The sequence below is a fragment of the Aotus nancymaae genome, unplaced genomic scaffold, assembly GCF_030222135.1.
Source record: "Aotus nancymaae isolate 86718 unplaced genomic scaffold, 86718_ANA_hifiasm-v0.15.2.pri h1tg000040l, whole genome shotgun sequence".
Classification (NCBI taxonomy): Eukaryota; Metazoa; Chordata; class Mammalia; order Primates; family Aotidae; genus Aotus; species Aotus nancymaae.
Genome location: NW_026988454.1, coordinates 78,446,882 through 78,518,970, shown reverse-complemented (window position 1 = coordinate 78,518,970; position 72,089 = coordinate 78,446,882). Strand labels below are relative to the sequence as shown.

General features: G+C 37.8%; 1 protein-coding gene across 1 annotated transcript; it reads left to right on the top strand.

Moving 5' to 3' along the window:
* Positions 1-22,804: 22,804 nt before the first annotated feature.
* On the top strand, positions 22,805-42,088 carry SPACA1 (sperm acrosome associated 1). The gene is made up of 7 exons (XM_012444179.2): positions 22,805-23,070; positions 28,907-28,963; positions 32,520-32,621; positions 33,661-33,767; positions 34,413-34,548; positions 39,330-39,450; positions 41,457-42,088. Exons 1-7 carry the CDS (start codon positions 22,857-22,859, stop codon positions 41,608-41,610), a joined length of 891 nt encoding a protein of 296 aa, XP_012299602.1. The 5' UTR covers positions 22,805-22,856; the 3' UTR covers positions 41,611-42,088.
* The last annotated feature ends 30,001 nt before the right edge of the window (positions 42,089-72,089 follow it).

Here is a 72,089-nt window from a genome sequence, read left to right as displayed (position 1 = left end):
TCTTATAACCCCAAAATGACTATGACTTTGACTCCATGTCCCACATCCAGAGCATGCTGGTATAAGGGGTGGGCTCCCAAGGCCTTGGGTAGCTCTACCCCTGTGGCTTTGCAGGGTTCAGCCCCCATGTCTGCTCTTATAGATTGTTGAGTGCCTGTGGCTTTTCCAGGTGCAGGGAGCAAGCTACCAGTGAACCTAGCATTCTGGAGTCTGGAGGATGGTGGCCCCCTTCTCACAACTCCACTAGGCAATGCCTCGCTGGGGACTATGTGTGGGGATTCCAACCCCACAATTCCCCTTGCCACTGCCCTAGTAGAGGCTCTCTGTGAGGGTTCTGGCCCTGTAGCGGGCTTCTGCTTGGGCACCCAGCCTTTCCCATACATCCTCTGAAATCTAGGCAAAGGACTCCTTTACCCTTGCACTATGTGTGCCTGCAGGCTTAACACCACATGAAAGCCTCCAAAGCTCACGGCTTTTGCCTTCTGGAGTGGCTGCCAGAGATTTACTGGGGTTTCTTTGAGCCATAGCTGATGCTAGAGCAGAGGAGATATAGGAAGCAGTGTCCTGAGACTGCACAGGGCAGCAGGGCCCGAGCCCTGGTTTATGAAACCATTCAGTCCTCCTAGGCCTCTGAGCATATGATAGGAGGGGCTTCAGTGAAGGTCTTAGAAATGCCATTGAGACCTTTTTCCCATTGTCTTGGCTATCAGCACTTGCCTCCTTTTTAGTTTAGCAAGTGGTTGCTCTAGAACTTGCTTGAATTCCTCTCCCCACAAAGCTTTTTCTTTCTCTGCTGCATATCTAGCCTACAAATTTTCCAAACTTGCATATTCTGCTTCCCTTTCAAATAAAATTTCCAACTTAAAAAATTTCTTTGCTTTTACCTCTGAGTGTAGCCTGTTAGAAACAGCCAGGCCACAACTTGAACACTTTGCTATTTAGACATTTCTTCTGCCAGACACCCTAGGTCATCACTCTTAAGTTCAAATTTCCACAGATTCCCTAGGGCATGGGCACAATGCAGCCAAATTTTTTGCTAGGACACAACAAAGGTGACCTTTGTTCCGGTTTCTAATAAGTTCCTCATCTGCCTCTGAGACCTGAGCAGCCTGGACTTCACTGCTCATATCACTGTCAGCATTTTGGTCACAATCATTTAACCAGTCTAAGAAGTTCTAAACTTTCCTTCATCTTCCTGTCTTCCTCTCAGCCCTCCAAAGTCTTCGACCATCTCCCTGTTACCCAATTCCAAAGTTGCTTTCACATTTTCAGGTATTCTTTTTTTTTTCTTGAATTTATTTATTTATTTATTTATTTATTCCATTTTAGGTTTTGGGGTACATTTGAAGAACATACAAGACTGTTGCATAGGTGCACATGTGGCAGTGTGACCTGCTGCCTTCCTCCCCTTCACCTGTATGTGGCATTTCTCCCCATGCTATCTCTCCCCAACTCCCCACCCCCTGCTGTCCCTCCCCTATTTCCCCCCAACAGATCCCAGTGTGTAGTGCTCCCCTCCCTGTGTCCATGTGTTCTCATTGTTCAACACCCACCTATGAGTGAGAACATGCAGCGTTTAATTTTGTGTTCTTGTGTCAGTTTGCTGAGAATGATGGCTTCCAAGTTCATCCATGTCCCTACAAAGGACGCAAACTCATCGTTTTTGATGGCTGCATAATATTCCATGGTGTATATGTGCCACATTTTCCCTGTCCAGTCTATCATCGATGGGCATTTGGGTTGGTTCCAGGTCTTTGCTATAGTAAACTGTGTTGCAATGAACATTTGTGTGCATGTGTCCTTATAGTAGAACGATTTATAATCCTTTGGATATATACCCAGTAATGGGATTGCTGGGTCAAATGGAATTTCTATTTCTAGGTCCTTGAGGAATTGCCACACTGTCTTCCACAATGGTTGAACTAATTTACACTCCCCCCAACAGTGTAAAAGTGTTCCTATTTCTCCACATCCTCTCCAGCATGTGTTGTCTCCAGATTTTTTAATGATCACCATTCTAACTGGCGTGAGATGGTATCTCAATGTAGTTTTGATTTGCATTTCTCTAATGACCAGTGATGATGAGCATTTTTTCATATGTTTGTTGGCCTCCTGTATGTCTTCTTTTGTAAAATATCTGTTCATATCCTTCGCCCACTTCCGAATGGGCTTGTTTGTTTTAATCTTGTAAATCTGTTTTAGTTCTTTGTATATTCTGGGTATCAGCCCTTTGTCAGATGGGTAAGCTGCAAAAATTTTTTCCCATTCTATTGGTTGCCGATTCACTCTAATGACTGTTTCTTTTGCTGTGCAGAAGCTGTGGAGTTTGATTAGGTCCTATTTGTCTATTTTGGCTTTTGTTGCCAATGTTTTTGGTGTTTTGGTCATGAAGTCCTTGCCTACGCCTATGTCCTGAATGGTTTTGCCTAGATTTTCTTCTATGGTTTTTATGGTGTTAGGTCTTATGTTTAAGTCTTTAATCCATCTGGAGTTAATTTTAGTGTAAGGTGTCCGGAAGGGGTCCAGTTTCTGCTTTCTGCATATGGCTAGCCAGTTTTCCCAACACCACTTATTAAACAGGGAATCATTTCCCCATTGCTTGTTTTTGTCAGGTGTGTCAAAGATCGGATGGTTGTAAATATGTTGTGTTGCCTCCGATGCCTCTGTTCTGTTCCATTGGTCTATATGTCTGTTTTGGTACCAGTACCATGCTGTTTTGATTACTGTAGCCTTGTAGTATAGTTTGATGTCTAGTAGTGTGATGCCTCCTGCTTTGTTCTTTTTGCTTAGAATTGACTTGGCTATGCAGTTTCTCTTTTGGTTCCATATGAAGTTTAAGGTGGCTTTTTCCAGTTCTGTGAAGAAGGTCATTGGTAGCTTGATGGGGTTAGCGTTGAATCTGTAAGTTACTTTGGGCAGTATGGCCATTTTCACGATATTGATTCTTCCTAACCATGAACATGGAATGTTTCTCCATCTGTTTGTGTCCTCTTTTATTTCGTTGAGCAGTGGTTTGTAGTTCTCCTTGAAGAGGTCCTTTATGTTCCTTGTTAGTTGTAGTCCTAGGTATTTTATTCTCTTTGTAGCAATTGTGAATGGCAGTTCATTCTTGATTTGGCTCTCTTTAAGTCTGTTACTGGTGTATAGGAATGCTTGTGATTTTTGCACGTTGATTTTGTATCCTGAGACTTTGCTGAAGTTGCTTATCAGTTTCAGGAGATTTTGGGCTGAGACGATGGGGTGTTCCAGATATATAATCATCTCATCTGCAAATAGAAACAATTTGACTTCCTCCTTTCCTAATTGAATACCCTTTATTTCTTTTTCTTGCCTGACTGCTCTGGCTAGAACTTCCAGTACTATATTGAATAGGAGTGGTGAGAGAGGGCATCCTTGTCTAGTGCCAGATTTCAAAGGGAATGCTTCCAGTTTTTGCCCATTCAGTATGATATTGGCTGTTGGTTTGTCGTAAATAGCTTTTATTATTTTGAGATACGTTCCATCAATGCTTAGTTTATTGAGGGTTTTTAGCATAAAGTGCTGTTGAATTTGTCAATGGCCTTCTCTGCATCAATTGAGATAATCATGTGGTTTTTGTCTTTGGTTCTGTTTATGTGGTGAATTACGTTTATAGACTTGTGTATGTTGAACCAGCCTTGAATCCCTGGGATGAATCCTACTTGATCATGGTGGATAAGCTTTTTGATGTGCTGTTGCAATCGGCTTGCCAGTATTTTATTGAAGATTTTTGCATCTATGTTCATCATGGATGTTGGCCTGTGGTTTTCTTTTCTTGCTGAGTCTCTGCCGGGTTTTGGTATCAGGATGATGTTGGTCTCATAAAATGATTTGGGAAGGATTCCCTCTTTTTGGATTATTTGGAATAGTTTCAGAAGGAATGGTACCAGTTCCTCTTTGTATGTCTGGTAGAATTCAGCTGTGAACCCCCTGGACCTGGGCATTTTTTGGTGGTAGGCTCTTAATTGCTGCCTCAACTTCAGACGTTGTTATTAGTCTATTCAGGGTTTTGACTTCTTCCTGGTTTAGGCTTGGGAGGAGGCAAGTGTCCAGGAATTTATCCATTTCTTCCAGGTTTTCTAGTTTATGTGCATAGAGTTGTTTGTAATAATCTCTGATGATGGTTTGAATTTCTGTGGAATCTATGGTGATATCCCCTTTATCGTTTTTTATTGCATCTATTTGGTTATTCTCTTTTTTTTTCTTATTAATCTGGCTAGTGGTCTATTTTGTTGATCTTTTCAAAAAACCAGCTCCTGGATTTATTGATTTTTTGAAAGGTTTTTTTCTCCTTCAGTTCTGCTCTGATCTTAGTTATTTCTTGTCTTCTGCTAGGTTTTGAGTTTTTTGATCTTGCTCCTCCAGCTCTTTCAATTTTGACGATAGGGTGTCAATTTTAGATCTCTCCTTGCTTCTCATGTGGACATTTATTGCTATATATTTTCCTCTAGAGACTGCTTTAAATGTGTCCCAAAGATTCTAGTATGTGGTGTCTTCGTTCTCGTTGGTTTTGAAGAATATCTTTATTTCTGCCTTCATTTCATTGTTTATCCAGCCAACATTCAAGAGAAAGTTGTTGAGTTTCCATGAAGCTGTGCTGTTCTGGGTTGGTTTCTGAATTCTGAGTTCTAACTTGATTGCACTGTGGTCTGAGAGACTGTTGGTTATGATTTCTGTTCTTTTGCATTTGCTGAGGAGTGATGTGCTTCCAATTATGTGGTAAATTTTAGAGTAGGTGTGATGTGGTGCTGAGAAGAATGTATATTCTGTGGATTTGGGGTGGAGAGTTCTGTAAATGTCTATTAGGTTTGCTTGGTCAAGGTCTGAGTTCAAGTCCTGGATATCCTTGTTAATTTTCTGTCTGGTTGATCTGTCTAATATTGACAATGGTGTGTTAAAGTCTCCCACTATTATTGTGTGGGAGTCTAAGTCTCTTTGTAAGTCATTAAGAACTTGCCTTATGTATCTGGGTGCTCCTGTATTAGGTGCATATATATTTAGGATCGTTAGGTCTTCTTCTTCCATTGATCCTTTTACCATTATGTAATGTCCTTCTTTGTCTCTTTTGATCTTTGTTGCTTTTAAGTCTATTTTATCAGAGATGAGAATTGCAACCCCTGCTTTTTTTTGCTCTCCATTTGCTTGGTAAATCTTCCTCCATCCCTTTATTTTGACCCTTTGTGTATCGTTGCATGTGAGATGGGTTTCCTGGATACAGCACACTGATGGGTTTTGGCTTTTTATCCAATTTGCCAGTCTGTGTCTTTTGATTGGGGCATTTAGTCCATTTACGTTTAGGGTTAATATTGTTATGTGTGAATTTGATACTGCCCTTTTGATGCTAGCTGGCTGTTTTGCCTGTTAGTTGATGCAGATTCTTTATTGTGTTGATGATCTTTACCATTTGGTATGTTTTTGGAGTGGCTGGTATTGGTTGTTCTTTTCTATGTGTAGTGCCTTTTTCAGGAGCTCTTGTAAAGCAGGCCTAGTGGTGATGAAATCTCTGAGTACTTGCTTGTTCGCAAAGGATTTTATTTTTCCTTCACTTATGAAGCTTAGTTTGGCTGGATATGAAGTTCTGGGTTGAAAGTTCTTTTCTTTAAGGATGTTGAGTATTGGCCCCCACTCTCTTCTGGCTTGTAGGGTTTCTGCTGAGAGATCTGCTGTGAGTCTGATGGGCTTCCCTTTGTAGGTAACCCGACCTTTCTCTCTGGCTGCCCTTAGCATTTTCTCCTTCATTTCAACCCTGGTGAATCTGATGATTATGTGCCTTGGGGTTGCTCTTCTAGAGGAATATCTTTGTGGTGTTCTCTGTATTTCCTGGACTTGAATATTGGCCTGCCTTGCTAGGTTGGGGAAGTTTTCCTGGATAATATCCTGAAGTGTATTTTCCAGCTTGGATTAGTTCTCTTCATCACATTCAGGTACACCTATCAACGTAGATTAGGTCTTTTCACATAGTCCCATATTTCTTGTTGACTTCGTTCATTCCTTTTTACTCTGTTTTCTCTAATCTTGCCTTCTCGTTTTATTTCATTGAGTTGATCTTCAAACTCTGATATCCTTTCTTCTGCTTGGTCAATTCGGCTGTTGAAACTTGTGCATGCTTCGTGAAGTTCTCGTGTTGTGTTTTTCAGCTCCATCAATTCACTTATATTCCTCTCTAAGTTGTCCATTCTTATTAGCATTTCGTCAAATCTTTTTTCAATGTTCTTAGTTTCTTTGCATTGGGTTAGAACATGTTCTTTTAGCTCACGGAAGTTTCTTATTACCCACCTTCTGAAGGCTGATACTGTCATTACATCACACTCATTCTCCATCCAGTCTTGTTCCCTTGCTGGTGAGGAGTTGTGATCTCTTGTAGGAGGAGAGGTGTTCTGGTTTCGGGAGTTTTCATCCTTTTTACACTGGTTTCTTCCCATCTTTGTGGATTTATCCACCTGTCGTCTTTGTAGTTGCTGACTTTCTGATTGGGTCTCTGAGCGGATGTCCTGTTTGTTGATGATGAAGTTATTTCTGTTTCTTAGTTTTCCTTCTAACAGTCTGGCCCCTCTGCTGTAGAACTGCTGAGGTCCACTCCAGGCCCTGCTTGCCTGGGGATCACCTGCAGCAGCTGCAGAACAGTAACGATTGCTACCAGTTTCTTCTTCTGCTTTGTCCCAGAAGGATACCTGCCAAATGTCAGTCTGAGCTCTCTTTTATGAGGTGACTCTTTGGATATATGGGGGTCAGGGAGCTGCTTGAGGAGACAGTCTGTCCTTTATAGTAGCTTAAGTGCTGAGCTGTGAGCTCTGTTGTTCATTCAGAGCTGCTGGGCAGGTACGTTTAAGTCTGCTGCAGCAGAACTCATAAATCCCTTTTTTTCCCCCAGGTGTTCTGTCCCGGGGAGTTAGGGCTTTATTTATGAGTTTCTGCTGTGCTGCCGCCTTTTTTTTTTTCAGGGCTGCCCTGCCCGGCAAGGAGGCAGCCTAGTCACTGTCTGCCTGTAGAGGCTTTGCTGAGCTGCTGTGGGCTCCGCCCAGCTGCTGTGTGAACTTCCCTGCAGTCCTGTTTATATGGATGTAGTTAGAACTGCCTTGGCAATGGTGCCTGCCTCTGTAATGATGGATTCTCTCTGTAATGACAGACTCTCTCTGTAATGGCGGGTTGCCTCAGCAATAGCGGACTGCCTCCATAGTGGTGGAGTGCCTCGGCAATGGCGGACGCCCCTCCCCGACAGAGCTGGACCATCCTGGGTTCAGCTGTGCTTGCTGTGAAACTCTCAACCCCGAGCATTTCCAATTGCTGTTTTTTTGTTTTTGTTTTTGTTGGGGTGGGACCAGCCGGTCCTGATCACCTGGCTCCCTGCCTCAGAGCCTTTTGTTTTTTAGTTGAATGGTCAGCTCTCTCCCAGGTGTTCTGGTCACATGTTGGAAAGGTGTCGGGATCTGTGTGATTTCCCGTGCGGCCACCCACTGTGCCAGCTGAAACAGTGGCGCTGAGATACATGGCACTTTTTTGCCCGGGAATCTCCTGGCCTGGCTCCCAATTTCAGTTCCCCCCCAACTTTTTTTTTTTTAATCAGATGAATGAGTGACTCTGCCTTCCCAGAGCTTCCCTTGCTGGCTAAGGGGGGACCCAGTCTTATGTACTCTGCAATGGGAACCGCCGTGCCAGGGCACCGGCAAAACAGCCGCGCTGGCCAAAACAGCTACTCTGGCCACCCGTGGGTCTCCTCCACCTGGGAATCTCCTGGTCTGTGGGCAATAAAAATCCATCTGGAAATGCGGCGTCCACTCACCCTCTGCACTTTCATTGGGAGCTGCAATCCTGAGCTGCCCCTAACCGGCCATCTTGGATCTCCACTCCACATTTTCAGGTATTCTTATAGCAATATCCTACTCCTGGTACCAATTTTCTGTGTTAGGCCATTCTTGCATTGCTATAAAGAAATACCTGAGACTGGGTAGTTTATAAGAAAGAGATTTAGTTCGTTCATGGTTCTGCAGGATTTACAGGAAGTATAGCATCAGTATCTACTCTGGGATGGGCTCAGGAAGCTTTTACTTATGGTAGAAGGTGAAGCAGGAAGCTTGCATGTTACATGGAGAAAGCAGAAGCAAGAGGGAGTCAGGGGGCGGGTGTCATACACTTAAACAAACAAATCTTGAGAGAACTCAGTTACTATTGTGAGGACAGTACCAAGCAGGAGGGATCTGTCCCCATGACCCAAACACCTCTCACCAGGCCCCACCTGCAACATTCCCCAATGTTGATTAAATTAAATGGAATTAAAATTCAACATGAGACTTGGTGGCAACATATATTGAAACTATATCAATACTATAAGACTGAATATAGTACGTGTCATTATACATCTGTCCAAACTATAGAATGTCCATTAACCAAAAGTGAGCCCTAATGTAAACTATGAACTTTAGATTATGATGACGTGCTAATGTGGGTTCATCGATTGTAACAAATGTACCACTATGGTGCTTGATGTTGATAGTTGGGGAGGTCATGCATGTGTTGGAGTAGAGAATAGATGGGGAATCTCTGTATCTTTCACTCAATTTTTCTGTGAACCTAAAACTGCTCTAAACATCTTTAAAAAATATGTATTTTTAGATAAGTTTTGGGTTTTCAAGACAATTGAGCAGAAGGCACAGAGAGTTCCTAAATACTCACTCAACCCAAACACACTTCCTGGTTTCCCTTATTATTAACATCTTCCATTAATGTGGTACATTTGTTACAAATGATAAGCCAATCTTGATACATTAATATTAAAATCCATAGTTCACATTAAGGTTCATTCTTTGTATTTTACACTTCTATGAGTTTTGACAAAAACTGTATCACATGCATCTACCACTACAGTATCATATAGAATAGTTTCACTGTTCTGAAAATCTCCTGTGCTCTATTTATTCATCCTTTCATCACCTCTTTCTTCTGAACCCCTAGCAACCACTGATATTTTTATTGTCTCCACAGTTTTGCCTCTTCCAGACTGTCATATAGTTAAAATCTTACAGTATATAGCCTTTTTAGATGGGCTGTTTTTACTTAGCAAGTTTCCTCCATGTTTTCTCACAGTGCGGTAGTTCATTTCTTTTTATTGCTGAATAAAATTTCATTGTATGATGTACCACAGTTGTTTATCTATTTACCTATATTGGTTGCTTTCAAGTTTTAGTAATTATGAATAAACTGCCATAAACAAAAGACATAGAATCAACCTAGATGCTATGAACACCAGACTAGATAAAGAAAGTGTGCTACATATACACCATGGAATACTGCATACAGCTATTAAAAAAATGAGATGATGGCCTTTCAGCAACATGGGTGGAGCTGGAGGCATTATCCTAAGTAAATTAATGCAGAAACAGAAAACCAAATACTGCATGTTCTGACTTGTAAGTGGGAGTAAAACATTGAGTACATATGAACACAAAAAAAGATCAATAGACATTGGGGCATATTTGAGGATGGTGAGTGAGAGGAGTTAAGATAGAAAAACTACCTGTCAGGCATTATCCTGATTACCTGGGCGACAAAAGTATCTGAATACCAAACGCTTGGGACATGCAATTTACTCATGTAATGAATTTGCACATGTACCCCTTGAACCTAAAAAAAAAAAGCTGGAAAGAAAAAAAAATAAAACAAATAAACAAACAAACAAAAAACCAAAAACTGCCATAAACATTTGTATGTGAGGCTTTGTATAAACATATTTTCAATTCATTGGGGTCAATGCCAAGGAGCAAAACTGCTGAATCATATGGTCAGAGTAGGATTAGTTTTGTAAATATTGCCAATCTGTTTCCCAAAGTGGCCATATCATTTTGCATTTCCATCAGCAATGAATGACAGTTCTTACTCCACATCCTCACCAGCATTTGGTGTTTCAGTGTTTTTGAATTTTAGTTATGTGGTGGTATATTGTTGTTGTTTTAATTTGCAATTCCTTAATTACATGTTGTGTTGAGGATCTTTCCATATGCTTATTTGGCACTTGTATATCTTCTTTGATGAGGTAGGTGTCCATTCAGAACTTTTGCCTGTTTTTCAGTTGGGTTGTTTGTTTTCTCATTGTTGAGTTTTAAGAGTTCTCTGTTGAATTCTTTGGCTATCAGTTCTTATGTGTTTTGCAAATATTTTCTTCCAGTCTGTGGCTTGTCTTTTCATTTTCTTAATAGTATCTTTCACAGACAAGTTTTTAAATTTTTAATAAAGTCTGTTGATGAAAAGAGTCAAACTCTGTAAAATATTTGAAGAGATTTATTCAGAGCCAAATATGAGTGTTAAAGCACATGACACAGCCCCAGGAGATCCTGAGAACATATGCCCAAGGTGGTTTAGCTACAGCTCAGTTTTTTGCATTTTAGGGAGACATAAGACATCAATCAGTGCATGTAGGATATACATTGGTTTGGTCCAGAAAGGCAAGACAATTTGAAGGATGAAGTGGTGGGTGTGGGTGTGGGGGGCTTCCAGGTCATAGGTGGATGCAAAGATTTTTCTGATTGGCAATTGGTTGAGTTTCTCTAAAGACCCAGAATCAATAGAAGGGAGTGTCTGGGTTAAGATAAGGGGTTGTGGAGACCAAGGTTCTTATTACATAGGTGAAGCCTCCAGGTGGCAGACTTCAGACAGAATATATTATAAATATTTCTTATTAGACATAAAAAGCTGCCAGACTCTTAGTTAATTCTTTTCTGGATCAGGAACAAAAACCTGGAAAGGAAAAGGAATTCTCTACAGAATGTAGATATCCCCCACAGGAGACAGCTTTGCAGAGCCATTTCAAAATATGTCAAAGAAATATATTTTGGGGTAAAATAGTTTCTTTCAGATCCTGCATCTGCCATATTGGTATCTTATTGCTATAGAGAATCTGTTTTGTCAGTCTTAAGGTCTCTGTTTTAATATTAATAGCTGGTCATTCAGTTCCTGAATTCCAAAGGGAGGAAGGTATAAATAGTGATGTCCAACCATCCATTCCCATCATGGACTGATCTAGTGTTTCAGGTTTACTTTAGAATACCCTTGGCCAAGAGGGGTCCACTCAGTTGGTTGAGGGGCTTAGAATTTTATTTTTGGTTTAGAAGTCCAACTTACCAGTTTTTTTTTTTCCCCCACAGATCATGCTTTTGGTGTTGTATGTAAGAAATCATCACCAAACTCAAGTTTCTCTGGATTTACTCCTCTGCTATCTTCTAGGAGTTTTATATTTTTACATTTTGCCTTCAGGTCTATCATCTGATTTGAGTTAATTTTGGTAAGGCACCTAAGGTCAGTGTCTAGATTCCTCTTTTGGGGGGTGGGGAGCATGTGGATAACCACTTGTTCCAGTACCATTTGTTGAAAAGACCATCCTCTCTGTTGGATTGTCTTCTCTCCTTTGTCAAAAATCAGTTGACTATATTTGTTTGGGTCTATTTCTGGGTTCTCTTTTCTGTTCTGTTGAAACATTTGTCTTTTTTTCCCCCCACCAGTGCAACACTGTCTTGGTCACTGTAGCTTGTGCGTAGTCTTAAAGTCAGATTGTGTCAGTGCTCCAACTGTTCTTCTTTTTTAAATACTGTCTTGGTTGTTCTGGGTCTTTTGTCTTTCCATGTAAACTTTGGAATGTTTGTCAATGTCTGCAAAATAACTTGCTGGGACTTTGATTGGCTTGCATTGAATCCACAGATCAAGTTTGGAAGAAATGACATCTTACAACATTTAGGGTGATGCATGTAGATTGGCAGGGTCTGGAGTAGCCTGTAGTCTGGCCTTTTAGTAGAAATTTAAAAGGGCATTCATAGGAAATGTTTGTCCTGTCCTTTGGTATTCTGGGATTTGGGGGCAACCATAGTGGGGTGCAGTCAGTGAGTAGATAGAGCTCTGAACCAGATCCTGCACTGAGGCTTACAATCTGGAATGATAAATAACACTGGTAAATCAATATATTGAGTAATTTCAGAGTCATTCAAGTGTTTATTGAGCACCTTCTGTGTGCAAAACTCTGTTCTAGGCACTTAGGAGACACCAGAAAAGATAACAAAAATTCCTGCTGGAGTAGCTTGCATTCTCAAGGCCTGAAGGAAGTGGCAGGGTAAGGGACAAGCAAGGAATGATGTTGATAGTTAAGTGATTCATGCTGTAGAAAAAACAGATTTGCAAAGGATGGAGCACAGGGGAGGAGGAGTTAGAGGAGTTAGAAGTTAGAGCTCAGGTGTCACCGTTTATTAAAAAGGTGACACCTGAGCAAACACTGAATTTCACAGAACAGGGAACCCCGTGGTCATCTCAGAACAGCACTCAGGCTAAAGAACAGCCAATGCACAGGCCCTGCTGGGGATGCCTCGCACTTAGGAGGAGCAACAGAAGCTGTTGTGGCTTCAGAGAGTGAGTGAAGAGGAAAATGTAAGGGCAGGAAGGCAGAGAGAATGTGGTTCCTTGTGAGGAGATGTCTTCGAGTTCAAGGTTTTGAGCCATTTGTGCTACTGGCTAGAAAGCTGGTAGAATAGTCTGGTAGAAAGTAATAGGGAAGGAGACTGGGAGAGAATGGTCAGAGGAAATCTCTGTAAGAAGGAGAGAGAGACATTTGAATGAAAAGAAGAAAGCAGGCAAATGGAAGTAAGGGGAGAGCTTTCCATGCGGGGGAGAATCGCCAGTACAAAGATCCAGTGGTGGGAAAAAATTGAGAGTCCAAGGGAGAGATGCTAATGTCTCCCCGCAGGGTGAAATGTGTCATGCCTGGTGAAGTTGGCAGAAAAAAAAAGAAAGAGAAAAAGATTGAGTCTTCCTCTCCATGTACGTGGACTGTCTCACCATGTATTATCTTCCTTGATTTCTTTCATCATAGTCTTATAATTTTCCTCATATAAATTTTGTGCATATTTTCATAGATTTCTTTTTTCCTTTTAGTGTGAATGTAAATGCCATTATGTTTTCATTTCAAATTTCAATTTTTCACTGTTGATCTATAAGAAAGCAATTTATATATTAACCTTGTATCCTGCAACTTTCTTAAAATTGCTTATTAGCTTTAGCGTTTTCTGATGTTGATTCTTTGGGATTTTCTACATTGACAATCATGTCATCTCTGAACAAATGTAATTTTATTTTTTCCTTCCCGATCCATATACCTTTTATATTCTTTCCTTATCTTATTGTATCAGCTAGGACTTCCCAGTAGGATGTTAAATAGGAGAGGTAAGAATAGACATTCTTGCCTTTTTCCCACCTGATCTTAGGGGTAGATCTTGCTTCTTGCCATTAAGTATAACATTAACTGTATGGTTTTTGTAGATGTTTTATATCAAGTTGAGTCCCTCTCTATTTCTAGTTTGTAGAGAATTTTAAAAAAAAATCCCGAATGGGTTTTGGGTTTTCTCAAATGTTTTTTTCTGTACCTATTGATAAAATTACATGTTTTTTCTTCTTTAGTCTGTTGATGTGATGAATTGAATTAACTGATTTTTGAAACCACATATGGAATAAATCCCACTGGTTCATGATGCATAATTCTTTTTATACACTGTTGGATGTTATTTGCTCATAATTTGTTGTGGATTTTTATATCTGTGTTCATGAAAGATGATTAGAGATAATGGTCTGTAGTTTCTTTTTCTTGCAATGTCTTTGGTTTTACTGTTGGTGGAATGCTGGTCTCATAAAATGTTAGGGAGTATTCTTTCTGCTTTTATTTTCTCGAAGAGATTATAGAGAATTTGTATAATTTCTTTCCTAAATTTTTGGTGGAATTTATCAGTGAACCTATCTGGGCCTGGTGCTTTCTGTTTTGGCAGGCTACTAATAATTGATTTAATTTCCTTAATAGATATAGGTCTATTCCAACTGTGTGTTTCTCCTTATGTGGATTTTGGTAGACGGTATCTTTCAAAAAGTTGGTTCATTTATCTAGATTATATATGTGGGCATAGGGTTGTTCAGAAGATTCCTTTATTAACCTTTTAATGTCCATGGGATCAGCAGTGATGACCTATCTTTTATTTCTGATATTAATAATTTATGTATTCTTTTTTTTTCTTGGCCTGGCTAGAGGTTTATTGATTTGATTGATCATTTCAAAGAACCAGGTGTTAGTCTTGCTGATTTTCTTTATTGATTTCCTCTTGCCAAGTTGATTTCTACTCTAATTTTTATTTCTTTTTTTCTGTTTACTTTGGGCTTAATTTTTTCTTCTTTTTCTAGTTTCTGAAGTTGCAAGCTTAGGTTATTGGTGCTATATCTTTCTTTTCTTTCATATATACATTCGATCCTATAAATTTTCCTCTAAGCACTGTTTTTTCTGTATCTCACAATTTTGATAATCTGCATTTTCAAAATATTTCTAAATTTTTCTTGAGACTTCTTATTTGATCCATGTCATGTGGAGGTATGTTATTTAACATTCAAATATTTGAGTAAGTTTCCACCTATCATTCTTTTATTGATTTCAAGTTGAATTCGATTGTGGTCTGAGAATATGCTTTGCATTATTTCCATTTTTTAATATCTGTGATGGGGTGTATGCAATATCTTATGGCTCAGAATGTTTTCTGTCTTGATAAATGTTCCAGGTTAGCTTGAGAACAATGTGTATTCTGTTGTGTATAAATGTCAATTAGTTCCGGTTGATTGATAATGCTGTTCAAGCCAACTCTATCTTTGGTTAGTTTCTGATTGTTTAATCTCTCAGTTACTTGAGAAGAGGGATATTGTAGTGTCAAAATATAAGAGTGGATTTGTTTATTTACCCATTGAGTTATAACAATTTCTTTCTCATATTTTGAAACCTTGTTGTTAGGTGCATACATGTTTAGGATTGTTGTATCTTCTTGGACATAAATATATTCTACTTATCAAGTCAAGAACAATTGTTTAAGATTAATCTAAGACTTTAAAGACCAAATAAAAGATGAGCTTTTATGAACAACCTCAAAATAGTATTTAGTATTTACAATTCTATCAACTATATTCTATGGATAAAAAAGGAAAAGAGGAATTGTCCCACTATTTGAGTCAACTGGTCACAAGTTTGGTATGAACAATTTCTTAGAAACACCTGATGAAAACAAATAATGCCCCTATCATGTTATACAGTGCTCATACAAGTTTCACAGAAGGGTAGGAACTAATGTCATTGTGATGCTCTCCCTACAGAGGCATCTTTATTAAATCAAATACAAATGTAAAGTTCAGGTCATAAGTATACATGATTCATTTATTTTAAAGGTACTTATAATTGATTATCACTCAGTACCTGCATAAAGGCCTGTCCCCAGATCTACTAGGGGAAAAAGTCACCAGAAAGTTGGAAAAATCATCTAATGCCTAGAAATGATGTATAATAATGATAGCTAGTAATGATATCTACTGGCCACTTCCCCAATCCTTGGGTAAGGAAACTACTCACTAGTACTAGTCTGTTAATAATAAACATTCAGGGAAGAATTCTAGTCACTAATCAAAACTGTTATTTGATATGTAGAAAATGATGAGGCTCAGAGAAGCTGCAATATATGGCCCCCAAAAGAAAATTTCAGAGTGTTATTTGAGAAATCTAACTTCATAATTGAACTGTAATATAAGGTTGGACTAACTTCTTATTCATGATATCCAACTGGAGCTTTCTGAATATCTGAATTTCCTAGATTTTTATTCATGAAATAGGAGGACAGGGAAGGAAGCCACCAGATCCAATACCATTAGAACATACATTGAGACATTGGCTAATGCCAAAGATGGAATAAGAAGGACTGTTTTCACTCTGCCATGTCTAGCAACTCACTCTTTTGTCTGCCCCACCTCCAAGCAGAAAAAAGTATGAAACAACAGTTTGCAAGACACTGGCCATCAGGCAGTGAAGTCAGCAATTCCTTACAGATGGGAAACAATGAGGTAGGCTTATAGTTGCCCCAGAATATTGCCTTGAGAGAGTTTGCAGGCTGTAGTGCATGGAAGGTGAAGCCAGGAAGAACCTGCCACACTCTCTGAGTTGAAGGGATGGAGCTGACATTACCTAATGATAAATAAGAGTCTACAAAGAAGATATAGAAATCTTAAATGTATATGCATAGAACAACCAAGTTGCAAAATATGTGAAGCAAAAACTGATAGAACTGAAAGGAGAAATAGCAAATCTAAAATTATACTTGGAAACTTTAATACCACTCTCTAAGCAATAGATAGAACAACTAGACCAAAAAATTAGCAAGGATATAGAAGAACTTAATAGCACCATCAACCAACAGCATCTAATTGACATTGAACATGCCACTCAACAACAGAAGAATACAGACTCTTCCCAAGAATCAATGAAACATATACCATGATAGAACATATCTTGGCCATAAAACAAACCTCAACACATTTAAAATAATTAAATCATACAGAATGTGTTTTCTGACCACAATGGAATCAAACTAGAACTCAGTATCAGAGAGATAATAGGAAAATCTCCAAACATGGAAACTAAATAGCATTCTGGTAAATTATCCATGGGTCAAAAATGAAGTCTCAAAGAAATAAAAAATACTTTGAACTAAATAAAAATGAAAATATATCAGAATTTGAGAAATACACCTTACATAGTGCTGAAAGGGATATTTATAGCACTAAATGCTTATATTAGCAAAGAAAAAAGTCTCAAATGAATAACCTAAGCTCCCAACTTAAGGAAATAGAAAAAGAAGAGAACAATAAACTCAAAGCAAGCAGAAGGAAAGAAACAATAAAGATAAGAGTAAAACTCAAAACAGAAAATGAAGAAAATTAGTAAAACAAAAAGCTCACTCTTTGAAAAGATAAACTGACAACCTCTAGCAAGAATGACAAAGAAAAAAAGACACAAATGATCAATACCAACAGTGAAACAGAAGTCATCACTACAGATGCTGCAGACTTCAAAAAGATAACAAGGGAATGCTACAAAGAACTGTATACCCATAAAATTGGCAACTTAGACAAAATGAACTTATCTCTCAAAAAGGACAAACTACTATAACTCACCAAGATGGTATAGATAATTTGAATAATCCTACAACCATTTAGGAAATTGATTTTGTAATTAAAAAATCTCCCCAAAAGACATATCCAGTCCAGATGGTTTCACTGGAAAATTCTACTGGGGGAATGTAGTTGGTCCTCCCCATCTGTAGGGTATGCATTTGCATATTAAGCCAATCACAAATCAAAAATATTTGAAACAAATACAAAATAAACAATAAAAATTAATACAAATTAAAATAGAGTATAAGAACTATTTATATAGCATTTTCATTGTATTAGGTATTATAAGTGATCTAGAGATAATTTCAAATATACAAAAGGATACGGCATAGGTTATATACAAATACTATGATATTTTATATAAAGGATTTGAGCATCCTCAGATTTTGGAGTTTGAGAGAGAGAGAGAGAGAGTGCTCTATGTATCCTGGAACCAATGGACAATTATATTTTGCAACTCATTCTATGAAGGTAGCTTTATACTGAAAGAAAAAAAGACAATATAAAACAAACCAAAAAAAGAAAAAAAAAAAGAAAACAAAACAAAACTATAGACCAATATCTCTCATGAGTATAGATTTTATAATCCTTGAGACTGTATTAGCAAATTCAGCAATACGTAAAGAGAAAATGATACAATACAATCAAGTGGAGTTTATTCCAGGATGCAAAGCTGGTTCAATATTTAAAAATCAATCGATGTAATTAATCATATTAAGCCTAAAAGTGAAAAATTACACTATCATTCAATAGATGTAGAAACAGCATTTGACAAAATTCAATACCCATTAATGATTAATTTAAAAAACCTCCCAGAAAAATAGAAATGGGGGAACTACCCCATCTTGAGCATCTACAAAAAACCCATAGCTAATATTTTACATCACAGTGAAAGACTGAATACTTTTCTCCTAAGGTCAGGAACAAAGCAAAGATATCTGCTTTCAACACTCTTATTCAGCCTTGTACTGAAAGTTCTAGCCAGTGCAGTCAGGCAAGAAAAGGAAATACAATGCATACAGATTGGAAAGAATTAAAACTCCCTATTTGCATATGACATGATCGTCTTGTAGAAAATTACAAGGAATCTGCACAAAAACACCTAGATCTAATAAGCGAATTTAGCAAGTTCATAGGATACAAGATAAACATACAAAAATAAAAGTACAAAAGTAAGCATACAAAGTAAAAGCTGATAAATTGAACTTTATCAAAATTAATTTTTTTTTTTTTGCCTGTGAAAGACTGTTAAGAGGATGAAAAACTAGCAATGGACAGGGAGAAAATATTTGCAAACCACACGTCTGACAAAGGACTAGTACAACATTTGGAATATATTATATAGATAATACAGCTAAAATTTTTTAAAAATAGTTGATAAAGATGTGGAGAAACTGGGTCACTTATACATTGCTTGCAGAAATGTAAAATGTTTTCTGCTACTTTGCAAAACAATTTAGCAATTTCTTTAAAAGGTAAACATGCACTTTTCATACAACCTAGTAATTGTGCTCCTAGCATTTATCACAGAGAAGTGAAAACTAACATTCATACAAAAATCTGTATATGAATGTTTATGGCAACTTCGTAATAGCCAAAAACTAGAAACAATCCAGATGTCCACTAATAGGTGAATGGTTGAACAAACTGTGCTACATTCATACCATAGAATACTACTTGGCAATAAAAAGGAACAAACTATTGCTATACAAATTAGACTGAGAATTATATGGAAGAAAAAAAACAGTAATCTCAAAAGCCTATATGCTGTATAATTCCATTTATATAGCATCCTTGAATTGACAAAATTATAGAAATAGATTGGTAGTTGCCAGTGGCTAAAAAGGGGGTTAGAGCAGCAGAGGAGTGAGTGTGGCTATAAAAGGGCAACATGAGGAGTCCTTGAGATGAAACAAATGTTCTGTGTCTTGACTATATCAATGTTAATATCCTGGATGCTATTTTACTATAGTTTTACAAGATGTTACCATTGGGAAAACTAGATAAAGCACACAAAGGACTTCTCTGTATTACTTCATATAACTGTGTGTGAACCTACAATTGTCTCAAAATGAAAAGTTTAGGCTGAGCACGGTGGCTCACGCCTGTAATCCTAGCACTTTGGGAGGCTGAGGCAGGTGGATTGCCTGAGGTCAGGAGTTCAAGACCAGCCTGGCCAACATGGTGAAACCCTGTCTCTACCAAAAATACAAAAATTAGCTGGGTGTGGTGGTGGACACCTGTAATCCCAGTTACTCAGGAGGCTGAGGCAGTAGAATTGCTTGAATCCGGGAGGCGGAGGCTGCAGTGAGCTATCGCACCACTGCATGCCAGCCTGGGCAACAGAGCAAGACTCCATCTCAAAAAAAAAAAAAAAAGTAAATGGAAAGACAATATATACTGACAGTTTAAAAAAACAAAGCTGGATGGATTATTTTAATATAAAAACATATATTTCAAAGAAAAGACTACTACTATGGATAAAACAGATTATTTCATAAGATAAAGAGATCATTAATCATGAGAACATCAAGATCTTAAATATGTATGACCCTAATAACAGAGCTTCGAAATATATGAGGCTAAAATGGATAGAGCTGCAAAAAACAATAGAAAAATTCACAATTATAGTTGGAGATTTTAATATCTGTCTTTGAACAATTGATAGACCTAGACATAAAATCAGCAAGGATATAGTTGACTTGACAACATTATCAACTAACTTGACCTAACTGGCATTTATAGAACACTCCACTCAACAAGAGCAGAATACACATTCTTTTCAAGTACACATGGAACATTTACTAATACAGACCATATTCTAGGCCATAAAACCAATCTCAATAAATTTAAAAGGATTCAAGTCTTACAAAGTATATTCTATGACCATAATATGATTAAAGCAGAAATTTAATTATCTGGAAAATTAAGAAATATTTGGAAACTAAATGCCACATTTAAAAATAACCCATGGGTCAAAAAGAGTCAAAATGAAAATTAAAAAATATTTTCAATTGAATGAAAATGAAATCACAGCATATCAGAAACTGTGAGCTAATGTTAAAATAGTACTTAGGAAGAAATGTATAACACTTAATGCCTATATTTTAAAAAATAAGAAAAATCTCAAATCAACAACCTCATCTTCCATTGTAAGGAATTAGAGAAAGAAGAACAAATTAAAACTAAAGTAGGCAGAGAAAAGGGCACACAAATTAAAGCAGAAATCAATAAGCTAGAAAACATAAAAACAATAAAGTAATTGAAATCAAAAGTCAGTTCTTTGATAGTATATCAATAAACTTGGTAAACCTTTAGCCAGGCTAAGAGAGAAGGCATAGATTACCAACATCAAAAATGAGAGAGATAACGTCATTATAGTTTCGACAGGTATTAAGTGGATAATAAGAAAATATTATGAACACTGTTACCACTATAAATTTTGTAATTTAGATGAAATAGATAAATTCCATGGAAGGTACAAACTACCAAACCTCACTCTAGAAGAACAGATAACCTCAACAGCCTTAGGTATATTAAAGAAATGGAATTTGTAGGTAAGATTCTTCTCATAAAGAAAAATTCAGGACAGTAATTCATAGGTGAATTATACCAAACATTTAAAGAAGCAAAGGACCAATTCTACACAAACTTGTCTAAAAAATGGCAGAGGAGAGAATATACCATGACTCATTCTATGAAACCAGCATTTCAGTGATACCAAAACTAGACAAAGACATTACAGAAAAACTATCAACCAATATCCTTAGTTTTTAGAAACCAATCAATATTCTTGAGTAGATATAAACATTCTAAACATTACAAGCCCCATATTGGAAACGTTACCAAAAGGACACTAAAAGGTGAATGGAAAAACAAATTGTGATATTATCCATCAAATGAAACACTACCCAGTAATATAAAGGGATGAACTGTTAACACACATGACAACAGAGATGAATCTCAATGTTGCTGACTGAAGGAAGCCAGACACAAAAGAATATATACTGTGTGATTCCACTGACGTAAAACTCTAATGTAGCTGCCTACGAAGGCCCTGCCCCTCTGAAGGTCTTCTTAAGGCAATAAGAATTTACAGGTGTTAATCGAAGAGTAGTGTTCTCTCCATAAAATGTTCTCTTGTAGATCAGTAGTTGCCTCGGGACAAGGATGGAGGTATAAGGAGGAGAAGGGGAAGAGGAAACTTATTGTGACAGATATTTTCACTATCTTGATTGTGGTGATGGTTTTATAGGTGTATACATGTTTGTTAAAACTTCAAACTTCTCGAAGTGTATACTTTGTTATTTTTTATGTTTTCCTTTTTTAAGAAAATTTATTTCAATAGCTCTAGGGGCACAAGTGGTTTTTGTCCACATGGATGAATTGTATAGTGGTAAACTCTGGGCTTTAAGTGTACCCATAACCTTTTTAAAGTTTGTGTTTGATGACATAATTTTTGACTTATTTTTCTCAGGAGTCAAAACAGAAAAATTTTGACTTATTTAGCCATGAAACAAAGGCCTTTACTTCTCAAGATCATCTCTAAATTTCCCATGTTAATGTCCCTCATAATCTTGTCAAGTGCTATTATTTTATGGTATTTTAATTGAGGTAAATGTTCCCAGAGACTTCTCACCAATAATTCGAACCTTAATCCCGAGGATGTTTAGCAGTCCTTGTGTTTTCAAAACTAGAAGCCTTTGAGGGAGAAAATGTTCAAATAAAAAAATTTCAACTTCTGCTTCAAATAACCTATTTTGTTACAAATAAGTGCCTCTGAAGAATCTCTTAATACTTTTCTATTACCTGCTTTTATCTGTTAGTCTGCTAAGACTAGATATTCAAATATCCCCAAAGCCAGAGTATATGCAAGTTCACTTTCATCTCACTTGTCATAGGAATTTAAACATTAAGCCTCAAAGTATGACACCCTATGTTTCTTTTCAAAAACAACAACAAACAACCACATTGTGACTACTAGATGAGATAAAATTTGTAATAACAGAATCAAAAAGTCCACCCTAACTTTTCAGCACTTGAACTCCCAGTCATCCCCACTAAAAGCCTCTTCGTTGTTAACCTTGAATCATAAGAATCACTGATCATCAAGTGAGCACTCAGGAGATGTGACTGTGAGCTCCAGCTTGGTAAATAATTTGCAGGATGGTTTTGGGCGAGTCATTTAATCTCTCCGATTCTTAATCTACTCACTTAAAAATGAGGGGTCTGGAGTATCAGATGATTTCTAAATTTCTGCCTACTCAAAGTCTATTATTCTAATCCCAAAGAAGAAATCAAGTCCTTCTCAATACATCCCAAATTGGATATTCTGGATAAGAAATTTTGAAACCAAGTCACGCAGAGTATGTGGGGGCTAAGAAGTCTAGTTTGAGGAAGGGTAAGCATAATGTATGGAAAAAAAAAAGTCTTAGACGAAAGCAGGCAGGGTGAAAGAAGAGGCTGAAGGGTCCCTCCATCAACTGAGGCAGAGGGAGCACCTGACAGCAATGCCGGCCACACCCGGAAGGCTCGAGGAAGCGCCCTGGGCAGGGACTTACGGTTGCGGGGAAGGGCGCCATCCCCTCCTAGGGGCGTGACACACGTGGCTCCTCGTTGCTTTCCGATTTGCGTCCCCAGCCGCCCAGCTCCGCGCGTGTTCCAGGCACCCAAATGCAGCGCGGCCTCACGGACAGAAGGTGGTGACAAACTGTGACGCCTCAATGGTTGCCTGGGCGCTACGGGGGATTCGGAGCCAGGTGGCTGCGGACGGGGCGTCGCACCTTTCTTGGACGCACCTGTTCTCAGGAGCCGCGATTGCACGGCCTTCGGGCCAGAGAATCATGAGCCCCGGGGGCACGGGTTGCTCCGTCTGGCTGCTGCTGATAGTCGGCTGGCTGCTCCTGGCGGGTCTCCAGTCCGCGAGAGGGACCAACGTCACCGCCGCCGTCCAGGATGCCGGCCTAGCTCGCGAAGGCCCAGGCGAGGGCGAGGAGGAGACGGAAAACGACAGCGAGACTGCGGAGAACCACGACCCACTTGAAACCGAAGAGGATGGTGAGGGCGGGAGACCCCTTGGCGGGCACGCGGAGGTCTCTCTTGACTGAGCAAAGGCCTGCTCTTAGCCCGAAAACAAGGAGAATTATCCGTGTTAACTTCCAGAGAGTTCTCTCGTGTGCCTCAGCCCGGAGTTTGTCTGTTTCTTGCATCTTAAGGCTCTGGAGAAGAATGTGTTCATTCTCCCAGGCCACAGCAAGATACACAGATAAGCACGTATATAGAAATTGCTACGGAAATGCTTCTAAATATTGCTTTGGACAAGGAAAAATATTTTTTTTAAGGGTGGGAGGTAGGCTTCCACCAAAAGGATCCTCTTGCAGTCATTTTCCTTTTCCATAGTAGATTTTTTTTTTCCAAGTTTCACATTGCTTGATTTCCACATTTGTACTTGGGGGTGCAATGGAATTCAGAATCCCCCTTCACGATGACACATCTAGATAGACCAGTGTGTCGACAAAGCTGCTCAGAAGCCCCATAGCAGCTTCCTGCAGCTCCTAGTCTTGAGCACCTCTGCATTGTGGTGTTCAGTTGGTATGTGCAACCTCAGACAAAGGAAGGGAGCAGTAGAAAACAGCTGTCAAGGGATCCAACTAGTGGTTTTGTTAGATGCTACATGTTAACCAAAGGAACAATGAACTTCTGCTTGGTACATACATTTGCTTTTTTTCTGCTGGCTTATTAAGTAATAAAACTTGACAAGCTGTTGTACATGTCATATTGATTGTAACTCACATTCTAGCAGGTACAAGGTCAGCTGCAAGTTTGCTGCCTTCTCAAGAAGGATGATTGCCTTCCCTTGTAAATGACCCAGTTGAGGTTCTTTTAATATCGTTTGCATTCTCACATCTCTTTAGTCTGTACATATAGAGTGACTGCTATGTTTGCTAGCCTTTCTTTTATTTCCTGATATTGACCCTCAGCGCCAACAGCAAGAAATGGACTGTCTCGAGGTTAATAGTGGGATCGAGGTTTGCACGGCCTTGTAACATTACACTACAGAGAGTTTAAAAAGATCCTTGACTTCGGAAATGTGAAAAAGAAAGATGACTAGGAAAGAAGAGAACATGTTCTAAAGCATAGTAGCTGTTGCTTCATTCTCTTTAAAGTAATTGGATTAACAATTTTAGTATTAAACTGGTCAAGAAATACTTCTAGCTATAAAATGCTAAATATTTAGGCTAACCTCAGGCAATAAAGTTATAATGTCTTACATTCAAATTAAAATGTAGATTAGTTATTTATCCTTTCAAAGTCTCAGTTTTCTCTCTTACGGACTTCAAGGAATCCATTACTTTCTGTGATTTAATACATACAATTTCATTCATAGGTGCTTTTTCCTGGGGAGAGTGAAAATCCAAAACTTTAAACATCTGAGGTGTTAGAGGTTTGAAAATTTCCAGGACTATTATTGAAATTTGTATTGTCCCACCTCCACCTCACCCCCACTTTTTTTTTTTTTAAGATGGAGTCTCACTCTGTTGCCCAGACTGGAGTGCAGTGGTGCAGTCTCGGCTCACTGCAACCTCTGCCCCCACCGGGTTCAAGTGATTCTCCTGCCTCAGCCTCCTGGATAGCTGGGATTACAGGCGCTTGTCACTGTGCCTGGCTCATTTTTGTATTTTTACTAGAGATGGGGGTTTCACTATCTTGGCCAGGCTGGTCTTGAACTCCTGACCTCATCATTCATCTGCTTCAGCCTCCCAGATTCACCTGCCTCAGCCTCCCAAAGTGCTGGGGTTACAGACATAAGCCACTGTGCCTGGCTTGCACTGTCCCCTTAACCCTCAGTGAATCAGTAGAAACATCCCTATTTACTATCCACTGGAGCTTTAAATTGTTTTTAAGTCATTTAAAAATAATTTACAAATAAGAATAAAGGAATAGTGAAAACAACTTTGTTAGAAATTTCAATAAGAATTTAAACATGGAAAAATTCAAATTTTTATTCCATATCTCCTAGTTTTGAAGGTGTATGTAACCTAACTGGGCAAAGTACTTTGAATACAACTGAGTGTTCAGTGATTAAGCATGAACCTGGAATGCATTTGTCATGTTAATACTGATTCCAGATTTTCAGTGCATCTTTAATAGATTCTAGCTTGTCATTAATCTTGGTTCTTTTTGCACTTGTCAAAAAAACAGCAACACTTTTGAAAACTACAAAGGCACATATTTTGTTAAAGAGAAAGCCATCTTTTCTTCATAATTGGAAAATATTTTCATCTTTAGATTTATAAACACCCATTAGAATGATTGATCCAATGAATTTTATTCATTTCTACATAATCTTTTCTTTCAGTCACCTTTATATACATATCTTTCATCACAATATATTCATTTACAAACCTTGGCAAATAAATGTTGGTGCATAACTGTTATAAAAAAGAAAGAATACTGTCCATATCCTTTTAGGAAAACAGTATGGTACGAGTTACTGTCACAGTATATTTCAGGATCAAATCTTTCCTGTTCAAAGGCTAACTACATGATAATACCATATATTCTTTTCATCCCCAGAAATGTAATGTTTACTCATAAATTCTTAAGTTAGAGAAAATTCATCTAGTATATTCATCTAAGATATCATCATCTCTCATTGAGATTTTGCTTATACAATTAATTTCGTTATCATTAGCATCTAAAGTGTTATCTGTTTTTTCATCTTCTGATTTGTTCAATAATTGTGAAATGGTTTTCTCTGTCAGTTTTCTTCTCTTTGCCATTATGGGCAAAAAATGAAAAATTGTGAAATCTCAACTGTGTTCAATAAAAGCCAAAAATAGACTACAAGGAGGATACCTCTAGACTTCTTTTACATTTTGAAAGATGATGCAATACCTTGGGCAAAGCAATATGAAAACACAGGATGTTGTAATAGCCTGTGTTAGTGTAATTATTTCACAATTACTTTAGTTTTCTAGGCAATTCCAATCATTCTTTCATTTTTAAATTTTAGTCATTTAAAAAATGTAGTTGAAAATAATGAGTAATACCATCATTATGGATGATGAAATATCACAGTGTTTCAAGATAAAGAAAAAATCATTAAGATGTTAGATTTATATCCTTATACTTTTGTTATACCTTGTATACACTTTAATATGCCTTTTAAATATATCTTATATCTTTTATACAGGTATGGCCTTAGATTTATAAAAAGGGTCTGATAGACCTACACAATAATTGCAAAATAGAAAGTTGTATTCTATACAGTGGGTTTTATCCTATACAAACATATGTTCCTTTTGTCTTTGGAATACTTCTAAGGAAGGATAAAAGTCATGAAATATCAACCTAACAAATCAACTCTCAGAAACTGAAAAACTAAAATTGCACCTCGATGATAACCCAGAGTTACTGTGTGCTGTCCAGAACTGAAGAGAACATTTGAGGACCTGGCCACAGCTAAAAGAGCAAGATCATTATCCTCATCACTGTGGATGCCAGGCTTTTATTAGTGTAGTCTAAGACCCAGTAGATTTTTAGGGAAACCTCAGCACATCTTTGACTCCTATTGAATTCACTATTGTATTCTCCATTCATTTTTAACTGTCCTATCAAATTAAGACAACCCATAAAATAGTTTTCGACAGCTGACTTTTCAGCTATATCTGAAGGACTTTATTCCTGCAAAGTTTCATTTTGTTAGATCTGCCCATTATTTTACTCTGTAATTTTTAGATTCAGATATATCATCAAATGTATTTGCTATCCTTTCTAGCTTTGTGGAATTCTAGATTCAGTCAGCATGATAACAGCATATTTTTCCAGGTCATTAATAAAAATGTTGAACAGGACAGAGCCCAGTGACACATCACTCCTACCATATTGATACCAACTAGTTAATTAACATCTGTGATCTTAAAGTTTAAACAGTTACACATAAAACTTTATTAACATTTAGACCATATATTTTCTTATTACTCATAGGTTTATAACAGGAAATTTTGACAAATGCCACAGTGAAGTTCAGTTACATACATTTCTCCTGATCCACCATTGTAGGATTCCCATTTTTTAAAAAAAGTTACTGGGTAATCTAAGGGACACTCAATACATCATAGAATATTAAAGCTGAAAGGGACGTTAGAGACTTTCTCATTTAATCTCATTTTTTTTTTCTTTAAGGAAATGAGTTGGAAGAAATTGAGCAACTTTCCCAAAGTAGAATAGGTAGTGATTGACTAATGGTTTTTGAAAAAAAAGCTTATATTTAAAAGTAGTGCAGCACCCATTCTCTTATCCGTGCTTTCTGTGTTCAGGATTTGGTTTTTAATTTGTATCTCATAATGTGCCAGTAGAAGGTGTCTAAGCATTCCACAATTCAAAATGGATCATCATGATAGTCTAAATCATGATGTTCTTTTTAAATTTTTATTAAAGAAATGACTTAATAAAGTCAATATTGATTTACTTATGTGCATCAGGTGTTACTGAGTATTCAACTATACTGGGGCCAGGCACAGTGGCTCACACCTGTAATCCCAGCACTTTGGGAGGCTGAGGCTGGTGGATCACTTGAGGTCAGGAGTTCGAGACCAGCCTGGCCAACATGGTGAAACCCCATCTCTACTAAAAATACAAAAATTAGCTGGGCATGGTGGTGCATGCCTATATTCTCAGCTACTCAGGACGCTGAAGCAGAAGAATCACTTGAGTCTGGGAGGTGGAGGTTGCAGTGAGCTGAGATCATGCCCCTGCACTCCAGCCTGGGCAACAGAGCGAGAGAGACTCTGTCTCAAAAAGAAACAGAAACAAAAACAAAAAACTGTATTTGGTGCTTGTAAGTACAGAATAGAAGTGTTTATGAAACTATTGAGGTTTTACCATAATCAAAATAGGAAAAAAATCTTAGCATTATATTAGTAAGTACAAAATGGGTTTAAATTGGATAATTATATCTTAAGTATGTTTGAAGTACTAAACAATTTATAGAATGCTTTCACACACATTATCCTATTTAATTCTTACAACAATCAAATGAGATGGATTTTCCTTTCCAAATTTTGCAGAAGGGTTAACTAAGCCTGACAGCATTTAATTAATTTGCTCAAACGCAAACAGCTAATTAGTGATAGAAGCAGCTCTTTGGACTCTAGTTCAATGTGTTTTCCATGTGATTTGTTGTCCTAGGGTACAATGCCTTTTAAAAGTCATCTTCTAACACCTCACTTTATATTTTTTTCTATTGAGATTTTGGTCCTAATTTGAGCTGAAGAATTGCTTATATGCTATAGCTAGTGGAATTCTATGCCAAACTTCAGAATGATCAGAAAAAGAGAAACATATGATTTGGAACCAACAAAGTTTAATTTCTTGAATAGTGATATATTCCTATACTAACCTGCTAAAGTGTTGAAATAAATTCTTAGAAATATTTGAATTTACTGTCTTAACCTGGGAAGTGAGTAGAACTAATCTATAACTTTTATCATTTTAATGAACACTGGTTAATGACTTCTTTTTGAATGGAAATTATATTCTCAATTTTGGAAAATGGAGAATAGGAAAAAATTGGTTTTTAGAACTGATAGGCCTTTGTGTGTTTTTTTGACCCTTTATCAAATTTTAACTCACTGTATGTCAACTGATGAAAAAAATTTTAAGGTACACACGAAGTTTAAATATAAACCTTCCTATTAGGTTATTTCCTGATTTGATGGACTTCTTTAGAGCTTTGAGATTCTTTTGATTTAGACATTAACAGTACTCAGAATGTCATTGCTTTCTGATTTAAATGGAAAACTTAAAAAATGTCTGCTTAAGTAAGAGGTGTTTCACTTAGAAAAGTTTTCATATAATTAAATAATGTATCTTTACCTTTAATGTTTAGTTACAAATAGGAACGTAGTCAAAGAAGTAGAATTCGGAATGTGCACCGTTACATGCGGTAAGTAGCATTGAGCAGATAAATAAACCATGTTGTAATGGGGGGGGGGGGGGCGCGGGGAGAGGAAAGGTAAAAGCAGATAGTGTGCAACTTTTTATTTGTAACTTGTGTACTTTCATGCATCTTTTGTTTCTAATACTTATAATGTATACACAAAGCTCAGACTGATTGCTTTAAACTGTAAGATATTTTCAGTCTGTAATCTCTAAATCTTATTTTAAGCCAGCTCCCTATATTTTTTTGGCAAAGTAAAATTTTATCTATCTCACAGATGTTCAGAAGATGAAAGATTTTCCAATGCATCTCACAGATGTCTTCCCACATACTGTGTTGGCAAATTTATCAAGAATTTACTTATTTGTAATAGTCCATTATATATTCTACATTTCTCCAATTTATGTGTCATGTTTTGGAGAAAAGAAGTATTGGGTTTGTTGGGAGGATAATATTCAAAGAATATGACTTAGTCTGATCATTCCATGGATAGAAATTGGACATAAAATTTCTCTAACAAGTTTACAATGAAGTTGATGCTGCTAGTTAGAGGACTATCCTTTGAGAACCAATGCTGTAGACCAGGGTGCTGAGAAGACCATAGATAATTCACAATGAAATTAAGTTTATTTTAAATAGAATCTACCTTGGAAAGAAAACAGTGGTGAGAGGGAAAAGGGGACAATCAAAATTCATGCAGATCTAGTCTAGATCCGAATGAATTTCACGGAGGTGGGGGTGTCAAAAATCACACCTTAATTGTTTTTATTTGGAGAAGCTTTTTAAAATTGTGGTACAATACACCCAACATAAAACTTACCATTTTAGCCATTTTAAATGTACAATTCCATGGACTTAAGCATGTTCACGTTCTTGTGCAACCATCACAACTGCCCATCTCTAGAAGTTTTATTATGTCAAACTGAAATACCCATTAAACACTAACTCTCCGTTTCTTCCTCCTCCCATCTCCTGGCAACCACTATTCTTTCTACCTCTTAAAATTGTGTTAACCTGTTTTTTAATTTAACCTTAATTTCTTAGTAAGTCAGAGTCATAAAATGAGAAAAATCCATGTAGTAAGCCTGTAATTATTTATTTGTAGTTTACATTTTTGTTTAGCTGCTTAGTTCAGAAATTCTCAGTTAGAGAATTATTTTTATGATAGTTCAAATCATTGACATTGTTTTCTATTATTTAAAGACAAGTTTAGGAACTGTATTCACTCAAATGATTTTTTTTCCATTTAAAAATTGTTTGCCTACTATGTGCCAGGCATTGTTACAGATGCTAGGGATATGAGCAAGGTAGGCAAAACTCTCTGGCCCCAAACAATGCATATTTTAGTAAGAGCGGACACATAAATATGTAAAACATGTTATGTGTCAGATGGTAATAAGTTATAAGGAAAAAATAAACTAGAAAAAGCAGTATTCCATGCTTAAAATGTTAAAAACCTTTTAATTTAGAACCAGAAGAGAAAAATGCTTTGATGAAAATCCTGTTTAACTTCTGAAACAATATTTTAGCAGTCAAAAAGTTTTCTTTTATATCCAGGCAGATTTTTACGTGTTACTGGGCATTACAGAAAATCTCACAACTACATGCATCTCAGTGAACTGTATTTAGCTAAGTAAATAAGTACACAAAATACTTGCTTTAAAAATATTTATGCACACTGGGCACAGTAACTGATGCCTGTAATCCCAGCACTTTGGGAGGCTGAGGCAGGTGGATCACAAAGTCAAGAGATCGAGACCAGCCTGACCAACATAGTGAAACCCCATCTCTACTAAAAATGCAAAAAAAAAAAATTAGCTGGGCATGGTGGGGCGAGCACCTGTAATCCCAGCTACTTGGGAGGCCAATCACTTGAGGCAGAGGTTGCAGTGAGCCAGGATCGCGCACTGCACTTCAGCCAGGGCAACGGTACAAGACTCCTTCTCATAAAACAAAAACAAAAACAAAAAAAACTATGCACTTCAGAATTAAGGCTGTGCTTCTAAAGAATCTTTCAGGCCAGGTGTAGTGTCTCACGCCTGTAATCCCACCACTTTGGGAGGCCGAGGCAGGTGGATCATAAGGTCATCCGAGTTCGAGACCGACCTGACCAACATGGTGAAACCCCATCTCTACTAAAAATACAAAAATTAGCCAGGCGTGGTAGTGCACACCTGTAAATCCAAGCTATTCAGGAGGCTGAAGCAGGAGAATCACTTGAACCTGGGAGGCAGAGGTTGCAATGAGCTGAGATCATGCCACTGCACTCCAGTCTGGGTGACAGAGTGAGATTCCATCTCAAAAAAAAGAATCTTTTATAAATTCAAGTGGAGCCATACTTTAGCCATTCTCAGTCATCTGTCTTAACCAAAGACCTTCTTCCTTCCATCCTTCCGTTTTCTTGTTTCATGTGGAGTCTTCTCCCTTACTATTCAAAGTGCAGTCCACAGACTGCATCACTATCACCTGGGAGCTTGTTGGAACTGCAGAATCTCAAACCCATTCAAAAACAGCTAAATCAAAATTTGCATTTTAGTAAGATCTCCAGGTGATTTGCATGCACGATCAAGTTTGAGAAGCAGTTATAAAACAACTCTAGTCATCAACTTTCCTTTTCCCTCTGAGATAACATCTTAGAGGGGCTGGAAGAGGAAGTCTGGTAGATAAAGAGGTAAAAATGGACTCTTTCTTAGCCTGCCTTAACATGGGACATGGTTCAACATGTAGCTAATCTAGCATTTTGTTATTTCTCTCAATTCTGGTGATGGGAGGCATTTTCTGGAATTCTGAGATCAGTTAGGAAAATTAATTTCTTATTACAAAAAAAGTGTGACAATCTAAAGAGAGTGTCTTGTTGGAAATGGAGATTTGGTCATTAATAGATTGTCCTCTCTATATTGAATGCAGACATTTTACCAATCTAAATATTTAACGGCACCATTTATGCTAAAATGCAATTTTTAATTTTCCTCCAGAAGCTCCCTTCATACTTCCCCAAAAAGTTACATGGTCAAATAAATTTGTGAAATATTGTATACCACTGTATTTCATCAAATCCAAGACTTTATAGACTTACACTTTATGTAGTCTATAAAGGAAAAATACTGCTGATTAATTTATGAAATGTTATCAAATGTATGAAATGTATTCTGATTTAAAAGATGTTAAAATGTAAAAATTTTACATCTTAGATCAATGAAAATGTATACAATAGCATATTAATTTACTAACATATTAGAAGTTCCCCCAAAATTCTGTAGTAAAGCAGTTCCTTTAATTTTATTTAATGTACCATTTTCAAATGTGTATGGTCATGGAATCCTTTTTCTTATAGTAACCAGAGGAACTAGTGTTTCATGTAACTCACTCCAGAAAATGCTGTTTTAGGAAATAATTCAAAATGAAGAGCCAAAAAAATTTTAAGTATTCTCATTCTGAATTTAGGAACTTAATTTCTGAAATTAGAAGAAAAATCTCAAGAAAAGACCTAGGTGGGAAAGTGAAGAGACTCTGGAATTAGTTTTTCTCTTAACATTTGCCTTTTTTTTTTTTTTAACCAAAGGAATTGGCATTCGAGAAGTCTTATTAACAAATGGATGCCCTGGTGGTGAATCCAAGTGTATTGTACGGGTAGAAGAATGCCGTGGACCAATAGATTGTGGCTGTGAGTTGAATTATGTATTGGAGGGAAACTGTGGGGAAGAGTTTACTCTGTGAAAATATTTTTCACCTCAGATTGCCACTGAGTAGAAGGAGGCAACCAGTTGACATACTAAAAGGAAATCATAAAATTTAAAATTCCACTTCTTTAAATAGTTATAGTTCTGAGTAACTTTCTGATTTTGCTTTACATTTTTTCAGAGATTTCTAAAATTTAGCTTATATTCTCTACAATACACTGGAGACTTACCGTATATAGGGTCTGGAGTTGAGGCTATTTTGTGTTGAAATGCTTTTGATGCCTTTGGTCATGGCGTTTTATCAGTAGATTGGTAAACTTTAAATTGAGAACTTTGACAGCTGTTCTTTATCAGATTACGCTGTTCTGAAATTTCAGTATCTCTAATGGGAGTCCCTAACCAGTACATTGGAAGCCACCAATAGATATCATAGTTTAGTCTAATAGATCACTAAGTCAATTGCCCTTGTTTCTTCTTTACACTTTATTCTGCATAAGGAGCAGAGAGCCCTGTTGTCTCCTTACGTGCTCCTTTTGGTGGCTTTATCTTTGCATCCATCAGTCCTCTGTTCCTCTACACTCAAACTCCCAATTATAAATTTGATAACTTCTAGCAGATAGTTGATTTTTAAAACTGGAGGTGGCTTTTCAAAGTAGTATTGTGACACCTGTAATCCTAGCACTTTGGGAGGCCAAGGCAGGAGGCTCACTCTAGCTCAGGAGTTTGAGACCAGCCTGGGTAACATGGTGAAACCCCATCTCTACAAAAATTTTTTTTAAAAAATTAGCCAGGAATGGTGGCATGTACCTATAGTCCCAGCCACTTGGGAGGCTGATGTGGGAGGATGGATTGAGCCAAGGAGGCAGAGGTTGCAGTGAGCCAAGATCATGCCACTGCACATTGCACTCCAGCCTGGGCAACAACACCAGACCCTGTCTCAAAAAAAAAAAAAAAAAAAGAATATCGTGTATAAAGCAATTTATAATGGCCCAATGGTATTTCTGTATTTAATTTTTTTTTCAGGGGGTAAGCCAATTTCAGAAAGTCTTGGAAGTGTTAGACTGGCATGTATTAACACATCTCCTGTAAATCGTTTCAAATATATGTGGAAACTTCTAAGGCCAGACCAAGTGAGTAATGAATGGATGTAATCTCGTGCTTTATAGTGAGTGATAAAATTTGTTTCTCAATTCTGATGACTTTCAGAAAACTTTCTTTTTGAAAGCAGTTTGCCAAAATGAAGTTAAGAATTATACAACTTTATTATTTTGGAATTTAAAATTTTTCATTATTTAGCAGAACTAAGACTTTACATATGTCCAAGGGCCAGCTGTAATCAGAACTTTAAGACGTCCATTTTATACAAAGTATTCCATTTTGGAAGCAAGATTTTCATTAGCTTGTATAGGAGTTGTATAGTGATAACAGTGGGTCACATTAATTAAGGGTTTATTAAGTGCCAGACATGACACTGAGTGCTAGAGCCTTTTTAAATCTATATAGCAATTTCATGAGGTAATCACTATCATTATATCCATTTTTACAAGTAAGTAACTGAGGTGCAGTGAGTAACTTGTCCACAGTCACACAGGCAGGAAGTGGTAGGGTTTGGATTTGAAGTCTGGATTGTGTGACTGAAAATCCATGTAGATTATTAATTACTAAACTAGGGTAAGAGAGACAGTAGCCCTCCTTTCCTTAAGGAAAATAAATTGTTTCCTGGTGAGTGTACATGAAGAATGTTGATACTTTGTTATTTTTTTCTTTTTAAATAGCAATCTATTGTACTTGTAAATGATTCGGCAATCCTAGAAGTACGCAGGGAAAATCACCCCTTGGCTTTCGAGTGTGACACTCTGGATAATAATGAAATAGTAGCAACTATTAAATTCACAGTCTATACGAGTAATGGTAAGTGCCCAGCAATGTCTTGGTTTGCTTATATGCCAAACTGTAAAGAGCATTAAAATCACTTGGAGGGTTAAAACACCAATCTCTAGCCCTCGTAGTTTCTGATTCAGTAGATCTGGGATGGGACTGGAACAAGAATTTCCATTTCTAACAAGTTCCCAGGTAATGCTGTTGCTGCTGGTCCAGAGACTACACTTTGAGAACCACTGGTTTACATCATTTAGACCTTTCTACAAAGTTCTTAGTTTCTTTTTCAAAAAGTCGTCATAAGTGCCTCACTTTAGGAAACTTAGGTATCTTCAAAGAACAGTCCTCTAACTTGAATTATATTCTTTCTTTTACTTTCATTATAAAAATGAAAATGGATAAATGGAATTCTCATGGATGCTCATGAAAATTTTGATTCAGTAAAATAAATAAAATTAAGAAATGTGATGTCAAAGTATGTCTCTTTAAGCATTGCATAGTTGAAGCAAATTTTTTGTTTGTTTTTGAGATGGAGTCTGACTCTGTCGCCAGGCTGGATTGCAGTGGCACTATCTCAGCTCGCTGCAATCTCTGCCTCCCAGGTTCAAGCAATTCCCCTGCCTCAGCCTCCCAAGTAGCTGGGACTACAGGCACCTGCCACCATGCCTGGCTACTTTTTTATATTTTAGTAGAGACAGAGTTTCATCATGTTGGCCAGGATGGGCTCGATCTCTTGACCTTGTGATCTGCCCTCCTCAGCCTCCCAGAGTGCTGGGATTATAGGCATGAGCCACCGCACCCGGCCAAAGCAAATGTTTTTTGATGAAGCAATAATACGGTTCTCAAAAAATATATATATCAAAAAATTAAAATATTGTCCTGAATGTAATTTTACATATTAGAAACCATATTTCCCTTGTGAAATAGATCCATTTGCATATCTGCAATTTAATCTGTGATGGCTTACATACCCAGGTAAGTATTTCCTTTTGTTGTGTTGCTCTTAACTGTTTTTATTGTTGTTATCATCTTTGTTGTTAAGGATGTGGGGACTTGGTCACAAGTTCTTTTGAGAATCCTATCAAGGCTCAGGATCACTTTTCCAGAAAAATGTCCACATATACAAATATGCCAAAAGTTACATGTAATTTTTAAAAAGTGTTTGGATTTCTTGAAGCTATTTCTGAACCCAAAGGAAAGAATTTCTGCTGTAGTCTAGAGATACCACACGATATAATGCATTTTATTGAAAGGAAAAACACGTTGAAGTGTTTTAGGGTGATTTTAAAAAATAAACTACTATTTAAAGTTTCTTTGATATGCTCTTTAATGAGTTTAGAAACATCTTCATGGCGAAAGCTAGTAATCTTACTCCTCTATTGGGATATCAGATGTCATTAAAAGGATAATTTTCAATAAAGCTCTAAAAAAGGCAAGAGAATAAAAACATCATCAGACTAAAAAATGTCTCAACTAGCGGCTAGTTCATATTAAAAGTGTGTGGAGCCATTCTCAGTCTTTGTCCCTACTGTTTGGTCCCTGTTAGGGCAATTCAGTGGTTAGCTCCTCTCATAATTAGAAGGGAGCATGCATTTGGTAGTGTATATTTTAAAGACTGGAACACAGACCCTAAGATGTCAGGCCTTTATTGAGACAAAGTTATCTTCTCTCTCTCATAGCAGTCGAGGAATGGTGGGGTAGCTCTGCCATCTCAGTACATGCACTGATTGACAAAATGTTTTTAGAACCCTCTGGTATTTATTAATTGCTTTAAACATGACAATTGGGTACACCACTGCAACAGACCCCTTTGGCTGTTTAGAAATCAAACAAATGTTTTGGCTAGAAATGTCTATGCAATATGGTACTAGCTTGAAACAAATATGTAATTGAGATATTTTTAGGGTAAATATGGTTTCCCTAGTGAAAAATTCTCATCCATTCACTTAAATATCAGATTTTTCACTCCCACAATAGTTGTCTTTCATAATTAGGCATTGTTAAAAAAGATACTTTGAAGTATTCAGGATGTGAGTATATTTGAAAATAGGGTTTTTTGCAGATGTAATTAGTTAAGATGTGGTTGTACTACAGCAGAGTGGGCCTTTAATCCAATATAACTGGTGCCCTTATAAGAAGAGAAATATTTGGGCATGCTTATGTGTACACACACACACACACACACACACACACACACACACACGGGAGAGTTGGGGATATCAGGCGAAGACATAGAGAGACACAAAGGAGAAGACGGCCATGTGAAAATGGAGACAGAAATTGGAGTTATGCTACCACAAGCCAAGGAATGTCTGAGCTTACCAGACGCTGAGAAGGTGTAAGAGGCAAGGAAGGATCTTTCCCTGAGAACCTTCAGTGGCAGCATGATCCTGCCAACACATTATTTTCAGATTTCTAGCCTCCAAAACTGTGAGACAATACATTTCTGTTGTTTTTAAGTCACCCAGTTTATGGTACTTTGTCATGGTGGTCCTAAGAAACTAATAAGTACATAAGCTGAGGTTATCTAAAAAGTGAGAGCATCAAATTTAACCTATTTTTCATTAAATATTTCCATAGGAAACTGAGCCTATTTTTTTCATTACCTATAAAAATAGTCTAGGTGACCCTTTCAAGACTACTGTTGTAATAAATAAAATCTTCATGCTCCTCACTCTCTACCCTCTCTCAGCTAACGTTGCAGAGTAATGGAAAAATGAATTTTGCATTTTCTCCTTGTCAGGTTTCAGTTCTAAAAGGTGTCTTTTATTTAAGTTTTCAAAATGTCACCACTTGTGTAAATCTAAAGTTATTTTGAAATAAAAAATTTCTAAAAATCCAGCAATGTTGGAATATAAATATATATGGAATTACTCTAGCATAGTTGGAACTATTCAGTGAGATCCCTAACTTGAGTTTATAGCTCTATAATTACTAGGCAGAATGGAAAGTTATACTCCATGATATCTAATGGATAGAGACACAAATCCAGAAAAATAAGCAGTTGAGATTGCTTATATAGAAGACTACTCTGACAGAGTGATACTTACAAAAATCAAAATATTTAAGTAGTCAAAATATAGCTTGTATAAATTAAACCTCTTTGGACCTTGGTTTACTTATCTGTATAATGGAATGGTTGGATCAGATGATCTCTATAGTTCTTTCTTCCATGAATCTTTTATGATTCCAGAATTTGGGGACATAAAAGAGCTACAATAAAGCTATATAATTCACAAAGTAAGTAATATTTTATATTAATTGTCTTTTTACCAGTTTACAATGTAGCAATACTATAATACATATGGTAGATTACCTTTGTCTCTTTAATAACCTTATTTGCTGAAAGAGCAGAGAGTTATGGGAGATAATGCTTGATGTAAGAGTGGTGTGTGAGCTGGGTGCAGTGGTGTGTGCCTGTAATCCTAGCTACTTTGGAGGCTGAGGTGGGAGGATCACTTGAGCCCAGGAGTTCAAGGCCAGTCTGGGCAATATAACAAGACCCCATTTCCTAAAGAGAGAGAGGGAGAGAGAGAGAGAGAGAGGTGTAGATATGTGCATGGAAAACAATTCCTTCCTTATACCATATATAAAAATTAGAGAAGTATCATAGTCCTAAATGTAAAAGCTAAACCCATAAAGCTTTAGGAAAGAAATATAGGAGAATATTTGCATGATTCAGGAGTAGGCAAACGTGTCTTAGACATAATTCAGAAAACAATCACCATAAAATGAAACATTGAATAAATCAGACTTCATCAAAATGAAAAACTTCAGCTCACTAACAGAAATCATTAGGATAATGAATAGGCAAGCCAAAATCTTGTAGAAAACATTTATAAAACATGTACAGTCAGTACAATCAGTTTGAGAATGTTCTCATGGATTCTTAGAAAGCTAAACACACAAAGCTAACCACACTCAGATTCTTAGATATTTAGCCAAAAATTAAGATATCTATTTACAAAATGACTTGTGTAAGAATGTTCATGGCAGCTTTATTTATAATATCTCACAACTGGAACAGCCTAGGTATCCATCAGTAGGAGGATGAGTAAACAAATTGTGGAGTATACCTAGTAATAAAAAAAAAGGATAGTTGCATATAACAGTATGGGTGAATTTCTAAAGCATTATTCTGAGTAAACAAATCCTTACAGAAGAGATTACCTACTGTGTGTCTCCATTTATATGTAGTTCTAGAATAGTCAGAGCTAATCTATGGTGGAAGAGACTATCAGGATACTTGTTGCCTCTGGAGGATGAGGAAGGGGTTAATTAGGAAGAGGTTCAAGGGAGCTTTCTGGGGTATAGTAATATTCTGTATCTTGGCTAGCATTTAGTTACATATATGAGTTTGCCTTTGTCAAAACCTAGCAAATGTACGTTTAAAATCTTTGTGCAATTTGTTGCGTGAAAATTTTACTTCAAAGAAAAACCTGAAAAACTCAGTTAATGATATGCTTGCTGAAAAATTTGGTCGGAAGCGTACTGACATTTGCAAATTACATTAAAATGCATCAAAATAAGATGGATTAATGAATTGATAGAAGGATGGATAGATGAATTGTAAAATGTTAATGGTAGTATTTAGATGGCGGTAACATAGGCTGTTCATTGTCAAATTCTTTGAACTTTTTTGCATGTTTGAAGAGGATATTCCAAACATAAAGAGCAAGATCATTAATAATTTTCTCTCCACTAAGTATTTTTGTATTTTTCTACAGTTGTTTTTCAAATATGAAGTTTTAATTTAAATACCCATTTCCTTTTCCTCAGTAGTGATAATCATTAGATTTGTGTGTTTTCTCTAGAATTGCGGATGAGAAGATCAAGCCGACCAGACATTGATTCAGTCCTGGTCTTCAGTCTAACTGTAGGAATCATTTGTTTTGTATCTATAATCCTTATATTGATCTTCATAATTGCAAATTGGTAGGTGAATGGCAGAATGCATCATCACCCATGATTGACATCCTCCTCTTCGTCCCCCTCCTCATCTTGTGAATTGCAAAGCCCTATGCAGGATGCCTCCTACATGTTGTCTTGAAACTGTCCATCTCCTTTCATTACTCCTGTGACTGCCCTAGTTCAGGCTACCCCATCTCTTTATGTAGATGCTTTTAAAAACAATCTCATGACTTGCTTCTCCAGCCATGAGAGAGCTGTTAAATGCAATTTTTATAATTTTACATGTTAATTGCTTTAAAAGTTTTATTTAATGAAATTTATATTGTCCAGTTGTGGTTCTCTCAATTCTAAAACTTGGTTATTTTAACTTACTAATTCATTTGTATGACAATATTTGTAATACCTACATGAGAATTACACCCTGGTAAGTCTTTGTATTCATTACTAATTTGTAGCTCATGCATCACAAACTAAAAATGAATAATGAATACAAAGGCACTTCTTAGAGAAGAGGTAATATATATGTTTTATATATTTTTATTTTATACATATTTTAAATGTGTATGTAAATTATTATACAGTATTATTGTATTATATATACAATTATTGCATATATATAGGTCATATATATGTACTAAATATGTATATACTATATATTTATATATAATGTATAATACGTGTATATAATATATGGGTTATATAGTACATATGTACATATATGTATATATAACATATTATGTATATTACCTTTTATCTAAGAAGTGCCCTTTTATTCATTACTTTTAGTTTGTGATGTATATATGTTACATATGATTGCATATGCATCACATATATATGTAATATGTATGTATATAAGCCCTCAGACTTACCAGGGTGTAATACTCATGTAACTATTATAAATATCATCATATATATTATGTATGTGTATTTGTACTATATATACAAATATATATTTGTACCATATAGGTATACATACATATATGCGTATGTATATATATACAATACACATATATGTATGTGTATACATATATGATACATATGTGTAATATATATGCATCACAGACTAAAAATAATAAAAAACACTAGAGAAGAAGTAATATATATTTACATGCATATACATGTAATACATATATAACCTGTATATTATATACACATATATATTAAATATACATATAGTACACATATATGACCTGTATATACATAGTATATATACTATATTTACATATATAATATATACACCATATATACATATATAATACATATATACTATATGTACACATATAATATATATACTATATATACATATATTATACAATATATGTACATATATATTACCTCTTCTTTAAGAAGTGCCTTTGTATTCATTATTCATTTTTAGTTTGTGATGCATCAGCTGGATGCATCATCACAATGAACTGGCTGGAAAATGATTTTGTTATGTATTACAGAAAATCCACCGAGACTTTAAGCAAAAACAGTTGTTTTCATAAAAAAATTATTTTTTAGAGTATGTCCCAGACCCCCCAACCCCCGTAAAAGTGTTTTTTAAAATCAGCCTTCCAGTTCTTTTTCCTGAGTAGGGATGGTCATGTAACCTTAGTGTAGGTGCTGAACATTTTAAATAGTAATTTTTATCATTATGATTTTTAAAAATTTTATTCTTTACTGAGATAAAATTTGAATATAAAATTTATCATTTTTACCATTTTAAAGTATACAGTTCAGTAGTCATAAATATGTTTATATTCTTTTTCTTTCCTTTATAATATAAATGTAATATACCTGTAATGTAATGTGCCTGTAATATATATACAGGTACAAATACATATGCAGGTTATATATATTTGTATATATACAGGTTATATATATTTGTACTTGTATATATATTTGTACCATAAATATAATATATACATACAGCTATATATACACACACACACATACATATATTTCTATACATAGAAAATATAGAAATCTATTCAGTTTTAGTTTTCACTTCATATAGTGCTTTTGGTTTTTGTTTCTTCCTCCAGGGAAGCAGTCAAGTCTTTCTGGGTGTCAAAAATCTTCACGCCTGAGGTACAATCCGAGCAGAGTTCTGTGAAATACAAAGCTTCAACTCCTCTTTACCAATCACCAACAGAAATGCCTGGTGAAGATGATGCTTTAAGTGAATGGAATGAATGATGTATGAATGATATATAACAAACCAAAGGATATTACAGAATATTAGATTCGTTATTATGAAAATAAAATATTACTGAAATATTTTAATAATGTTACAATGGATTGCCACAGTGTGAAGGAAATGCAGTGTGAGGATAGGACTGTTTTATCAGTTATCAAATATTACTTTTAATTTGTTCCCAACACTTATTTCAGGTAATAGCTTAGAGATATTTATCTAACGGTAACCCCAACAAATCTTTTAAGGTCATTTTTTATCACTTTGATAACTTCTTAGGTGATTTGTCTGTTTTGTCCTAAATAAGAACATGTAATATAGAAATGCTTTACATATTAGACTTTCTCTCCCCTGGGAGCACTGGTTGAACTTGCTAAAGCAAATCACACTTTAGAATCTCTGCAGGGCATGTGACATACAAAGTTTGTAAGACATGAAGTAATAATGATAATGATAACAATAAATACTTAGTGACTACTATGTGCCAAGCATTGCCAAAAGCATTTTCCATGTATTACGTGACTTAAATATGATTGTATGTAGGATATATGTAAGGAAGAACTGGAGAGGAACTTTGAGGTGCATGAGGAAATGACATGAATTTAACATGTCCTATATTTCTCAGAGAAGCAGTGAGTTAAGGGCTTTTGAATGACCACTGATAAGTACCTTCATTGTTCTTGGCATACAGGTAACATCTCAGAACCAAAGTACTTATATTTGAACATTATCACTGCCTTTTTATGCCATGTCATTATGTGATACAGTTATGGCCAACTATCAGATAAGTTACCAAGACATTAATTTGATTCAGTAGACTTCATCAGAAATTAATTTTCAGATGTTATTATGGTAGCATAATATATATATATTTTAATGTTTATATGAATTCTATGGCAATTTTATTTCTTATTATGGGATTTATCTGATGATACATTATCTCTTTGCACATGTGTGCAGAAGACATTGTAAATGGGCATTTATGGTATACCTCCCTCTAGTAGCCAAGAAATAGGCTGTGTTGTAGAATTATTCATGTTTTCTTTTACACAGCATTTGTATTTGAGGGAAAGCAATGAGGAATTGGCTGGAAAATGATTTCATTATCTATTGTAGGAAACCCACTGAAGACTTTAAGTGAAAAAAATTGTTTTTATAAAATTTTCCAAAAGGATAATTTTTTGTTGCCCTGGGAGGTTCTGTCTGGGGAGTGGCTCCATAGCTCTGGTTGGGAGCAGGTGGGTGGTAGCTTGAGGCCCAGGCCTGGAGGACCTATCCAGTAAGGAGATATGGGAACAGGCACCCACGTTACAGTCTGGCCACTTTTCCATAGGGCTGCTGTGGTATGCTAGGGGACTGCTGCAGTCCCTAGTCACCTCATATTCTCTGGAACCTGGAGGTGTCACCAGTGAAGGCTATGAAACAGCAAAAATGGCAGCCTGCCTCTCTCTCTGGGAGCTTTGTCCCAGGGAGTCATGGATCTGTTGCCTGCCCAAAGGCATCTGTAGGAAATAACTGGAGACTCCAGTTGGGAGTTCCAGCCCCGTGAGAGGGAATGGGGTCAGGAAAAAAGCAGTCTGGGCCACATTTTGGTAGAGCAGCTGTGCTGTGCTGGGGGTTCACTTCTGCCTCTGGTCACCTCAAACACTCCAAAAACCAAATTATGGGATTTATCTAAATAAATAGACTTAGCTGAAATGACTAAGTCACCCTAACAGCAAAGATGACAGACTGCTCATCCTTCTGGGAGTACCGTCCCAGAGGAAATTCACATCTCTGTTGGTTGGAGAACATGGGCAGAGGTGACTGGAGGCCCAGGTTGGGAGGGCCTGCCTGATGAGGAGGAACAGAATTAGGTACCTGCTTAAAGCAGCAGTCTGGCCACATTTTGGTAGAGCAGCTGTACTGTGCTGGAGGATTCCTTCCACCCTGGGTTGGCTTAGACTCTCCAAAGCCTGAATGCTGGAACAGCTAAGTCACCAGAACAGCAAAGATGGCAGCCTGCCCCTCCCTTTGAGAGAGCTATCCCTGGGGGAATTCAGATCTCTGTCAGCTGGAAAGCTTGGGTAGGGGTGGCTGGAGGTGTTGGTTGGGAGGGTCTGCCCAGTGAGGAGGAATGGGATCAGGCACTGGCTTAAAGCAGCATTTGTCTACATTTTGGTAGAACAGCTGTGTTGTGCTGGGGTATCCCTTCCACCATGGGTCAATTCAGACTCTCAAAAGCCTGAAGGCTGGAATGGCTAAGGCACCTAAACAGCACAGATATGGCCTGCCCCTCCCTCTGGGAGCTCCTTCTTAGAGAGGTGCAATGCCTTTAATGGTAGCTGGCTGGGATTCCAAGCCAGTGAGTCTTATCTTGGACTTTTCTCCCCCTGAGCATTTCTTTGATGGGAGACTTTTTATTATGGGTTTGATCTTGTTACTGCGCATTATTGATTTGTCAAGGTTTTGTATTTTTTCATGGTGTTTAATTTTAGTAGATTACATATATCAAGGAATTTATCTATTTCTTCTATATTTTCCAATCTGTTGTTGTATTCTTGTTCCTAGTAGTCTCTAATGATTCATTATATTTCTGAGATCTCATTATATCTTCTTTCTGGTTTCTGATTTTATTTATTTGGGTCTTCCCTCTTTTTCTTAGTCTAGCTAAAGGTTTGTAAATTTTGTTTACCTTTTCAAGAAACCAACTTTTTGTTTTGTTGGTCTTCTGTAATTTTTTAAATTTCAATTTCATTTATTTCTGCTCTGATGTTTATTATGTCTTTCCTTCTACTAATGAGTTTAGTTTGTTCTTGCTTTTTAGTTCTTTGAAGTGCATCATTAGGTCATTTGTAGTCTCTCTGCTTTTTTGATATAGACGTTTATTGCTATGACTTCCCTCTTAGTACTGCTTTTGCTTTAATGCATAAATTATGATATGTTATCTTTCCATTTTCATTTGTTTCAAGAAGTTTTGAAATTTCCTACTTAATTTCTTCATTGACCCATTGGTGGTTCAGAAGGATGTTGTTTCATTTGCATCGTTTATGTATTATCTGAGTTGCCTCTTGTTATTGATTTCTAGTTTTATTCCACTGTGGTGAGAAAAGATACTTGATATGATTTCTGGATTCTTAAATTTTGTTCAGATGAGTTTTGTGGCATAAGATATGGTCTGTTGTGGAGAATGTTCATGTGCTAAAGCATGCATATTCTGCTGCAGTTGGGTAAAATGTTCTGTAAATGTCAGCTAGGCTTATTATATCTAGTATGTAGTTTAACTCCTCTGTTTTTTTTGTTGATTTTCTGTCTGGATGAGCTGTCCATTGTTGAGAGTGGGTTGTTAAAGTCCCCTACTACTATTGTATTTCAGTATATATCTCTCTATCTATTAATCTTTGTGTTAAATACTTGGGAGCTCCAGTGCTGAGTGCATAGATATTTATAATTGTTGTATCCTCTTGCTTAATAGACTCTTTTATCATTATATAGTGACCTCCTTTGTCTCTTTTTATAATCTTAAATTTGTAGTCTATGTGATATCAGCCTAGCTATTCCTGCTGTATTTTGATTTCCAGTTGCATGGAATATTTTTTTTCCACTCCTCACTTTCAGTCTGTCTTTAGAGGTGAAGTGGGTTTCTTGAAGGCAGCATATAGTTGGGTCTTGTTTCTTTATCCATTTAGCCACTCTATGCCTTTTACTTGGTGAATTGAGACCATTTACATTCTGTTTTATTATTGATAATTAAGGACTTACTAATGTCAATATGTTGCCTGATTTCTGGTTGTTATAAGACCTCCCTTCATTTATTCCTTTCTTATTATCTTCTTTTGTGGTTAAGTGATTTTCTCTGATAGTATGTTTTGATCAGTTGTTTTTATTTTTAGTGAATCTATTATAGGTTTTTGCACTGTGGTTACCATAAAGGTCAGAAAAAACATTTTATAGATACAGCAAGTTACTTTAAAAGAGATGATAACTTATCACAAATTAAAGAATAGAAACAAAGGTCAAAAAGGAACACACAAAAAAAAAATCTACTTTTTTTTTTTTTTTTTTTAAGACAGAGTCTCGCTCTGTCACCAGGCTGGAGTGCAGTGGTGCAGCCTCAGCTCACTGCAACCTCCGCCTCCTGGGTTCAAGTGATTCTTCTGTCTCAGCCTCGTGAGTAGCTAGGACTACAGGCATGCACCACATGCCCAGCTAATTTTTGTGTTTTTATTAGAGACGGGGTTTCACCATGTTGGCCAGGATCGTCTATCTCTTGACTTCATGATCCACCTGCCTTGACCTCCCAAAGTGCTGGTATTACAGTCATGCGCCACCATGCCAGGCCAAAAATCTACATTTTAACTCAACTCCCCTGACATTTGGACTTTGGACTTTTAGTTGTCTCAATTTACATATTTTTATATTATCTATCTCTTAACAGGTTGCTGTAGCTATCATTGTTTTTGATAGATTTGTATTTTGGGCTTCATACTAGAGTTTGAATTGATTGTACACCACAGTTAAAGCAAATTCTGGGTTTGTCTGTGTATTTAATTTTAGCAACGGGTTTTATAGTTTGAAAAGTTTTCCTTTTGCACATTAATGTTTTTTTCTTTCAGATTAAAGACTCTCTTTAGTACTTCGTGAAAAATTGTTCTTGTGGTGCTGAATTCTCTCAGCTTTTGTGTGTCTGAGCAAGACTTTATCTCTCTTTCATATTTGAAGGATAATTTTTCTGGATGTAGTATTCTGGATGGCATTTTTTTTCCTTAAGTACTTTGAAAATGTTATTCCACTTCCTCTTAGCCTATGTGGTTTCCATTGAGAAGTTGGTTGCCAGATGAATTGGAACTCTGTTGTATCTTATTTGCTTTCTTTTGCTGCTTTTGGGATTTTCTCTTTGTCTCTGACCTTTGAGTTTGATTATTATATACCTTGGGGTAGTCTTATTTGGGTTGAATCTACTTGGTGTTCTCAAACCTTCCTGTACCTGGATATTTATATCTTTCTCATGTTTTGGAAAGGTTTCAGTTATTCCTTTGAATAAGCTTTCTACCTCTTGCTCTTGCTTAGCTCCTCCTTGAACACCACAAATTCTTAGCTTTGGTCTTTTAAGGTAATTTTCTGTATCTCATAGGTTTTTGTGGGTTTTCTTTTTCTGTTTTCTTTTTTCTCCTCTGACTGTGTGTTTTCAAATACTTTGTCTTTGAGCTCACTGATTCTTTCCTCTGCTTGGTCCATTCTGCTGTTGAGAGCCTTTAATGAGTTCTTCAATTCAGTAAATGTATTTCTGAGTTCCAAGATTTCTGTTTAATTTTTTAAATCACTTCAATCTCTGTTAAATTTCTCAGATAAATTTCTGAGTTGTTCTTCTATGTTATCTTGGAGATCTGTGAGTTTCTTTAAAATTGCTATTTTGAATTCTTGGTTGGAGAGCTCACAAATCATCATCTAATTAGGCTTAGTCACTGGATTTTGCTTTGTCCTTCTGAGGAGGTCATGGTTCCCTATTTGGTGCTGTTTCTGGTACGTATATATCTATTTCTTTGCATTGAAGGATCAATTATTTCCATTTTCTTTTCCTGGCTTGCATATATATATATATGCTTAGCAAATCATTACCACTAAGTTGCTGCCTCCTTTTTGGCTCCAGATGCCATCTTAAGCCCAGGTTTGTCTTCCTCTAGTAAATGGTGGGAGTGCTGCCTAACCCAAATGGGATAAGATCCCAAAGATATTATCCTGGAGGTATGGGAAGACTGGCTAGGGGTTTGTGCCCAAGGGACCTGTGGAACATACTTCCTGCAGCATGGTGCTGCTGAACAGCCACTCTGATTTGACATCTCCTTTGACCAACTTACAGAGCAGTTTCCAGGGCTGGGGATGGTGATCCCACCTACCTACTTTGTCTCTGTCTTTCCTCAGGGTTATTTCCTTCTTCAGGCAGTCACAATAGTTTCTGTGGGTTAAAGCAAGAACAGTTTCCTTCCAGGGAAACCAAGATAGTAGAAAAGTTAGTTTACCACCTCAGTTTCATTTTTTCCGATGTAGAAACAATGAGTTTCTACATGGAGAAGATTTTCCATGTACTTGTTGCCAGAAAGAATAGGGAAGGAAAGGCATCACAGATGTGGAAGTCTGCTTCTCTTACCATCTGCTCAGAATTTTTACACTTCTCTGTGGCCTTGGGAACTATTTCTTCCTCATATTTGAGTTCTGGGTTGTTGATAGTGAAAATCTCAGTGCTGTGTATTTGTTTTGGAGAGGGAGGGAGTGGGAGGGAGTGGGAGGGAGTGAAGCCAGCTTGCTTCTATACTGTCATTTTAAAACTGGAAATCCCCAATCCTTGTTTTTAAAACCATGAACAGCAGTGGGTTCAAGCTATACTTTAATGAACATTAGTGTTTAGCCAGGTTAACTGGTTTGGTTGTCATTAGTGCCATCCACTAAATTATTTCTGGCTGTCTACCTTTTAGACACATGGTAGGATAGTACTTTCTCAGCTTCTCATGGTTGAATGAGGCCATGTGACTAGTTCTGGCCAATGAGTTATGAGCCAAAATTCCACAGTTACGAGTCACTTTCAGGCTGCAATATTTAATTGTTAAAACACCCAGAGCTCACCTTCTGTCTGCCAGAGCAACAAAAAATGCTCAGTTTATGGTAGCTCTGATATTTTGGGTATCAGAGTAAAGACTATGTGGCATAGGATTTCTAGTCAACCAACAATGAATATATAGCATGAGTGATAAATAAACCTTGCTCTTTTAAGCCACTGAGACTTAGAGGTTTTTTAATACATCAGCCTTGTTGAGACTATCTTTATTGGCAAATAAGTTTTTTGTTTGTTTGTTTGTTTGTTTGTTTGAGTAAAGGATTTTTATTTATCATCAAAACTTCACTAAAAATTGTAGAGTTACACTAATACATAACTGAAGGCTATGTTCAAACTCCACAAATTCAGATGCCTATAAGCTCCTGGAAAGTAATGCAAATAAGTGAAAAGACAGCCTAATACAATAGACAATGGTGGGGACAGTTTCTTGCCACAGGTAAAAAGAAAGTTGCTGTGAAACTGGTTTTGTTGCTGTGAAGAAATACGTGCCCAGTTTCAACATTTTTTTTCTAATAAAACCAAAAGTCAACAATCCAAATTTTGTGAGAAATATTTGAATCTTTAAATGTTGGCAACTAAACAAATTTATTAAATAATGGGCTTGCCAAAAACCATGTGTAGATCAAATCTTGTCTGCAAATGGTCCCTCAGTTAGCAATTATGAGGCTAAAGATTTAGGCATCTCATATTATTCATGGAACCAAATCCATATGAACTTGAATTTCTTTTTTTTTTTTTTTTAATTGCATTTTAGGTTTTGAGGTACATGTGAAAAACATGCAAGATTGTTGCATAGGTGCACACGTGGCAGTGTGATTTGCTGGCTTCCTCCCCTTCACCTATGTGTGGCATTTCTCCCCATGCTATCTTTCCCCAACTCCCCACCCTCCGCTGTCCCCCCCACTACCCCCCAATAGACCCCAGTGTATAGTGCTCCCCTCCCTGTGTCCATGTGTTCCCATTGTTTAACACCCATCTATGAGTGAGAACATGCGGTGTTTGATTTTGTGTTCTTGTGTCAGTTTGCTGAGAATGATGGTTTCCAGGTTCATCCATGTCCCTACAAAGGACGCAAACTCATCGTTTTTGATGGCTGCATAATATTCCATGGTGTATATGTGCCACATTTTCCCTGTCCAGTCTATCATCGATGGGCATTTGGGTTGGTTCCAGGTCTTTGCTATAGTAAACTGTGTTGCAATGAACATTTGTGTGCATGTGTCCTTATAGTAGAACGATTTATAATCCTTTGGATATATACCCAGTAATGGGATTGCTGGGTCAAATGGAATTTCTGTTTCTAGGTCCTTGAGGAATCGCCACACTGTCTTCCACAATGGTTGAACTAATTTACACTCCCACTAACAGTGTAAAAGTGTTCCTATTTCTCCACATCCTCTCCAGCATGTGTTGTCTCCAGATTTTTTAATGATCACGTTCTAACTGGCATGAGATGGTATCTCAATGTAGTTTTGATTTGCATTTCTCTAATGACCAGTGATGATGAGCATTTTTTCATATGTTTGTTGGCCTCATGTATGTCTTCTTTTGTAAAATATCTGTTCATATCCTTCGCCCACTTTTGAATGGGCTTTTTTGTTTTAATCTTGTAAATCTGTTTTAGTTCTTTGTAAATTCTGGATATCAGCCCTTTGTCAGATGGGTAAGCTGCAAAAATTTTTTCCCATTCTGTTGGTTGCCGATTCACTCTAATGACTGTTTCTTTTGCTGTGCAGAAGCTGTGGAGTTTGGTCAGGTCCCATTTGTCTATTTTGGTTTTTGTTGCCAATGCTTTTGGTGTTTTGGTCATGAAGTCCTTGCCTACGCCTATGTCCTGAATGGTTTTGCCTAGATTTTCTTCTGTGGTTTTTATGGTGTTAGGTCTTATGTTTAAATCTTTAATCCATCTGGAGTTAATTTTAGTGTAAGGTGTCCGGAAGGGGTCCAGTTTCTGCTTTCTGCATATGGCTAGCCAGTTTTCCCAACACCACTTATTAAACAGGGAATCCTTTCCCCATTGCTTGTTTTTATCAGGTTTGTCAAAGATCAGATGGTTGTAGATATGTTGTGTTGCCTCCGACACCTCTGTTCTGTTCCATTGGTCTATATCTCTGTTTTGGTACCAGTATCATGCTGTTTTGATTACTGTAGCCTTGTAGTAGAGTTTGATGTCCGGTAGTGTGATGCCTCCCACTTTGTTCTTTTTGCTTAGAATTGACTTGGCTATGCAGGCTTTCTTTTGGTTCCATATGAAGTTTAAGGTGTTTTTTTCCAGTTCTGTGAAGAAGGTCATTGGTAACTTGATGGGGATAGCGTTGAATCTATAAATTACTTTGGGCAGTATGGCCATTTTCACGATATTGATTCTTCCTAACCATGAACATGGAATGTTTCTCCATCTGTTTGTGTCCTCTCTTATTTCGTTGAGCAGTGGTTTGTAGTTCTCCTTGAAGAGGTCCTTTACGTTCCTTGTTAGTTGTATTCCTAGGTATTTTATTCTCTTTGCAGGAATTGTGAATGGCAGTTCATTCTTGATTTGGCTCTCTTTAAGTCTGTTATTGGTGTATAGGAATGCTTGTGATTTTTGCACATTGATTTTGTATCCTGAGACTTTGCTGAAGTTGCTTATCAGTTTCAGGAGATTTTGGGCTGAGACGATGGGGTCTTCTAGATATACAATCATGTTGTCTGCAAATAGAGACAATTTGACTTCTTCCTTTCCTAATTGAATACCCTTTATTTCTTTTTCTTGCCTGATTGCTCTGGCTAGAACTTCCAGTACTATATTGAATAGGAGTGGTGAGAGAGGGCATCCTTGTCTAGTGCCAGATTTCAAAGGGAATGCTTCCAGTTTTTGCCCATTCAGTATGATATTGGCTGTTGGTTTGTCGTAAATAGCTTTTATTATTTTGAGATACGTTCCGTCGATACCTAGTTTATTGAGGGTTTTTAGCATAAAGTGCTGTTGAATTTTGTCGAAGGCCTTCTCTGCATCAATTGAGATAATCATGTGGTTTTTGTCTTTGGTTCGGTTTATGTGGTGAATTACCTTTATAGACTTGCGTATGTTGAACCAGACTTGCATCCCTGGGATGAATCCTACTTGATCGTGGTGGATAAGCTTTTTGATGTGCTATTGCAGTCAGCTTGCCAGTATTTTATTGAAGATTTTTGCATCTATGTTCATCATGGATATTGGCCTGTGGTTTTCTTTTCTTGTTGAGTCTCTGCCAGGTTTTGGTATCAGGATGATGTTGGTCTCGTAAAATGATTTGGGAAGGATTCCCTCTTTTTGGATTATTTGGAATAGTTTCAGAAGGAATGATACCAGTTCCTCTTTGTATGTCTGGTAGAATTCGGCTGTGAATCCATCTGGACCTGGGCATTTTTTGGGTGGTAGGCTCTTAATTGCTGCCTCGACTTCAGATCTTGTTATTGGTCTATTCAGGGTTTCGACTTCTTTCTGGTTTAGGCTTGGGAGGAGGCAAGTGTCCAGGAATTTATCCATTTCTTCCAGGTTTTCTAGTTTATGTGCATAGAATTGTTTGTAATAATCTCTGATGATGGTTTGAATTTCTGTGAAATCTGTGGTGATATCCCCTTTATCATTTTTTATTGCATCTATTTGGTTATTCTCTCTTTTCTTTTTTATTAATCTGGCTAGTGGTCTGTCTATTTTGTTGATCTTTTCAAAACACCAGCTCCTGGATTTATTGATTTTTTGAAGGATTTTTTGTGTCTCTATCTCCTTCAGTTCTGCTCTGATCTTAGTTATTTCTTGTCTTCTGCTAGATTTTGAGTTTTTTTGATCTTGCTTCTCTAGCTCTTTCAATTTTGATGATAGGGTGTCAATTTTAGATCTCTCCTTGCTTCTCATGTGGGCACTTATTGCTATATATTTTCCTCTAGAGACTGCTTTAAATGTGTCCCAGAGATTCTGGTATGTGGTGTCTTCGTTCTTGTTGGTTTTGAAGAACATCTTTATTTCTGCCTTCATTTCATTGTTTATCCAGTCAACATTCAAGAGAAAGTTGTTCAGTTTCCATGAAGCTGTGCGGTTCTGGGTTGGTTTCTGAATTCTGAGTTCTAACTTGATTGCACTGTGGTCTGAGAGACTGTTGGTTATGGTTTCTGTTCTTTTTCATTTGCTGAGGAGTGATTTACTTCCAATTATGTGGTCAATTTTAGAGTAGGTGTGATGTGGTGCTGAGAAGAATGTATATTGTGTGGATTTGGGGTGGAGAGTTCTGCAAATGTCTATTAGGTTTGCTTGGTCCAGGTCTGAGGTCAAGTCCTGGATATCCTTATTAATTTTCTGTCTCATTGATCTGTCTAATATTGACATTGGTGTGTTAAAGTCTCCCACTATTATTGTGTGGGAGTCTAAGTCTCTTTGTAAGTCATTAAGAACTTGCCTTATGTATCTGGGTGCTCCTGTATTAGGTGCATATATATTTAGGATTGTTAGCTCTTCTTGTTGCATTGATCCTTTTACCATTATGTAATGTCCTTCTTTGTCTCTTTTGATCTTTGTTGCTTTAAAGTCTTTTATCAGAGATGAGAATTGCAACTCCTGCTTTTTTTTGCTCTCCATTTGCTTGGTAAATCTTCCTCCATCCCTTTATTTTGAGCCTTTGTGTATCGTTGTATGTGAGATGGGTTTCCTGGATACAGCACACTGATGGGTTTTGGCTTTTTATCCAATTTGCCAGTCTGTGTCTTTTGATTGGGGCATTTAGTCCATTTACGTTTAGGGTTAATATTGTTATGTGTGAATTTGATACTGCCCTTTTGATGCTAGCTGGCTGTTTTGCCCCTTAGTTGATGCAGATACTTCATTGTGTTGATGCTCTTTACCATTTGGTATGTTTTTGGAGTGGCTGGTACTGGTTGCTCTTTCCTATGTGTAGTGCCTCTTTCAGGAGCTCTTGTAAAGCAGGTCTGGTGGTGATGAAATCTCTGAGTACTTGCTTGTTCACAAAGGATTTTATTTTTCCTTCACTTTTGGAGCTTAGTTTGGCTGGATATGAAATTCTGGGTTGAAAGTTCTTTTCTTTAAGGATGTTGAATATCAGCTCCCACTCTCTTCTGGCTTGTAGGGTTTCTGCTGAAAAATCTGCTGTGAGTCTGACGGGCTTCCCTTTGTGGGTAACCCGACCTTTCTCTCTGGCTGCCCTTAGCATTTTCTCCTTCATTTCAACCCTGGTGAATCTGACGATTATGTGCCTTGGGGTTGCTCTTCTTGAGGAATATCTTTTTGGTGTTCTCTGTATTACCTGGACTTAAATATTGGCCTGCCTTGCTAGGTTGGGGTAGTTTTCCTGAATATCCTGAAGAGTATTTTCCAGCTTGGATTCATTCTCTTCGTCACATTCAGGTACACCTATCAAACGTAGATAAGGTCTTTTCACATAGTCCCATATTTCTTGTTGACTTTGTTCATTCCTTTTTACTCTGTTTTCTCTAATCTTGCCTTCTCGTTTTATTTCATTGAGTTGATCTTCGACCTCTGATATCCTTTCTTCTGCTTGGTCAATTTGGCGGTTGAAACTTGTGCATGCTTCACGAAGTTCTCATGTTGTGTTTTTCAGCTCCATCAATTCACTTATATTCCTCTCTAAGTTGGCCATTCTCATTAGCATATCATCAAATCTTTTTTCAAGTTTCTTAGTTTCTTTGCATTGGGTTAGGACATGTTCTTTTCGCTCACGGAAGTTTCTCATTACCCACCTTCTGAAGCCTGATTCTGTCATTTCATCACACTCATTCTCTATCCAGTCTTGTTCCCTTGCTGGTGAGGAGTTGTGATCCCTTGTAGGAGGAGAGGTGTTCTGGTTTCAGGTCTTTTCATCCTTTTTGTGCTGGTTTCTTCCCATCTTTGTGGATTTATCCACCTGTCAACTTTGTAGTTGTTGACTTTCTGATTGAGTCTCTGAGTGGCCATCCTGTTTGTTGATGATGAAGTTGTTTCTGTTTCTTAGTTTTCCTTTTAACTGTCTGGCCTCTCTGCTGTAGGACTGCTGAGGTCCACTCCAGGCCCTGCTTGCCTGGGGCTCACTTGCAGCAACTGCTGAACAGTAAAGGTTGCTACCAGTTTCTTCTGCTTTGTCCCTGAAGGATACCTGCCAAATTTCAGTCTGAGCTGTCCTTTATGAAATGACTCTTTGGATATATGGGGGTCGGGAGCTGCTTGAGGAAACAGTCCTTTATATTAGCTCAGGTGCTGAGCTGTGAGCCCCGTTGTTCATTCAGAGCTGCTCGGCAGGTAAGTTTAAGTCTGCAGCAGCAGAACTCATAAACCCCTTTTTTTCCCAAGTGTTCTGTCCCAGGGAGTTAGGGCTTTATGAGTTTCCGCTGTGCTGCTGCCTGTTTTTTTTCCCTTCAGGGCTGCCCTGCCCATAAGGAGGCAGCCTAGTCACTCTCAGCCTGCAGAGGCTTCGTTGAGCTGCTGTAGGCTCCGCCCAGCTGCCATGTGAACTTCCCTGCAGTCCTGTTTATATGGGTGTAATTAGAACTGCCTCAGGAACGGTTGCCTGCCTCTGTAATGACAGACTCTCTGTAATGGTGGGTTGCTTTGGCAATGGTGGGTTGCCTCCGCAACTGCAGGCTGCCTCCGTAATGGCGGACGCCCCTCCCCCACAGAGCTGGACCATCCTGGGTTCAGCTGTGCTTGCTGTGAAAGTCTCAACCCGTAGTGTTTCCAATTGCGTTTTTCTGTTTTTGTTTTTGTTTTTGTTGGGGTGGGACCAGCTGGGCCTGATCACCTGGCTCCCTGCCTCAGAGTCTTTTGTTTTTTAGTTGAATGGTCAGCTCTCTACCAGGTGACCTGGTCGCCTGTTGAATAGGCACCGGGATCTGTGTGGTTTCCCATGCGGCGACCCACTGTGCCAGCTGAAACCGCGGCTCTGAGATTCCTGGCGCTTTTTTGCCCAGGAATCTCCTGGCCTGGCTCCCTGTTTCAGCTCCCCTTGCTGCCTAAGAGGGGACACAGTCTCGTTTACTCTGCACTGGGAACCGCCGCGCCGGGGCGCAGGCAATACAGCCGCGCTGGCCAAAACAGCCATCCTGGTGACCTGTGGGGCTCCTCCGCCTGGGAATCTCCTGGTCTGTGGGCAGTAAAAATCCGTCTGGAAATGCGGCGTCCACTCACCCTCTGCACTTTCACTTAGACCTGCAATCCTGAGCCCCTCCTAACCGGCCATCTTGGATCTCCTCTCTGACAAATAAGTTTTTTTATGAATAAGAAGTATTAGTAGTCAAATGAGTTGAATAACCTTCTTTAGTGCAGGAATTCTCAAAGTCATCAATGTGTTATATACATTGTGACTGTCCAAGAAGGGATATGTAGATGCATTATTTCCCAAGTTTATTGGTGGTCTGTGAAACAAAAATGAAATAATAAATGAATATGAGTACTGTACCAACTCAGAAATACACTTTTGAGGACTGTTCCTGATGGGCGTGTCCATGAGGAGCTAGGGTTCAGTAAGCTTGTATTTCTTAATGTTTAACACATAGCAAATCAGCAATACACTTTGACAGTAGTAACATTTCATCTCTAGGTGTCACTTAGACCTTCTACTGTTACAGACCCACCTCGATGGCCTTTCTGAAACCAATTACTTCCAAGACTAAGGGCTTCTCTCTTAAGTGCTATGACCACACCAAATTAATCAGCCAGCCTTATTTGTAAAGTAGATTATAATATAATATGCTCTAGGTCTTCATGAAATCACTCCAGTCTCATTAAGTCCTGCTGTCATTTGCCACTTGATTAGAGTCTGTGGGGTGGTGGGGGTAATCCCTTCTTGCTACAGTCTTTGAGTTTCCTTTGCATACCACTAAAGTGGGGCCAGTCACTTCCCTCTCCAGGAATATTAGATGACAGGAATCTTCTAGTTCCTATTTTCACCTAAATTCGAGGCTGGAATTTTTCCTGGTCAATTTTCTTGGTCACCAAAATATTCTTCAGGGAAAATTTTGAAGCTTTCCTCTGGATACAGAAGGTAAGTAAAGCCAAGCAATAATGTATCAAAAAGGGGCCTTATTTTTGGGCACCAAGTTATTTTTCTCTGCATGTGCAACAGCAAGATTGTATGAAATGTTCTGAGTGACACTTTGCTCACCAACAGAATCCTTCATTTATCCATTCATTCAACAAACACTGACAGAGCTATTCATGAGCTCATTCACTAAGCACTGGAAATATAGTTTGTGGAGAAAAAAAAGGAGAGGTAGAAGCTCTCTTGTCTTTGAGTTTATCATTTACTTAAGGCAGACATTACAACTAACCAGAACTAGGATGAATACATTGAAGAAACCCTACAAGTTTCTGTGAAGCAGTGGTAGGGAAAATAACATTTAAAGGGGACTTAAAGCCTAGATAGGAACTACCTTGGCTAAAGGGGAGAAGGGCCTAGGTAGAGGGAAGAACAGGTATAAAGGTTCTTGAGTCAGGAAGAAGCAGGATGCATCCTGAGAGAATGGCAGCAGAGCTCAAGAATAGAGAAAGGAGAAAAGAATAGAGAAAGGAGAAAACAATGTTGAGAGATGAGGCTGGGGATGTAATCAGGAACAAGTGATATTATGGATATTTAACTACACATGCTATGTATTTAATCGTATATATTATTAGTTAATATAGATATACAAAATAATATACTGAAATGGCCCAAGAATATATAACCAGGAGTCAGTGCTGAAGTTAAAACTTTATTTTGCTCTACCATATTTGCTTATGCCTTATTAGAGTTCATTTATTGTTGGCCAAAATTGACAAACTATGACTATCATTCCTTACTTAGATAGAGTTGTCTGTGATTTAATCTAACCTGGGTTCCTTTGAGTGGTACTGGAAATGCAAGATCTTATTAATGAGAATTTAATTGTCTTCCATAATGGCTCCTAATTCAGTCTCATGTTATGCAGCTAAGAACTAGATAAGGAGATTAAGAGTTCCCAACAGTGACCATGGTTGCTGGGCATATCTCTGGGCCAGCAGCAAGTGATAAGCAGGTTGATAGACATAGTAGGCTGCAATTTCTACAATCTTGGACACAATGTGGAATGAAGCAGATAACATTACTCATCTTGTTGAAATACATTCCAATTTCCTTCTGTTAACATAAGCATAATGTTTCAATTTAAAATGATTTTCTTTGTAGAGTGGTTCTAATGTAATCTATATGCTCTCTGTTTCTGTGTTCTTGATCTTTTAAAAATTGATGTGATTTTTCTATTTTGGTTTTACTTTAACTATATTTTAAATCTTTTTCCTCAGTCATTTTTTGTTATATGCTGAAGGACAATCTTTTTGGAATTCATAACCCATCACTGTTGTGATTCACCATCTGTCTCAAAAATCATAGAACCCATTTACATGGTTATTTAGGCTTTGAGGTTTGTGCAATTTTATTTTCTGTGATCAAGTCATTTGTATGATGGAAAACAGTTTGTGTTTGACAGTTTTCTGATTCTTATTGAAAATGAAACCTCTATGCTGAATTTCAAGGGTTTTTTTTATCATTTAAAATAAATGCAAAACTTTATTATTCAGTTTCTGCATTTTGTGAAAATATCAAGTACATTTAAATTAATAAGTATTCAAGTTTTTTTTCTTGTTGAGAAGAACGTTTAGCGTTAAGCAACAATTATTTAAATCATGCTTCTAGAGGCGTATATGTTTATTCTCCATACTTGCCTATATACTTATACATCTTCTTTGAAATTTATAGTGAGTATTTTCTCTAAAATGAATTATGTTATATATATGCTAAATGAAACTGGCATAAGCAAAGGTTTGGAGGTAGCAAGGCAAATCATTGCATTCTGTGATAACAGTAAGATATGTCCTTGAGGACCTATCTTCCATACCTAGAAAGGAGTTTTTACTGAGTTACATATAATGCTCATTGAATTTCTGATTCACTCAAATATGTGGGTTTTTTCCCCATGAACGTTATTTGTTGAGGACAATAGAAACATCATACCTTCCTTTCTGTACATTAATTTTCTCCCTTTTCCTGACAGATACGGTTTTTTTCCCCCAGGCACTACTGAGAAAAAAACTCAAGGTATTTTTGGACAAACTGGTTGGGTTTAGGCCCTCTCATCAGCGAGGCATTGTGAGATTTGTATTGTTTATGTAGTACCCCAAGGTGACACCAGTAAGTACTTTACAAGAAACAAATTATCTAACAGTAATGAAATCATGTTGTTCCAGAACAAACAATACAAGGCCCTAGAGGTAATGGGGACAGGAAAGAATACAGTCCAAGCAATACTCCTTTGCATACCCTGGGAGAATGCAGCACACAGCATACTGTTATTAGAGCTAGCAAGCTTCATACAGGAAGTGGATACACTGGGTTTATTTGCAACAGGAATAGGAGCTGTGTTGATGTGCATGAGTTGGGAGATCTGCTGGGAAGGATAATGTAGGATGTTGGCCTCAAGTTTTGAGTGCCTCAATTTGGTGGTTAAAGATGCCAGAGGAGATGAGAGGGCCAGAGGAAGGAGTGAAGGCGGGGTGTGGGATGGGGCTGTAGGAAGGATGAGGAAGAGTTGTAAGCAGGTGCAGAGTTGTGGGGAGGCTGGAAGGTGAAGAGAAGCCAAAGCAGAGTGGGAGAAACATAGTCTGAACAGCAGGAAAGGAAAATGGACTTGGCAGTAACATTTGGCAAAGACTGGAGTAGGAAACTGATGAGAAAGAGGCCAGTGAGAAGGAGTTTGTGTAAATCAAGGCAGGATGTGATGAGCGTCTTGGCAACATAGAGAAATAAAAAAGATCAGATTTTAGGGGAAAAAAGATTTTAAGTAAAGCTAGATATGAGGACATGCAGATAAAGAGAACATGAACTTAGGAATCAAGTTTAATCTCTTTCTATAGTTACGTTTCCTCTCACCTATTCCCATGTTGAGTGACCCCTATTTTGTCAAAACTCTTCCCTTGACCTTCAAAAGCAGTTTACCTGTTTTCCATTTACCTCTCTGTTATACTTTTCCCCATGGTTTCAACTTTTCTTTCAGATGCCTCATGTATATATATCTCCAACCTGAAGCTCCCTAGAGCTTTAATTTTGCATTTCTGCTGGATGGATATTTCCTAATAGATGCATGCTATCACCTCATATATAAAACTGGTTTTCTTTGTATATAATTTTATACTGCCTCCTCTGTGATATCACCGTTCTCCTGTTATCCACACTCAAAACCTTACACTATCCAAATAGTGACTAGAGGTAGGCAGGTAGTCTACTCTTATCTGAGATTATTCAGAGATCTTCTAGGAGATCTACTCATTCACATGATGAGAGCTTCAGTAAGGGCAAAGGCACAGGTCCACGTTTCAGCCTGCAGTAAGGCAAAAGAGAAAATTGAGAACAAAGCAGCTTCCTTTGAAGAGTATAACACAGAAGTTGCACACATCACTTACCACTCACATCTCTTGGGGCAGTACCTAGTCATATGACCACACCTAGCTGCAAAGGAGGCTGGAAAATGTAATCTGTACTGGGGAGTCTGAGTCTAGCTACAATCAGAGTTTTATTACTGAAAGGAAGAAGGAGAAATGCTCTGTGTGGAAGGTAGGGAGAGTGTTAGGGGGAGGGGAGAAGGAATTAGCTAGAACACTGTGCCACAATCACAAAACCCCACAAGGATCTTTATTTCCTCCAATTTTCAGTACTTATCTGCTTTGATTAAATTTACATTCCTTTGCTTTGTTATTCCTTTTACATTTTTATTATCTCTCTACCTAAAATATAATCTCCTTGAGGACTCAAACTGCATGATAAAATCTTTGAGCACCTAGCACAGCACCTGGTACATAGTGGGTGTGTAAAAATTATCATTTTCACAAATTATAATGATGATGATGCCTTTTGGAATCAAACATAATTGGAACTTGTGGCACAAGCTGGGAGAGAAAAACCTACTCTGAACAGTACATTAAGACATGTTAGTTGAAAGAGTTACCAACTACAGGGCTCAAGAGCATGTAGGCTGGGCATGGCGGCTCATGCCTGTAATCCCAGCACTTTGGGAGGCCAAGGTGGGCAGATCACTTGAGGGCAGGAGTTCAAGACCAGCCTGGCCAACATGGTGAAACCCCATCTCTACTAAAACTACAAAAATTAGTCAGGTGTGGTGGTGCATGCCTGTAATCCCAGCTACTTGGGGAGGCTGAGGTACGAGAGTCACTTGAACCCAGAAGACAGATTGCGCCACTGCACTCCAGCCTGGGTGACAGCAATACTCTGCATAATAAAAGTGTTTATTTTGGATAATAAAGTGCATAATAAAAGTGTATGCAGTTGCTGTGGTACACATATTAAACCTTTCACTAAAAGTGGTTTGATAGCATTCAGCTAACCTTCCTAATGCCATGTGAGATGACCTTGAGTATACTTAAAATCAACAGAGCTGAGAAGTTTTGGTGCCAGGCTCATTATCTCATTGAATCTTTACATCTGTATGAGGTCAGTATTAGCCTCCTATTAAATATGAGGAAACTGAGGCTTAGAGGAAGTTAAAGAACTCACCCTCACACTATTATGTGAGTGCTGAGTGATACTTAACACTTGCTTTTCTCACCCAAAAGTCCAGTGTTCTTCCCACATACCACCAACTTATGAGCATGATATGCATAAGATGGCAATAAACTAACCAGAAATTCTGAACATAAATAGTCATAAAAAGGGAAGGTAGAATTTAATAGGCAAACCTATGGATCCTAATGAGATCATTCAGCCACCTGTACTCCTAGGCTGAAAATGAGGGGAGACCTAACAGAAGCCATGCTATAGCATCTTAATGCAAATCGGGCAATATCTCCTGGTTACTCCAGAAGTCTGAAGGTCGTAACTCTAGATGCTATATTGCTATAGACAAATTTCAGACCAATATGATGACTCTGTCAGCTATCAGAAAAGCTATAATGAGCAGCGTGAAGTAGCCAAGGGAGTGGGGTGAAGGTGGGACAATATGAAAAGAAAAAAAAAATAACAGAATCCATGGGGATTAGTCAAGGGGCTGTGACCTTGTGTAAAAAGCTGAATCCGGATGCAAAACCCTACAGAGAAAGGCCAGGGAGTTTGTGAAAGTAGTCATGTAAATACAAGAAAATGACCTTCTCAACAAGGGAAATGGAAACAAGGAGCATGAGAAAATAACTTACTACAGATGGCCAAGAAGTCACTTACATCACTATTAAACACAGCCACATTGAATGAAATTGGCAGAACCCAGCTCCAAGCTTATTACATGAAGAAGCTCATTTTGTGAAGAAACATGAGTTACAGATATAATTGCCTAATAACTTACAGGCTTCTGGCAAAATGGAGGTGTCAGATGGGGCTGGGTTACAAAAATGTTTAGGTGGAAATTTTAAAGGACTGTGGCTTCAGGTGGTTCTGATGTCACTGAGGAAACACCACTGGGTCCCCACTGTGTCAATGGGAATATGCAAAGTCTCCCACTGCATGACTAAGGATAGGTTAGTGTGTCAGTGTTTTCACTAGGAAAAAAAAGTAAGTACCTTTATGCTATTAAATTGCTTATTACCTTTTTAATTCCATAATAATGTTAGGAAATTGACATTATTCTGGCTCAAGGGATCTCCACAGGGATTTTCTTTCCAGAAAGGAGGACATCGAAAGAAATACAGCCACAGTTATTTTTTTTGATATGAGAGACACGATCAACTGGTTTTTGTTTTGTCAATAGAGATGATAACACATATGATAATGCCAACAATATATTGTCTGTACCTCATTTAACAGGGTGATTTGCCCAAGATTAGACCTCCTATAGTTTTTGATAGAATTGGGGATAAAGGTCTGAAACTTCTATTAGAAGTAGAGATATGATATGAGCTCTACTTTAAGATAAAATTGTCCTTTTTGGTATTGGAAAAACATCTATTTTAGATCTCTGGTTAAGCAAGATGAAGCAAAAAATAATTTTTTTAAGTGGTGGAGGTGATGAGCTCCACAGCTCAGTCACAAGTCTGTCTCCTTGTGAGGGGAATCATATCCCAGCAGAAGCTGCTCTGAGCCCGGGAGTGAGAGGAAGCCTCTGAGGCGTTGAGGGCTTGGGCTGGGGAGTGGTGACAAGGCCAGGCTGACACTGGCACCTGAGAAGAAGACCATGACCTAAGGAGGGAGACACTAACATGGGACCCTGCTAAGGCATGGGGACCTTGAGCACATTCTAGCTTTGTATCAATTTTAAAAGTTTTCTATGTTTTAACTCCCTTTTGCAATTCTTAAGCCAAAAGTAAGATTTGGTTTAATACAGTTGTCTGGTCTTAGCTGTGTTTGGAGAATTGGGAGATAGATCTGTGCCCACAGTTGGGAAAAGGGTGAGAGGAAGGGAGCAACAGTGTGAGGAGGCACAGGGGTCAGCAAAGGGCCAGGAGGTGACAGAGTACAGCCAGACAGGGGTGGGGAACTTGCAAGCATTCCTCCTGGGTTCATTGAAACACAGAGGAGTAAGCGACAACTAGGTAATCATTTGACAAAAGAAAATTCCAAAACTTTTGCTCCTCTGTAAAAATCTTTACACATCAATGTCAGCTCTAGTGATCAAGTAAATACATATGAATAATTATTCATTCCTTCTGAGTAGTTCACACAGTCTTGAGATAGCTCTTCTCCCATCCCTTTTCCTCATTCTGCTCTATCCAAACCAAGGGGCTCATCAGGCATCGGCCAGAGTCAGACTACCATCATCTCCTTCTCTGCAGCCTGGAGCATCTTCACCTTTGGTTGAACAGACACTGGAAGGTTGAGACCTCTGAACAAGGTTACGTCTTTACCCCAAACCCTAATCGAATGTAATCCCTCATCTCTCCTCTGCCATTTCTTCAATATTCTAGAGGATAATCAGAGATTTATAACTCAGAGACGGAAGCATAGGAAAATGTTATAACTTTAAAGATTCAACACCTCTTCTAGTAGTCATGGCCCTTTTTGGGAACTTGGGGCAAACTTTGTAAAAGATAAAGCCTTCTTGATGAGCTGATTCTTGGGAAATTGTATTAGCGAGGTGTTGTGTCTTTCATGCAATGTTTTAGTTCAAGGACAACTCTAGAAAGGAAAATGTAAAATAACTGTCAGCCAAAAATGTCACTATATTTCATTGTCCTCCCTAGCTCATCAGCCCATGAACCAGAAGGGACCATAAGAAGAGAACTTTCTGATGCTATCCAGGTCAGGACTTTTTCTCTAAGGTAATCTGTGGTTTATATAATCATCGTTGGGTTCCTGCTATGGAGAACTTTATTACCTAAGTTTTACCTACCAGTAACAAGTTTCTCCAAAGCAAAGAAAAGAATCCATTCTAAGCCATTCTTCTTTAGAAAGCAGCAAGCAGAAGCTGATTTTTAACCAGTTAGTTGGGATCAACTGAAAGAACAAGAGTATGACAGGAAGAATATTATGCAAATATCAGATAATCCACTAAATTAAAAGTTAAAAAAAAAGACGCTTACATTGGAGAAGGAGGCAATCTCAAAAGTTTTCAAATAAAAATTTACTTTCTATTTTACTGTTGCTACTGCTGCTGCTTTTTAGTGTTTCCTATTTTATTTTGATAATAGAAAATAATAGGTTTCTGAAATCTTATTAACAATTATCAATAGAAATGATATGGGATTTGAGGTTAGAGAGATGTAAAAATGTATTGTGTCTCTGCCACCTTTTTGTGTGTGACTTTGAGGAAGTTATGTACAGTCTCAGAGCTTCTCTTTCATTTTCTGTAATTATATCTACCTCATTGGGTTTAGAGAGAGGTAATAAAGAATCCAAATATAGAGCACCTAAAATGCTGTCTGGTACATCTTAGACACAATAAATGGCCATTGTTATTATGATGACTATTGAAATAATTTTTATTACTGTTTCAGCACAAGCCCTTCACCCTCAAAAAATTAGAACAGGAGAAACATAACATAATGAAATCTTGAAACTAAATTTGCCCATTGTAGCAACTTTTAAGTATCAATTAGGTGTGCAAGGTTCAAGATTTCCTGAGGAATACCAAAATTCCCAAGACACATACAAATATAGTTTGGCTGTGGCCCCACCCAAATCTCATCTTGATTTGTAGCTCCCATAATTCCCACATGTTGTAGGGGGGACCCAGTGGGAGATAATTGAATCATGGGGGCAATTTCCCCCATACCATTCTTGTGGTAGTAAGTCTCAAATGATCTAATGGTTTTACAAGGGGAGAGCCCTTTCAGTTGGCTCTCATTCTCTCTCTCTCTTTCTCTCTCTCTCTCTCTCTCTCTCTCTCTTTCTCCCACCTGCTGCCACGTAGGACATGCCTTTCACCTTCCACCATGACTGTGAGGCCTCCCCAGCCATGTGGAACTGTGAGTCCATTAAACCTCTTTTTCTTTATACATTGTCCAGTCTCAGGTATGTCTTTATCAGCAGCATGAAAATGGACAAATACAGTAACTTTCTGCTACAGAAAATTGAGTAACAGAATGGCAACCACTGATGGCCAAGGGCTGAGCTGGCATTTGCAGCTACACCGTGATTTCCTTCTGTTGAACATAAATAATTTAATAGTAAACCATTTTCAGACAAAAAAATCAACATTGTCCAAACCACAAAAAATAATCAAACATCCCCATATTCTGTATAATATGAGTAATTGCTGATTCTCTAACAATCATAATTTCAGTTGTGCTTAATTCTTCTCACCTTTCAGATGGGAATTACCAGAGTACCCAGTCACAAAATTATTACTACTTCCTAATAGCGTTCAATCCAAAGAAAAGTCCCACTTCCTTAAAATCTCACCAAATTCTTGAATATACTCTTTTTCCTTTAGAAGTATGTAGACACTGATGCACTATTTATGGCATTGTTACTGAAGAGAAGTCTCTGAGGTCGACCTGATTATTTCTGCTTTTTAGGAAACTTACTTTTCTATGTGTGGGTGAACTTAAGATCCACTTTTTTCTTTGTTCTTGAAGATCTACAGTTTTTTTCAGGTTATACCTTGGTGTTGATTATTCTGTGTCATTTTTTTTCTGGGTTAGAGTTGAGTTCTTTCAACCTGTAGATTCAATTCTCTCGATTATTCCAGAAGAGTTTTCTTTTATTGTATTGCTGAATACTTTTCTCTTTTTCATGTTTTCTGTTCTATTCTTCAGAAATTCTATTCAGAGATCCTGTTGGTGGTCTTACATCTATCAACCTCTGTCAAATCACATTACCTGCTTTCCTATAGCCACCCCTGCTGCCTGACATACAGCCAACTATTGCTTTTCTTAATTGCAACATCCTTGCAAGTGCCTTTTTGGACAGGGACATTTATTTTAGATCATCTATATTTTGCCTGAGGTCTGACAAAGCACATGTTATCTTTCAATGTCCTATTTTATGTTGACCCAAATTTAGTAATGTTTGACAGATATTTTATAATATGTGATTTAGGGTTCTTAACCCTCCTTCATTATAACCTTTTTGTCATTTTGGGCAGAGTTCAAAAGAAAGAAGTTTCATCTCTAGCTAAAATCGTCAGAGTTGTTTTTAAAAGTGTACTGTACAGTCCAAGTACAATGATGGCATTTGGGAATGACCATTGTCTCCTTGACTCCCAGTTCATGCCCCCACTTCGTATAGAAGTCATGTGATTGGAAGAATAATCTTGGTTTCAGGGCCTGGCATATCCCTAAGTATGAGCTTGGTTCAGGAGTGAGCATGTGAAGTATGAGATGAAGTTTGCAAAACTTCTGGGAAATATTTTCTGCATCTTACAAGAGAGCACAGCTAAGAATAGCTTTTTTGTTCCTCTGTTAATGTCCTATATAGATGTGAGGTCTAGAAGAATTGTGGCCATCTTGACTTCATCTTAAGGATGAGGCTAACGTATGGTATAACCAGAGATAAGAAACTAGAGGGTGGGCCGGGCGCGGCGGCTCACGCCTGTAATCCCAGCACTTTGGGAGGCCGAGGTGGGTGGATCACGAGGTCAAGAGATCGAGACCATCCTGGTCAACATGGTGAAACCCCGTCTCTACTAAAAATACAAAAATTAGCTGGGCATGGTGGCGCGTGCCTGTAATCCCAGCTACTCAGGAGGCTGAGGCAGGAGAATTGCCTGAACCCAGGAGGCGGAGGTTGCGGTGAGCCAAGATCGTGCCATTGCACTCCAGCCTGGGTAACAAGAGCGAAACTCCGTTCAAAAAAAAAAAAAAAAGAAACTAGAGGGTGAAGAATTGTGTTCACAAAGTTATGCTAGCCTTCAAGCTGCCCTTCCTTTGCACTTCCAGCAAATCTAGCCAATGCCAACACATTTCCTTATTGTTTAAACATGTTGAGTTAAAGCCATCTTACCTAAAAAAGAAAAAATAAATACAGCAATATAATTATTGTTCTGCCTTCACTCTCCACCTCAGTAGTGGGTTCACTTAGAAATATGTCAAAGCAGTTCATGTGACCATAGTGGTAATAAGTGCCAAGCTTATCTTGAATGCCTTGGACTATGTTATGTGCACTGAAATTTCCCAGCAAAATTTTAATATTTTTTTCTTGTGACAATTACAAGCAAAATAATCATAGATCAAAAGCCCCATTGGCTCTACTTCTGTGATTTTTAGGAAGAGCTGTGATTATTCTGCCTAAGAAAAATAGTATGCCTTGACTCAGGGCCTTCATGATAAAGTACAAAACAACATACTGAATATAGTGCTTGTCTTTCTTCTGAAAATGTTCAATGAAAGTGAAGGTGTACGATAGAGATACTTAGGAATTGTTAAATGGTTGAAGAGTGATAGGACGGACCACATGTGGCTAAAATAGAGTCTTTACAGCTTGGTCATTCCAATTCATTCCCTTCCATTACAGCTAACATTTGTTGAGAGTTAATTTTGCTTTAAATAAAATAATTTAAAATAAAGTTTATTTCTTCCATAATAGAAAGAAAATAACTTTCTTGCAGTTTCACCCTGAATTTTTAAATCACCTAGCTATATTGTTAAATTTAATTATAAATTCTTTTGTTCAATAGCTATCTATTGAGCACTATTTGCCTGGCACTTTGCCAGACACTAGGGAGCTAATGGGAAGAAAGGACAAGAGGACATGGGGATGAATAAGGAGATTCCCAGACTTTGAGGCACTCCTAGCCTCTGCAGACACAGACACACAAAAATACAACCATTTGGATGGTAATAAAGACAAGGACATAGTTAAGAACCCACAGGGAACCCAAAAGTGAAAATAGCAAATTTAAGCTATTGTGTTAATGCTTTACTATGTTAACTCTCTCAAGGATATCTTTATTTGTAAGAACTTCTTGGATATCATGTTTTAGTTCTCAGCAATGATGGAGAGTAAAGAAAAAATTTTGAAGAAAACAACCCTCAAGTAATATGATGCGGAGAGTCATTTCCCTGTGGAAATAACAGTGGTTTGAGTTACTACTTATATTGACAGATGTTATCAACTTAACATTCCTATTGCAGAACTCGACTCTTACATAAATTTGGAGGATATATTCATTTCTTGGGGTTACTCAAATTCTTGTCATTAAATTAAGGCTGCAATGTTGTATTCAAACATCAAGGATCTAAAAGTGTTTATTCTCTTTCAAAAGGTGACTGACAAATTTAGGAAATAACTTATAATATTTAGTTCATATTTATATATGTGGTTTGGAATTCTCTTTGGCATGTTAGAATAGGTCTTCACACTCTATTACCATGAACACAAGTGACTGTTAGAATGGAATTCACAGGGCAAGGATTATTATATATCTAGCTTTTGGATTATTTTTATCTTAGAAACTTGCACAGCTTTTCCTCCCACGATTAGCAATGGACATAAAGCAATAGCGTTCTGGAGAGGAATTAGCATATCTCTTGGTAACATCTTGTAATGGTGACTGGCATTTGGGGCAATTGATTCATCAATAAGTGATTTGCAGGAATTTCACCCCGGAGAAGTAGTTAGAGCCATCACTCACAAGTCACAATGCTGGGCCATTTTAGATGATGATTATATGCTGTTACAGAATTTTCAATCCTAGCCCCAGATTTTTCTACCGACAATGAAAACTCACAAAAGGAATGTAGATAGAGCTCAGGATAGCCCAAGAATACTTTCATGGGAGTGCTGAATTTGCCTTCTTTGTGGCTGAGCCCAAAATCTTGCATTATTTCTCACTCCTGTGAAATTAGGAACAAGAGGAGAGTCAGCTTTCCTTCTGGAAATTAATGCCTCACTCTGCTGTCATATTTTCCAGTCTCTTCTACTAAGATGTGATTTTCAAATGCTTAATAATTCTGGGCATATACAGAACCAACTTCAACAACAAAACCACACAGGAGTTGCCATTAAATGTAGGCCCTTTTCTACCATGAGATGTTCTGACACAGAGCTGTTTCCATTCTGTTAGGAGGTCTCAAGGGGTCATTAATGAAGGTGGTCTCCTAGTTAGGATCCACGCAGAACACACTTGTCTGACTTTTGAATCAGGTGCTCCCCAACTTCCTGGCTGCAGCTCAAGAGGCTTGTTGCCCTGGGGCAATTTATTTAACCTTCAGCACCTTCAGGCTGTCTCTGGGAATGTCTGTTACGCTGAGTGACTAAATTTTCACTACCTCTGGCCCCAGGGAGCCTAATTTCACTAACAGATGCCCTCTTCCTGAGTTCTCATCAACCATTGGATGTGGAGACCAGAAAGAAAACCTTAAGTTTGTCTGAAAGCCTGTGGAATACAAACTAAAAAGCACCTGTATCCCTCCAGCTAGACTCACTGCACACAGAAAGATGCTCACATCTTCTGCTATGTGTGTGAGGCACTGTGGGTCTGACTTTCAATGTGAGCAAAGGTTTAGAATAGTAAAAGAATAATCTATTGAGCTGTAAAAGCCACAGATGCCACAGTTAATGGTTAATGCAAATTTGGAGAGTATTTACCAAAGGCAGGGAACCCCAGATGTCTACCCTGGCCCTATACTACCCTATCTTGTGCTCCCTGTGTCCTTGCCCAACATTGTCAGACTTCTGATACTTCCTTAACACAAAATTGACATTCAGAACTTTATGCTTGTACTTCAGGGAGATCCCTGTTTTTTTGTTTCTACCTGGCCAGATTACACTCCAGCTAATGTTGAATTCTCCTCAATGAAGCTCCTCTGCTCCACCTCCTGTCAAAATAAATGCTCTTTTCTCTGTGTTTCCTATAGTACTTTTATCAAAATGTTCTATAGAAATGGCTTTCTGTGCACTTCTCTTTCACTTTCTTTTTAATTTTTTTCAGACGGAGTTTTGCTCTGTCTCCCAGGCTGGATTGCAGTGACGCAATCTCGGGTCACTGCAACTCCTGACCCCCAGGCTCAAGCAGTTGTCCTGCCTCAGCCTCCCGAGTAGCTGGGATTACAGGTGCCCAATACCTCACCTAGCTAATTTTTTGTATTTTTGGTAGAGATGAGGTTTCACCATGTTGTCCAGGCTGGTCTTGAACTCCTGACCTCAGGTGATCCATCTGCCTCAGCCTCCTAAATTGCTGGGATTATAGGAGTGACCCATGGCATCCGGCCTTTCTCTTTAATTTTCCATAAAGCTTTGGCTAAGGATATTATCCATTGAACCATTCCCTGACCCCTAGACAATAATTGTGAACCAACTTTTCCTGAATTAGATAGGAGAATAAACTTTATCTCTTATGAAGACTTTGTATCCTTCCTTCTTCCAAACATTATATTGCCATCTTATTTTTTGCTGCCAGGAAAGTTAAGACTAGGTTTTATATTCTTTCTCAGTAATGGTAGGGACTTTCACAGCTGTTTTGCTCCTCATAACCTATGGTTCTCTACTTTTATTTTCATTCTGTTAATTTTTTGCAGTAATCATCTTTGTGAATGAACTCAATTTATTTTTAGAAATAGATAGGGCATAAACAAAGACAAGACCAAAGTATTACATTAGAATGATACTTGGAGAATATATTTATGTGAATGGGTATAGGAATTAGGTCTAAATGGACGGCCTCCCCAGGACCTAACTTAATTTAGCATGTTGATAGAGCAAATGATATCTCTTAAATCATTTTCCTTACAAAATCATTCTCTCGATCAGTTTTTGGGTAAGAGCTAGATATTGGATTATTTAAATGAAGGTGGTAGGAGCTTACGCAAGTTGAGTGGAACAAAATTTGGACCCAGTTCTGTGACTTGAGGCCAAAGGAAGAAGAGACCTAATTTGGGAAACTGTGTGGGAGCAAGTGATTTGATAGAGTGACTTTACACAGAAGCATCCCTGGATGAACCCGTAGCCTGTGGGGAATGAGGCTTAGGCTGCAAAATTCTTGTCTTAAATTCAGCAGCAGGTGCTGAATCAGGTGGGAATTGTAGAAGGGAGAAAAGGGGAGATGAAGAGGTCAGTGGGCTCCACTCTGGAAAGCTGGGACAAATAAAGGGAAGGGAAGCAAGACTGGGTCTGGTTGGACCTACAGAGTCCGTCCTAGTATTTTCTTAGCACAGTTCTCTAATGACCAGTACCTGCTTGCAGTCCAGCCTAGTAACACTCAGTCTATCCCTGCATCATTGTTTTCTAGCAGGAACTCTACTTTGAATCTCAAGAAAACAAAAATCAGGTGGACCCCAGGGTCCAAGTGTTTCCTGCTGTCCTTATAAGGCCCCAGATCAACAGCCCACAGCCCTCTCACCACCCTGATTTGGCCACTACCACCTCATCACTACCAGCCGAATCCTTGCCAGGAACACCTACTGAAGGAAGGGAGTGTGGCTTAGATCCACAGGACATCTTTTTTCTTTCAGGTATGCAGTATCACATGCAGCCTAATGGAAAAATATAGGCAGGGAAGGGAAGGGCAAGCCTCATTCCTAGTAATGATACAAGATTGGGCACAAATGCTTCTAATCATGATAACCTTCTGAAAGTGCCAAATATTTCTCTTAAAAATGGAGAAAACAATTTTATTTCTCTTGATAACTTTCCTGGCCTAGGCAATGTCAAAAGAAGAACCCTCAAAGCAAGGGACTGCCCCACCAGGAGTGTCACTTTCCTTTCAGGGAACTTTCATTCCCCTGCCATCACCAATGACAGGAACTGTCAGTTTCCTCATCCCTCTCTTTTCCTTTTCCAGTTCTTGTCTCCAAAGGATGCTTTCAAATGTCTAGTCTGCCTGTTTCTCATTCCGGAGCAGCACCTCCTTCAGAGCTGCTGCCAGAGAAGGTGATTGCTTCCACTCCAGCTTCTGATGGAGGTGGTGAGGATGGTTCCCTGAAGGATGCCGCTTTCATCTTTCCTCTGCCTGGGTGTCAGAGTCTCTCCCTACCACCACCCGAATCCCCTCTGTGTTCTGGAAGATCCCTTTTCCCAGACAGCTGCTGGGTTTTTCATCAAGGGACAAGCAAGCCATCTCCATTTACACCAGATGGCACCTGGAAATCTCTCTTTTCTCTCTCTCTCTCTCTGTTTTTCCTTTCCTCAACATACATTAATATTTAAGCGAGTTGTTTCCAAAATCACTCCAAGCAGAAAACCCCTATAAAGCATTTATTATTTCAAAAATGATGCATGGCTTACTTTTTCCAGTTTCCTGTGACATCTGAAATTTGAAAAAATTCCAAACTAAAAATGTATGCAATGTTTATTTCCTTAAATTGGCTTTTATATTTACTTTAAATAAAAGAAAACAGGAGTATCTTGAAAATGTAGCATGTATTTAATTGAATACCCAGAAGACAACTCTCTGTCCTCTTCCCTTATCAAACTCAGCCAAAGCAAGGAACTTAAGGTGAAACAAGAGGTGTAACAAATCCTAGTACATACAGGCAAATCGAAGGTCACCTTCAAATTGGATATTGCCAACATTTTGCTCTACTCTACTGTTTTTAAT

Bases quoted from the DNA above. Each gene is read 5' to 3' on its own strand.
- SPACA1 (XM_012444179.2), top strand. From the start codon at position 22,857: ATGAGCCCCGGGGGCACGGGTTGCTCCGTCTGGCTGCTGCTGATAGTC. The intron at 23,071-28,906 runs GTGAGGGCGGGA...TTTAATGTTTAG, and splicing joins ACTTGAAACCGAAGAGGATG to TTACAAATAGGAACGTAGTC. The intron at 33,768-34,412 runs GTGAGTAATGAA...CTTTTTAAATAG, and splicing joins AACTTCTAAGGCCAGACCAA to CAATCTATTGTACTTGTAAA.